This window comes from Magallana gigas, chromosome 5 (assembly GCF_963853765.1).
Source record: "Magallana gigas chromosome 5, xbMagGiga1.1, whole genome shotgun sequence".
NCBI classification, from domain to species: domain Eukaryota; kingdom Metazoa; phylum Mollusca; class Bivalvia; order Ostreida; family Ostreidae; genus Magallana; species Magallana gigas.
This window is the reverse complement of record NC_088857.1, coordinates 45,142,211-45,199,648: the sequence shown is the minus strand read 5'-3', so window position 1 is coordinate 45,199,648 and position 57,438 is coordinate 45,142,211. Positions and strand designations below refer to the sequence as shown.

Sequence of the window (57,438 nt, the reverse complement as noted above, 5' to 3'; positions counted from 1 at the left end):
ATTCAGATACAGTGATGTTAATTACATGTATATAAAAACATGATATACACGTAATGACAACGTTAACTATATAACTATTAACGGTGGGGTTTGCGTTTTATTTCCTAACACATACATGTATTTGTGTAGAGTTTTCTGGGATGCACTAGCTGCTGACTTGAGTATTTCTATGTCGAGCATCAGTGTTGATTAAGATACATAATTTTAACTTGGAAAATGTCAACGTTCCCACAATCCTCTGTACTTTAATTCTATCACGACAGTTTGCAAACCCAACTAAGATAATAAAGTATTAGTAAAAATGAGTTAGATCCAAATGCTCACAGTAAAAAAGTTATGTATTATAAATGCCATAGTTAACTTTCAATAAATAAATGTATTTTAAAAGTAACATATGTAGGTGCACAACTTTTGTTGAACCGATCAGCAGAAGCAACATGTAATCTTTGGTCTGTAAAAGCCCTAGGACAGGCAATTAATTCTCAGTAAAAAGCATACAGGAAGGTTTTAAAATTCAGTTTTAAAATTTAAGAAGAAGATAACTTTCACATCCTGGGCGTCTCTCTTGGTGTATTCGTTTGGTCGATTGGAGAGCTGCAAGTGTAATCCTAATTTGATCGTTTGCAGTATGGGTTCTCCGGTAGATCTCTATTGTCTACTTTCCAAATATCCTGGACCAGTTCTGGTGGTAGCAAATAAATACACCCCCCCTCTCTCTCTCTCTCTCTCTCTCTCTCTCTCTCTCTCTCTCTCTCTCTCCGCTACAGTTGTTATGATATCAGATTCCACGAATCAAATACATGTAAGCTGTTATTGCTACCCGGTTTCTGTGTTCCTTAGTGGTGAATATAATGCTTTGGCTCCTTTCAGATCTTAGATAAGGCAACAACCCAAGCAGCAAAGCTACCTAGCTGTTGCATTGTCTATTAATAGGCCAATGCAGATAATATCAAAGGGCATTATGTACAACATCATGTGTCCAAAGTGGGATTTCAACCTTCTGGTAAATGGCTTAAAACGCTTATGACAAAGTGGACCATAATCATGCCTTCAAAACTAAAAAAAAAATTGTTAATATATTGAATATGAAAGTAGAGCGCCTCCGGGGATTCCCCGCATTTTGATCTATAGAAGTGCAAACACGAGCATGATTGCCAAGTACTTGATAAAATTTAAATAAAAAAGGGAGATCTGAGGGGAAGATACTTCCTTATACATAATTGAGTGCTGCACTACTATAAACAACAGTAACAAGGTAAGCAGTTAGTTATATACCGGTATATTCAATAAGTATACAATGGATGATTCACTGGATATTTGTCTATATAGTCGTTGTCACCGCATGATACAAGCATGTCATTTTGTAAGAAATCTGTTTTGTTTCAAGCTACTGATGATCGTCAACATAACCCATATAATTAGATATCAAATATAAATATATAAGATTTATGTTACTGTGTACATGTACAGCACATATCATGCTTAATATAAACGATATTACTATTTTTGCCCCTTCATATCCATGTTCCTGTGATGTACTATATGATCAAGCGAGCTAGGTGCCTGTTGATCACTGTGCGTGCAAAGTACATGTATAGTCATACTGATTTTCTCTTGCAGGGGTGGGGGAGGGGGGGGGGGGGTACCTTAATCCGCCGCTGCATATACCAGGAAAAGTTCAAATGCAATTGTAGAAAAAAAAGATTCACTATGAAATATTATCGGAGGGGGGGGGGGGGGGGGACTGATGAAAATACGTCAAATACACTGTCCAATATCGAGGCAACTTATCACCCAACGTTAACATTAGGAAAATCCCGCATAAAGCTTCTTTTCATCCTTCATTGAAATCAAATGCACGTTATTGGGGCAGACCGCATACCACATTTGCTTATACATATTTTGAAACACTTATTCTTTTTTCAATCCAACCTAAGTATTTTATTCCAATGACGAGGCCTCATGTGTACTTTCATCTCAACCTTGGGTCTTTAGTATGATGTAATTATATCTTTTGAAATTCGCGCAAACATTACTAACTTCTCTGTTCTCAAATAATACATTCACCAAAACTACATTAATATTGTACACAAAATCCTGTAAAATTAACGCAGTGAGATTGTGGTCCATACCCCAAAATGAACTAGAGGTACTGTGAGCAAGTTCACAATTGATACCCCCCGCTAAGAAAAAATCATAACTCGTGTATTTTTTCTATTATAGAAAATATTGGATGAATCTATTTCATCGTCCATTTTCTATAAATAACAACTGCTCTATTTTTTAAAACTGTTAATGCTTATATGAGTACACAAACCAATTTCTATTCTTTAAATTCCATTTTAGTTCAAGTTAACTGTTAATGCATGATAACATTTGCATCCTTATGTTAACAAACATGACTCGAATCAAACGAAATTCCACATGTCAAGCAGCCACCTAATATAAACATTTTGAATTATTGGTATACTGAGCCCGATTTTTTTTTTGCAATGACCTTGAACTTCCTCAACTGACCTTTGGTCAAGGTCATGACACATTCTCAGTTTATAAGCATTCTAGATGTGAATTAAGAACTTCCAATATTTGTCCATTAAAAAGATATGGACTGTACACGAGTTTTACACTTTTCTGCAAGTGACCTTGGCCTTGCCCAAATGACCTTGGGTCAAGGTCATGACAAGCCCTTAGCTCATTAGCAATCTTTGTGTGAACTGAGAACTTCCAATGTTTCACCATAAGAAAGATATGGACCGGACAAGAATTTTGCACTTTTTTCTGCCATTGACCTTGACCTTGTCCAAATGACCTTGGGTTAAGGTCATGACACACCCATAGGTCATAAGCAATCTTTGTGTGAAGTAAGAACTTCCAATGTTTCACCATCAAAAAGATATGGACCGGACACGAATTTTGCACTTTTTCTGTCAGTGACCTTGACCTTGCCCAAATGACCTTGGGTTAAGGTCATGACACACCCTTAGGTCATAAACAATCTTTGTGTGAAGTAAAAACTACCAATGTTTCTCCATCAAAAAGATATGGACCGGACACGAATTTTGCACTTTTTCTGTTGGTGACCTTGACCTTGCCCAAATGACCTTGGTTCAAGGTCGTGACACACCCTTAGGTCATAAGCAATCTTTGTGTGAAGTAAGAACTTCTAATGTTTCTCAATAAGAAAGATATGGACCGGACACGAATTTTGCACTTTTTCTGTTGGTGACCTTGACCTTTCCCGAATGACCTTGGTTCAAGGTCATGACACACCCTTAGGTCATAAGCAATATTTGTGTGAAGTAAAAACTTCTAATGTTTCTCCATTAGAAAGATATGGACCGGACACGAATCGAACAGACAGACGGACAGACAAGGTGATTCCTATATACCCCCCCCCCCCAAATTTCGTTTGCGGGGGGTATAAATATATACGTGTATTCTTAACAATTTTGAAATAGTCAATAGAAACTGTAGGTAGAAATTAACTCTGGACAATGTTCACGCGGATTTTCCATTATTTTCGAATGACTTCAGATATCGTTTCAGATATCGAGTTTAAAGGGAATACAATCAGTGTTGGAGACCAAGTACATGTATACCCGTGTTCACTATGTCACGCATACAAGTTAGGGCCCGAAAATCCCCCCTTTTTGCCTGCACAATTGACAAGGCAAGATTTTTTTCGAATCAAGTTAAAAGCCTTTTAAAACAGCTGATTGATCAATTAACTTACACGTAGTTTTTTAAACCAAAAGGTTGGCAAATAATATTCATGCACACGGTGAGTCATCATTGGAATTAAACACTTGATTACAATGAAGTTTTTAAATTAATTTTTTCTCATCAAATGGTTTACAAAACGCACTTCACGACAACTAATATTGGTTCAATGCCGACGTGTTTAACAACGATTTGTATTCAGAATTTCTAATTCATCACTATTTACTTTCCAACTGCAATATCTTATTTTGCATTAAGCATGGGTTAGACAAGATCTGTGAATAAAAAATTGATAACTATTTTCTATAGTCTGTGATTTATTCATTTATAAACTTTTCGTATAAGCTTGCAAGGTTTTCAAATCCTTAGTCTAAAGGTATTGCCATCATTCAGCGGATGTTTTATTTTTTACTTCATTGATATGAAAATGTTTTTTATAAAATTATTCCGGTACATTACAAAGATATAGGACAAAACTGCAGACGAGATACACATGTAATCAGAAAAAATATATGAATAGTGGACATTTGTTTATAAGTTTTGATACAGTGTCGGTGCAAGAAACTGCGGTTTGAAACCATAATCTTCATGTCATATTATTGGTATCCATGATACTAAGTGTCCACGAGCACCAATTTCCGCGCTAAAGTTTTCCCCGTACTTTTACATTAACACAAAGTACATCCAAAATACGTTGGGTGTACATCCCTTCTGCGAATTGTGATCAATTTCAATTGAAAATTAGTAAATTTGATAAGAGTTACTTTATTTAGTAACATTCTCTTGCACGATAATCATTTCAAAAACACTTAATTATTGAGCCCTAAATAGCAAAATAGAGCTATCTTACGATCTTCCTATTATTAATCCTGAAAGTTAATATCATTAAATTTATTGGGAATTTTCGCAACAGATGAATATTCGTGGACACCTATGATTTTAAATTCCTGGCATATTTACTTGACTTTTAGTTGACCAATTGATTTAAGTAACTGCTTGTATGATCTTTAGATTGCTTACTTTAAAAAAAACCGTCTGACTTGAAATTTTAGTTGACCAATGGATACAAAATGTCGTCTATATGATCGATTTTAGTTTAACAATGAAGGTACAATGAAGGTACATATAACCGTCAGAGTGATTTTAGTTAACTAATGGATATGTAAAAACATGTTTCTATGATTTCAGTTGACCACGCAATGAATGTATAAATAACTGTCTGTATGATTTTAGTTAGCCAATAGATATGTAAATAATAGTCTTACTTATGATTTTAGTAAATCAGTGAATGTATATAAATGTTTCTATGATTCTAGTTGTCCAATGGATGTGAGCAACTGTCTCTATGATCCGGCGGAAGAGATCAGTCTTCCCGAGTTTCACCGGAAGTACCCAAAGAGCTTGCCCATGCTTGTGGTGGTGCTGGGTGGTTATGATGGAACCACCGAGTATGACGATACCCCCAGTGACACTGTAAGCTACTTGTATTGTTAGGCCCTCCTTTATAACTGAGACATATAAGTAAAAGTCATGTATACCGTTAACAATGTCTGGTAGGTAAAAAGTCACCTAACGGACTGGTACGTTCATTGGCACTTTGGTAAAAATATCATGTTTTGTTAGCACGATGCCGTTTTGTTGAATAAAATTCAGACTGCTATGTTGAATTATGTACCCGATTCTTTCACCACACAAACACTGAGTAACAGTGCTGATGTCCAAAAATGAAAAGATTTTATTGGTTTATAAACTCTTACCACAAATTGACAGTTACTACCAGCCTACAATGTACATGTACATGTACGCCATTTGGATCCAATTGCCTTTTTTATGACTAAAATTGAAACAACAGTCTTGTCAACCGATGGTTTAATCGATCAAGAGTTTAATTTTGATGTCTTTAATATGTCTTTTTTGGGACAATTTTACAGATCATCCGGTACAACAACTATCAAAGCGTTAGAAGAGGACTGGCACTGGATCCCAAAACAAGGAGGAATTACATCAGTATCCCCCTCAACTCCAAGTACAAGTTTAATGTGATCAAATCCGTCGCCACCAAAAAAGGTGCGATATCTTATACGCATGCATTGTCAACATTGTAGCATTACATGTTTTTTTTTTTTTAATGTCCCATCGAAAACTTTGTATCTTTTTTAAATTCCTTCCGCGATGTCGTCGACCTGGTTCTTATTCGATTTATTGCGTACATGTCTACATTAAATATTTCACCCATTTTTCTGGGAAATTTTAAAAACGTGGCTTTAAAAATTTATACAAAAGATTTGTATTATTTTATTAAATGTATCTACAGATACAAAAGTGTTATTATGATATCACTGTAAAGTAACGAAGAACATTTTTAAATACGTCATTTTTATTCGTACATTCACTGTATACATTGTACTTGAACTTAAATGCGTATACTCGCCCCACCCCCTAATCATAAGTGACACTAAAGCATAAGATAACACTTCTTTACACATCAGATTACGTGGCCTTCGTTATAACTGCACACTTGAATAATTTTAATTAACTAAAAACCGTGATTTCAGAAGACCACACTTTGGCCCACATCTTGGAGAATAACCCGCTGCCCGTTCTGATCCAGTTCTCCGAATCCAAGGACATTCCCACTGAGGGCAGAAACAAGGAAGGCAAGCCTTACCAGTTTCTGATCACGCACGTGTATGAAGAAGTATTCATACAGGGAAACTTCATAACGGACGGTAAATCACCAACAGTAGAGCGGTGCAATCACAGCATTCCGTTATCGTTTTTAGTTTCCTGTTGTCATTATGTTTAAAAAGAAAAGGCGGTTTATTATAAAGTATTATGTGGATTTAACCTGCTACTTCCTTGATTATTATCTTTCAATTGCAATAAAAGCTGGAGGCGGTGAGAATTAGAGTTCAGAGAAGTTAGGTCAGCTGCAGGAAAAATGAAAATCCACTTTGAAAAACATCTTAATATAAAAATGTACTCAGCAAACATTTCCACCACATAATAAATGTATTAAAATAATCAAAGGAATGGGGAAACATAATTATAAAATTTGTTAGTTATTTACGACCAATTTATTATACGTTATTTTGGTCCTTTGGTTAAGGCCCTGTCATGCCAAGCTGCGTTCCCACGGCGTTGTAAAATTCATAGAATCGCCGTAGGATCGCAAGGAAAATTCAGAAAAAATGTAGTTTTATTTGAAAATTTTACAAGTGGAGATGTCACGGCGTCCTGACGGCGACCGAGGCGTTCTTACGGAGCTCCCACGGCGTGTAACTGCGTTTCCACGGAGTTCTACTTGGCGATTAACTGCGATCTCGCTGAGTCTCCGCCGAGCGCTCATGACGTGCTAGGAGTTTTTACCGCGCGTCCACGGCTTGCTCTGCGCGCTGACTGCGCTCACAAGACATGCTTTACTTCTTGGTAGGTTAATATTAATTTGTACAATTGTATGGAAAACAAACATGAATTTACAACTAGTAAATAAATGATTAAAAAATTGTTTTGATTTCATGAAAAGGTACATTGTAATTGAAACATAGTTACTTCTAAACAATTTGTGAAGGACTAGGATTAAACTCTTAGTAGTCAGGTCTACAAAAAAGATCCGTTATTAGTTGTTAGAAAACATAGAAAAGATGTGAAAACATCAGAACCAAATTGCATGAATCCCATCTACGTCCAATGATTGGTCTTGGAATATTAGCAGATGCTACTTTTTACATAGTCATCTACATCCAGTTTGATAATTATTACATCGCTTGCTATTGTACAACAGCCATTTTTCGTGGTCTTGATGACAACGCACTAGAAACGCCGTGGGAGCGTGGTATAAACGCAGAAGAAACGCAACGAGAGCGCGATGAACGCAGCAACAGCTCTTCGGGGTCGCTGTGTGAACGCAGCCAAATGGAAAACTTGTTCAAACGCTGTGGATGCGCAGTGAGAGCGCGATAGAAACGCAGCGAGATCCCAAAGGACTCCGTGAGGTCTCCGTGCAAGCGCAAATGACTTATCACTGCGTCTACACTGCGATTAGCTGCGTTCCTTGAGCGCGCCAACGGAGCTCTCGTGGCGCTGTTGGAGATCTTACGGCGCTGTCACGGCGACCTCACTACGCTTCTACGGCGTGTTTATCGAGCCACGGCGTGTTTTTTGTGCATGTTCAAAGTGCGCGCCGTCGCATGGCGTTCTTAAATGTTCAAGGCGATCCCACCGCGACGGACGAAGATGCCGTTGCGTTGTTACGGCGCTGTATAGGAGACTCTACTGCGTTTACCTTGGCGTTTTACATTATTTAAAGACGCAGCGGGATCGCCGTGATAACGCAGCTCCGGTGTGACAGGGGTTTTAGATAACTCCACATCCCTGGATGAATCGCTATTTCCTAAATAAGATGGTGCAACGCAAATGCCTATTGCATAATTTGATAAAACAGAGGTTACAGTTTTATTACATAATGTTTGAATACATTACTTTAAACACAACTAAATCACACAAAACAATTTCCCTTTTAGAGTGAGTGATATTATTTTGTTTTAACAAAAACGATGAAAAAACAAAAATTGTAAAAAGTTGTTGGGTTTAAAAACCCCAATCTTAAATCCCTATCCTTTAATCAAACGTGTATATAATGCTATTACCACTGATCATGAGCCACTAACGCCACAACTGTGGATTCAAGTTTTATTGCGTTGATAGTTTAAATATAAAACAATTTTTTTTTAAAATAACCTTGTCAACCAAATATATTGAATAAATTGAATAAAGAGCTGTCCGAGAAAAAAGACCAACAGTTAGGCCAAGTCCTCAGATCATAAACAAGAGCTGTACTAAACTTGACAGGAAATAGAGACGGACTGACCACTGGGCGATTCTTTTATTCCCCTACAACAACATCATTCATGTGCCAAATTTCTGGCTACTAAGGGCTAAATCCTCTTTCACAATGAAGTATCTCCGTGTTATATTTCCAGGGAAGATCATGAAGCAGGCGTCCAGCTTCAGTTTGTGTCCTATCATCAGTGTAGCCCCGGTCAAGGGCTTCACAGACCGCACTCAGAAGAAGTTTGACGATTATCTACAGAAGCTCAAGCAATACGTCCACAAAAACACAGTCTTCTCAGAAAACCAATGCGACTTATGTAAGTGCATCAACTGCCCGCAGGATAATACGAACTACTTACAGCAAACATAAGTTACAGTGTAACATTTTAATGTGAAATTCACAAGCGATTGAAACAAAATTATTTCAAATGATGAACAAAAATTTGCCCATATTTTTTCAAGACTGAAAATAGTGAAGAATTAAAGTATGTCCTATTTATTTTCAGCAATCAAAGAGCTAGCGCCCGACGCAGCAGAAATAATTGACGTTTTAAATCCAAAAGATAGTAAGTCGACTGCAGCTTCTACCACACCCCCTCCGCCACCTGTCCGGGGCAAGTCGCTCAAAAAACCGAGGGATTCCGAAGAAGACGACGACGGGGAGGCATACGAAGTGATGGAGAATCCGGAAGGTGAAATTGACACATACCGCGTGGCCGATAACCCGCCAAGTTACGTCAATGATAGACTCTGTTGGGTTAAGCCACTGTCTAGTGAACCCAGCGCCGAAATAGCAGGCGACAGCAAACATAGGGATAGTGGGGAGTTATACGAACCGATGGAAGACCCAGGCGATTACCTTGAACCACAGAAACATATAGAGAGCAAACCCGTTCCGGTAAAACCTGAAGATAGCAAACCCGTTCCAACGTCACGTCTTCCGCCCAAACCAAAGAAAAAGCCAGAAAAGCGCCAGCCTTACGAAAACTCCCACCCATTAAGCGACGAAAAGGAACAACCGGTGCTTCCACCTCCACCTCCACCGAACAAGGAAAGCGAGGGGTCGGGAGAGGTCAAATGTACAGACTCGAAGACTCCATGCTCGTTTTGTATTGAGGAGAAGAGTATACAAGACATTGTGCACGTACTCAGTCTTTTGCGCTTGAACAAATACGCTGAAAGATTTCAAGAGGAAATGGTGGACGGGGAGATACTAGCGGGACTAAGTGTTGAAGACTTACAAAGTGAGTTTGGTTTCTCAAAACTGGAGGCTTTGCGTCTCTATAGATACATTGAGAAAGGGCATGTACCAAAGTAAATACCAGTGATATTTGACAGCAGTGAACACTATGGTTTAAGGGTATGTTTATGCTATAAGCACCCATATTTTATGTAGACTGCTTCAGTGTTGTTCATTTCAGGTGCCAAATTGTATTTTAGGTTAAGAAGCGTTTAGCGGGTCTTGCAAGTTTCCTGTCTAGTGCCGCCAATAAATATAAAGAGGAATTGTCAATCGGTCACAGAAAATGTCCTTTACTTTACTATATGAAAATCTGCTTTGTGCATAATTATATATGTAACATGTAAAATCAAGATGTTGATTATTGACAGTATTTTTGGGTCCAATAAAAGATCTAAGGAATAAGTACCATCTGAATAAGAGAGAAAATACTGGAGGAAAAAAATCACAATATTAGAATATCTGGTATCTGTTCTATCGGGTTTCAATAAATAAGTTGTAACAATTAGTAGTGGATGAGCCAACTAGATTACTAAGTTAATTTATAAGACACATCGGTTTATAAAAGCAACGTCCTACGGACTGCTCTACAAGGTTAGATGTAACTGACTAGTTAGTGCTTGTAGTGATTTAGCTTTCTAGTGTACAACGATGTAGTATCGTACGGAGACCGTGGTGTTCATACACAATACAGTTACATGGTTACATAGTTCTGTAGTACTTAATGTTATATTATACATATGTGTGTATTGTTAATTTATTTTGAATTTTATATTTTTGATGTTTACAATGTATGTGTTGTAAATTTTGTTATTTCTGAGTTTAGAGCAACAACAAATGAGGTCCCGCTAGCTTGTAATTCTTGTTTCGTTGTTTTTAAAATTAGATTAAATACAGGCAAGTGTTTTTAACAAGGGGAGGGGCGCAAACCTACTGTTTCAAAAAAGTAGAGTGACCAGCTTCTTTACAATGCATTTTAACAAATGTAGTTCAAAAACAAAGTCGGTCCCGAAACATCCTCCCAAACCTGCAACACCTGTATCAAGCACAAATGGTTTTCTTAATGAACAGTCGACAAAGGATTCCTCAACATCAGCTTCGAACTATGAATGCCATTATATTTGTAATAAAAGAAAGTGACAAGTTGAAAACTTTACATTAAACAACATTTAGAATATTTTCTAAATAATGTTTGAATGATGTATGCAATGCTTTAACATGTAAAATAAAATTACAAATTCTTTTATAGCTATTTATTTGAATCACCAAAAAAAGGATAATGGGCTACATTGCTCACCTGAGTAAGGGCCTTCAAATACACATACAAACAACAGTATTAGCCAATTAACTATGCCAGCACCCTTACTTGGGAATCTTAGGGTTAAAACATTAAAAAACATTCTTGTATCTTTAAGAATCCACACTCCCTCTGTTGGGGAAATTAAATTTTTTTGTCTGAAATTTTCCAATGAGAATGATTTTGTCTGAAATTTTCCAATGAGAAACCTTGCACTCCTTCGGAAGCCATGACAAATTCTTATCAGAAAAATTCGAGCCAATTTTATGAAATACTAAATTACTAAACCTAAAACACTACTTATTCACTGTGAGATTTTTTATTTCATTTCTTCTTTTATCATTTAATTTTTCCAATATGCACTTTGTAATACATGTATAAGATGACACAGTATATATACAAAACAGTACAGATGAACATATCAAATGGGTCCTGAAATGGCATGACTTTTTAATCTTTATTTAACAAATGACAATTACTATAAATATATTGGATTTCCTCTAATAAGAATATTCTATTATTTGATTCTGGATTAAATTGAGGAAGAATCTTTTTATAAAACAAAACCACTTAATCAAAAGTTAACCACCCCCCCCCCTCTCCCCCCACAGAAAAAAAAAGAAAATGAAAATGCATATCTACTTGATGTGTGAAAACTGATGAAAATTCAAACAAGAGGCCAATAGGCCTTAACGGTCACCTGAGTAGCATATAACGCAAACACAAACTTGTCGAGGAGTCTCATATATTCATTTAATTGGGTTTCATTCTGGAGTAGAAAAATTAAAATTTGTAATGACGACCTGCCTGAAATCTTTCAAAAAGAACTATGAAACCTATAATTTTTGGCAAAAAAAAAAAACTATGAAAACTATAATTTTTGGCAAAAAAAAAAAGATCTGGTCTACAAAATCATGAATTCAGTTTTCTTTTTTAAGTGTGTGGGAGTAAAGAAGATAATTTTTAAACATTATATGCATTAATGCCTATACATCCATTTTGGCCCTGCCCTAGTCAAAACCCAGGGGACATGAGATTAAAAATTTTACTAAAGGACTTCCTGGTAAACATAATTATGAACTCGGTTTTTCATACAGATGTGTGAGAACAGAGAAGAAGATTTTAAAACATTATATGCATTAACACTATATTGCCATATTGCCCCTCCCCCCCCCCCCCAAATGTCCTGAACCCCTGACCGAGGGGCCATGAATTTCACAATTTAGGTAGAGGAGTTAGTGGACATCATAACCATGTATTCAGTTTTTTGCCCACATGTGTGGGAGTAAAGACAAAGATTTTTTAAGATTTAATACATTTTTACTATATGGCCATATTGGCCCCACCCTAGAGCCTGAACCCCTGACACAGGGGTCATGAATTTCATAATTTTGGTAGAGGGCTTCATGGACATCATCATCATGCATTTAGTTTTTAACAAATACAAATAGGAGTAGTGAAGAAGATTTTCTATGATTTAGTACATTTTTACTAATGGCCATATTGGCCCCACCCTAGAGCTAGAATCCCTGACCCAGGGGCCTTGGATTTCACAATTTTGGTAGAGGGCTTCATGGACATCATAATCATGCATTTAGTTTTTATCTAATATATATGGGAGGAGGAAAGAAGAATTTCTAAGATTTAATACATTTTTACTATATGGCCATATTAGCCCCACCCTAGAGCCTGAACCCCTGACACAGGGGTCATGAATTTCACAATTTTGGTAGAAGGCTTCATAGACATCATAATCATGTATTTAGTTTTTAACAAATGTATATGGGAGTAGAGAAGAAGATTTTTTAAGATTTAATACATTTTTACAATATGGCCATATTGGCCCCACCCTAGAGCCAGAACCCCTAACCCAGGGGTAATGAATTTTCACAATTTTGGTAGAGGGCTTCATGACATCATAATCATGCAAACAGTTTTTTCCCCACATGTGTGGGAGTAGAGATGATGATTTTAGAAAATTTTGCTTTATTTTTTTGCATATTTGGCCCCACTTGTGGTGCCCTGGGGGTGGTAGAGCCACAAATTTCACAATTTAGATTCCTCTTACCATAGAGATGTCTCACACCAAAATTGGTAAAAATTAGCCTTATAGTTTTTAAGAAGATGTTAAAAATGTAAAATTGTTAATGCATGATGGACGACGCACATCCCACGACGACGAACGGAAACGGATAGCAATAGGTCACCTGAGTTTACTCAAGTGACCTAATAAAATGCATTGAATACATCTGTCCAATCTACATAAAACAAAGAAGACAACAGAACAAAGAGGACAATAGACATGTAAATGCACATTCAAAGATAAAGGGGAAGTGATGAAATCTGTCATGAATGAACACAGATGAACAAAACAATACCTTCTGGTACAGTTAAAACAAAAACAAAGTGCTACAGATTCAATTTGTTCAACAATAACATTAACATTGCTACAATTTGATTTCACATATTGTTCCATGTCTTCTGCAAAACAGGAGAAATCCAAACTGCACCAATGTCATAGTCCTGATGAGAATATTTGAAGTAAGCTAATACACAGACTTGCCATTCTTTTGGTGTCCTGGCTCAGGGGCCATGAAATTCTGACAAATTCACTTTTGATCAAAGTTTCACTTTTACAATAGACATGTATAGTAGAAAAGTAAGGCTGAGACCAGAAGTGAGTATCTAAGTTTTCTGGCCCTGGGGCCGGATCATTTTTGACATTATGTGTTAAGTTGTAACAGAATACCCTAACTTTCTGTAGAGAACCCTCACGTATCATCCTCCACGAGGGTAGAGAATATCTTGTGGGCCTCTCTCACACCGCTGACATATGCCCCCGTCACAGACTGAGGAAACTGTCTGTTGGTGGCCTACAAGATCAAAAACCACATACAACCCACAACTGATAAAAATAGATGATTTTAACAGCACAATTTTCACTCTAAAATGATATCAAAAATTGTTTGTACAATGTACAGGTACTATACACCCATATACCTGTACATTCTTACTCCTTAAGCCCAGAAATTAGATTATTATAATGCATTTATCAGTTTCATTGGATAATTCAGGCAAGTTAAGTGCAACTGTGGTTGTGCAGTGTGTTAATAGGTAATCTGATGTAAAAATCAAAATATTTAATTATTTTCTACCAAGAAGTTTTCTTTCCAATTCAGCAGTCCATAAAGGATTTTATAAGTATTGCCTAATATACTTGTTGATATATATCTGAAAGTAGTGCTAGGCATGTGCATGTAAACGTTTACTTACTTCTCCAGCAAAGTATACTTTGGATGCAACATCTTGCGACATTATATCATAGGCGTCACCATCCACTCCGATAGGCACATAACTATAGCACATCTTACTGTAGGGGTCTTTGGTCCATTTAGTGACAAAGTAATCTAAGGGCTTAGGAACAGTCTGGAAGACAGTTTGACATTTCTAATGTACCATAGATTTTTGGAAAGATGTTAATGTTAAAAAATGTACCTCATTTTCTCCCTGCAAATTCTTTAAGAAACAAAAATATAAACACATTATATCTTGCTGCTTTACAAGGCCCATAAAACTAGGATTTTAGGGTAAAATGAGCTACTGGTTAAAGTATCATGACAGGAATCTGTAGAACTGACCTCCTCTGGGAACAGTGCTTTGAGGACTTCCATACAGGCGGCCACTACGTCTCTATCCAGGCGATCCCGGAGTTTTAAGGCACTCCCCGTCAGGTGTGTTACCAACAGGTACATCTTATCTACCTGTAGGACAAAGAGGTAATACTGGTAATTAATTAATATGTGTAAATGAATGAATTCAATGGCTACCCTGTTTAGATTATTGTATATAACATGGGTTATGAGAGCTCAAGTAGATATCTAATTCATTCCTAATATCATTTTCTACCCCTAAGAATAGGAAGTAAGATAATGTATAATCAAAAATGATGTACAAAATGTGTAAACTAATATAATTTAAAGCATGACATATTAAGGTCAAACGACACGTTCCTCGAGAATCTTTTTTGTATCTCCTCGTAATAAAGAGTTCCAATAAAACATATTAATTTTGTAATTACTTTAAAAATGATCAAAATTTACTTGGGTTTGGTTATATGTCTACATAGTCGAGTGGTTAGAATCGTGGCCGCTCACTGCCAGAAGCGTGTAGGTACTAGAGGTCGTGAGTTCAAAGCCCCGCCCCGGTGGAGATATAGTTCTAATATAGTGAATATCGCTGTGCTGGAGATGTATTTATTTTTATATCAGCAATTCAAGTGTATTTTCAAGAAGATTATATAGGAAATTGCATACTCTAGTATTTTGCAGAAATGCCTGGTAAGGTACCCTAATTTTTTGCAAGAAAGCTTGTCAAAGTAGTAGTAAATCATTAACAAATTCCTGGAAAAAGTTATCTAAAATTAAGGAACGTGTCGTCTGACCTTAAGCCTTTTTTACGCAAGTTATCAAATTGTAATGCAAAGCATCCCAAGTTATGAAAATAAACAGAATATTAATAGCATCAAGGTTTTAAGAGACAAAATCTTTGGTAAATTTTCATTTTGCATGTACCTTGTCAGTGGAGAAATCATAGAAGACATTGAAGTAACCGACATTGTCCTGCTTCTCTGGAATATGACCAAACACTTTACAGTCTTTGATCTTCTTCCTCCAAAATGGTCGGGGAAATCTTAAAATAATCTGCAAAACAATATCAATACGTTTTAAACTATTTGTTATTTTAATGTAGGAAAAAGATGGTGCCAAAAACGAATTTCATCTAAATCTTTTGACAGTTCAGTCATTCAAATGCTTTAGAGTTATAATGTGACATTAATCCCAGACAAATTGCCTTAAAAAGCATGCTTTGGCACAAAGTAAATGCTGAGAAGAAGCTGCATGATATTTGTTCACAAGCATTGACCATTGGTAACATACTAAACATCTGATTTTTGTTTTAAAAAAATCTAACAAATTATTGATGAAACTTATTTTGCAGTCAAAGATCAGTTACTTCTGAACAAATAAAGGGTACCTTTTCTATTTTGCCCACCCCTAATGATTTCATGGCCTTGGACTTCCATTCAGGCAAGCAAGGAGAGAACTCCACATCTTTATCTTGTAGAACAGCCAGGGGTAGTGTCACCAACACCTAGATGATACAGACAAATCGCTGTATAATGTGGAATCATTTAAATTTGTAGGGGCCAATTTTCGTGGACTACTTGCATTTCACAGGTTCATGGAGACGTAAATCCGTGCATTTTCTTATACCAATATAAGGAAACAGGACTTTAAAACCCTAATTCATTAATTTGTGGAGGATGTTAATTTGTGAATAAGAGCTACCTACGAATTCTACGACAATTGAGCCACCACGAAATCTAATGATTCCCCAGTAATTCAGTACACTCGTTATGGAAAAAGCGTGCATTAATTGGGAAAGAACACCTAGCTCAAGGATTTGACAGGACTGAGTTAGGGTTGAAACATGGAATCTACCTTGTCTGCTGTCCATTCCTTTCCATTCTCTGATACAACTTTGACAGTTTCTTCCCCATAATCCACCTTTGTAACCTGCAGATTATGCATATTAGAAAAAATTTTTATTCCATGTACAAATAAGATTTTTAAATAAAAACATTGTTCCACAAGAAAATTTTATCTTATGTATGTATATATATTTTCTAGTCTTAATCTAATCTTAGATTTTAACAAGATTGATTGTATACAACAAACAAAAACATTGAACACATTGACAACTTCAAACAACCTACCAGTTATTCAAATATAAGTTTATAATGCAACTAAAACTTGCTTAATATTTTTAACAATTCATTGCCTTGTAACTACGAAATCTCAATTACTGGTAAATGTATTTCATATCAATAATATACTAAAAACATGACTTAAAATCAAAATTGTGTAATATGCTTGCCAAAATTTTCTCTGATTTTCCATTTACTAAGGGAGAAATTTTAAAAACAGATCACCTTTGTATCAAGATCAATATCCAGTCCCTCTGCCAGCTTAGACAACACTTGGGAGATCCCCGCTGGTAACACGAGGTTCTCCCCACTGAATTGTGGGTAGTCCTCATTCTGGTCCCAGTGAAGGGCAGACACATTCCTTAGAGTGTCCCCACAGGCAAACTCCAGGTTACTGATGTGAAAGTTCATCAGGGATTCCTCTTCCTGAAAACAACCGGGACAAACTCATCAAACTTCCAAAAATACCACCAGGTTAATATACTGTGGTTTCAATAATATTCCTGAAGATCAATTTTCATGGTTTCAGTAAAAATCAATTTTTAAGGATATGTAATTAGGCGGCCAATGATCAAATCAATATATTATGGTAAAATAATTGGGTATGATTCAAAGTTTCCTTGAAACTATGATTCTAATATCAGAACAATATGTAATTAGAAATTTCATTTCAACGTTCATTTGAATTAATGGTTAAACTTAACGAAATCCATGAAAATTGATGTTCAACCAATGCTGATAAAATCACAGTACAGTCATAAGTCATTCATATACATAGGAGTAAGAAGAAGTAGATGCAAAAAAGGCATGGTTAAACACAGTTACTTATGATTTGAAATAAAATTATAAGATTAAATAAAGGAAAAATATTTATGAAAATTAAGAAAATTCTACATTAAAATTTTTGATAATTACCTGGGTCAAATTAAAAAGAAAATATTACACACATAAATTGACTCACACAAAAATTGAGAAGCATGCATTACAAGACAGACATATATATTGTATACTTTCAAAATATTTCTGAACAAAATGAAATAAACAAAGAAAAAAAATCATGCAAGGTATCCCTAAAATGAAAATATTAGCAATGGGGTAATGTAGGTTATGAAATACACTCATCATTTTGGTAAGATGTAATACACAGCATTTGCTTGTTTCCCTTTCAGTTATCTAACATGAATATCATTCAAAAAGTGCAAAACAAGCTATCTGCTGTTGGAAAATGAAGAAGTGCATTTAAGTGCACACAAATTATTTCTATTATATAAATAAAATCATGAGTAGTAAATGAGTCGTTCTTCCACATGCAGTGTTGCAAAAACTGTGTTGTTGTTTTTTTGTTTTTTTTGTTTCTTGCTTTAATTAAGAAATATGAAATTTGCATGTATGTATATCATATATTTTAAGACCAATATAAATTTTTTTGACATTCCTAAAAGATTTTTTTTGTTTGTTTGTCGTTTTTTGTTTCATTCTTATTATAGAATACGCACACATATAGTGTATCGAAAAAAAATGGTAAATACCAGAATTATTAAATCCGACAGCTGTATACTTTCAAAGAAACTGTTACCAAAATGATATGTATTTCAACATGGGGTTAAAACAAGGGCATTGGTCCTAACAATAAACAGAGCTAGCATCTTCTTTTGTTCATCCTGTAAAACAATGAAAGGTGTTATATTAGACGTATAAAATGCAGCAATGTTCTTACTTCTAATGAAATAGAGATCCATGAACAAAAAATACAAAATCTTCCTCTGAAATATAATTTACATTCAAAAACACATTATTTTGAAATATTTAAGAAGAATCAATATTCATTTTCTATGCCTCTGTCAACATTGAATATTCCCTTTAAAATAAATCATTATACTGAATCCTACAGCTCTGAATTTTTGAACTGTAAGTACATGTATTACATGTTTTTAAGTGCATCTGGTATGCATTATATGGTGTTACATGAATTATACAAGTCCTGTAAACAATATCTCCATTATGTCCATAAAGTTATCAAAATATAGCAACGTGTATTTTCCTTCAATATGATTAATAGTATAACTTATATCTCAACAAGTCCTGTCAACACAAATTCGTTTTTAAAAAAATTCATTTATAAATGATCAACATGTACATCTCCATAATACTAACAAATTAATTGATTTATGTCATTTGGAAATCAACTTCAGGTGCATACGGTATATAAGCTCATGCAACTAAATGACACTTACAGGTTCATGTGAAATCTAGCTATTCTACACATAATCAACTTGATTGACTTAATGGAAAGAACACTAGTAGTACAATATCAAGTACAAAAGCTGGTGGCATGCACTGACAGTCAGATAAGAAAAACATATATACTTACAGTGGTAAAGGAGAGCTGGGACTCGTCAAGAAACTGCTGGTGCATTTCTTTCAATTTAGCTGTAAAGATAATCTACACATCAACTTGTTGATAGGACATGTATAGGTGTGACACCAAAGACCAATCATAAAGCTTCATAAAGCAAAAATAATTCAAAATTCATGTACCAAGTAAACTGGTGTCTTGTGTTAGTTCCTTGCCCTTCCTCCAATCAGCGATTATGTCAAGTATAGCATTGAAATGGAAGTCCATTCTTTCGTCTGTCTGTTTGTCCATTAACTCTCCATTTACATTGATTACTTCGCAGCTGTCGGACAATGAATTCACCAGAATACCTGCCTTCTCAGAAATAAAAAGTGGTATAAAACTTCCTTCAATTTTTCAAATATCCAAAGAAAAATAAAATCGTTCATATTGACCCTAGATGATTTCGACAGATTTTATCTGAGGTTTGAAATCAATAATTAACACTACCATATTGATAGGAACATAAACTACCAGAAGGTTTGGATAGTAAACCCTTTATTTAAACTGCTAAAATATAATTTTATTCATACCACATAAACCTTTTGAACATGCAAAAAGATGCTTGCTCATAAAGTTTCTGCTCATCAATAACATTACTGTAATTTGCTGTAAATTTGACCCAAGCACATGCTTTAATATAATGATGGTAATTCGGTTGAAAATTTAATACACATACATGTACATTTTATTTGCTTTCCAATGATACATGTAGAACTATGGTTATATTTAGCTGTAAGAATTGATGGTACCGTTATTTAGATTATAGATTTGACACACATACCTGTTCACAGATGATGGCTATGGGGTTGTTGAGAGCTCCGTTCAGTATCTGAGCCCCCATAGGGACACATACGCCCAGTGAATCATCATCACAGACTCGGCCACCTATTTGTGACTTGGCCTCCAGTACAGTCACCTACCAAACATCAACACATTGTCAGAAATACCTTCTGTCTACTTATTCAAAGCACTTGTCTGAAGCTCTTATAAAGCGATTTTGGTGAAATCTTGTGTAAGTTTGAATTTAAGACCTCAAATTCTAAACGTACCTTGAGCCCTAACCCCTGGAGTGTCTTGGCTGCTGCCAGGCCAGCTGTGCCTGCCCCTACCACTATCACAGACGGATTCTATAAGGTAAAAACATGAAATACATTCTTATTTTGTTAAATCAGCAATTACAAAGGATCAGAAATGTGAATGATAAATTTGTTAGATATGTATAAGTTTCAGAGCTACTCACTGGTTGACAAATTTAATGGATAGTTATGATATATTGACCTATCCACTGCTTTGATAAATTTGTTGAATATGACTTTGAGAGCTACTCATATATTTGATGAATTTGTTACACATGCAAGATTCAGACCTATGTACTTACTGGTTTGATGAATTTGTTGGTCAAGTGTAAGATTTAGACCTACATGTATGTACTTACTGGTTTGATGAATTTGTTCGATACCAGTAAGATTCAGACCTATGTACTTACTGCTTTGATAAATTTGTTGAAAATGTATAAGTTTCAGACCAATTTACTCACGGGTTTGATGAATTTGTTGGATATGTATGAGGACTGCGGAGACCTGGGCACAGACAGCAGACCCACGTTGATCAGGCCCCGCCTCGTCAGGAACCACAGGACCTTGTCCAGGCTTTCTATGTACAGCACCCTTCCTAGACCACGACAAATGATCTGGGTCGCACACCTCTCCTTCGTTAACCATTCCTGTTTATAAATATCAAGAAAACACACTGTAAATGATTTACAATTGAGTCTTATGTTTTTTAACAAGGTTTTATTTGGCAAAACTGTAGCATGAATTGCCATTAATATATGTATATGAAAAAAAATCAAAAGTTTTTTTTAAGAACAGCATTCATCATCACATCTTTAAATTGACATATTAATATGCTTTAAAAGCAGTATTAAATTTTCCCTTTAGAAATATTACCCACCTTCTACTTCTGACTTTCAAAACATCAACATTTAGAATTTGTTAAATGTGTTAAAACACATGTACTGTTAATAATCTTTTCATTATATTTTTGAAACAATTCAGTTGACTGTTATTTCATAATACTGCCTATCAGTACATGTATCTGAGATCAACATACAGGTATCTGGTAGTTTTTGTTAATTACCAACCTTAAAATTTAAATTCCACAAAGTTAAACAAATGTTTCTGATTGCTAGATACATGGAGGGTATGGAGGCGTATTCTGGGAATTCGTCCATTTCCTGTTCCTCCATGACATCAGGGGCCACACCATTGGCAATCTCCGAGCTGTCCGCCTCGACAAAAGGCTGCAGGTACTTGTGCATTACTTTGCAAGGATAAAATAAGGAAAGAATGAAGAAAAATACTCAAACAAAATTTCATTCAAATTAAAAATACTGAATAAAACTGTAATATGAACTGTCCATACAATTAGTAGTGCTGAAGATTTTGAAATTTTTTTGTAATTTTTAAAAATTAAAAAAAAGAAAAGAAATCTGCATAGTATTTCTTAAAGAATTCAAAAAATAAAACATGTGAAGCATGCATTATCTGCAAGAATAGGAGAGGAACAGACCCATAACTTCTCAAAATTGTAAGCTAGTTCTACAAGGCTGAAAGCTTTCAATAAAAGAGGGATATATATGTTGCATACACATTAAGTACCAAAGTTTTCACACCCAGAAATAAGACAAGGTAAGACTTGAAAATCAAGTTAACCACAGTAACATTCCGACACACCACCTGGGCTCTGGAGCACGTCTCACCTGGAGTTTTTCTCTCCTTGAAGACTTCATGGTCAGAGGGACACATGCCCAATTTGTCGGGGAAATAAGAGGTGAGGTAGGGCCAGGCGGGGGAATTCTTCATGTAGGACAGACTACTTATCAGGTGGGTCCAGGAGGGATCTCTTGTCAAGGCCACTCTCTAAAATATCAACCAAAGTCTACCTAAAAGCTGACATAAATTGCATGAAGTCATGAAATACACATTATTTCCCACACTTTTCCTTCCTCTTTGGCTATTGCCTTATAAGTTTTCAATTTTTTATCCCTACTCTAGTTAAAATTAATCAATGGCATAGATTCATATTTTATTGTTAACCTCACTTCTGCATTAATACATGTATTTCATTGGAATGATAGAAACAAACCTGATCCTCTGGAACTTCACAGGGATTTTCCAGCTTTGATTTCTATACAAAAAAAGAGATAAATAAAGAATGTTTCGTTTGAAATCTATTTGTCAGTAAAGGTAAATTACATACTGCATAATTACTAATGAAATTCAATTAAAAATGAAAACCATGTAAAACTTAAAACAAAAATTGAAAAGTTATTCTTAGAAATTTTTCTAAAAACATTAAAAAATCTCACTTTTCCAGATGCCATGGTCCCACACACATAGTTTTTGAGGAATTCTGGGATAGGTGTGGTGCTTTTGGACCACTGCCGCCACTTGTGACATTCCCTGCATTGAACCCAGAACGGCAGGACACTATTGGTCATGAACATACGTATGCTGGCATCCGTCGTCCCATGTGTGCTCCATAGCTTCTTCCAGGACAGGTACACTTCATAGCCATCCTTGTGGCTGAAAGGCAGTGGTTAATATTTTAAACTATCCACTGTTCTTCTCTGTGCAGTCAAATTATGCAAGTACATTTACTAAGCCTAATAGCTCTTTGTGTTGCTGAAAGCAATTGTTAGCATGCAAAAATATTTTTTTACAATTTAAAATTTATCTTTTACATTCATATCTACCTTAAATGAAGGTACATGTATGGTAAGAGGAACAACTTGTAATTTATTCCACATCATTATGTATAAATTGTAAATTTCATTTTTTTCTGCACAATTTTATACATGACTCTCAGCAGTCTATATAAAGATATAATGAGGTTGGTTCTTTACTTTGATTTAGTGTAAATACTAACCATCTGTAGTAATGTTCAAAGCACTCATTACAGTAATGTTCTGCAGCACTCGTGTGATACCAACGTGAAGTGTAGCCACTTCCTGCACACCTGAAAACACATCACAAACAGGTGTAAAATTCCACCATAACACAATATTCCACTCAATAAAGATTTCTTAAATTGTTTTCAAAGATTCCAGTAATTGGTTACAAATGATTGGGATAGTCTGGTCCAGTGATCTGATACAATCTCAAGTGAGAGTATCCTTATTTACAATATTACACAAACATTTTTTTCAAGGGACATGAAAAATATACCATTTGTTTAAAATACAAATTATGTGTTCTAGAATCACCCCTATAAGGACTTCTGTCAACTATGACACACACCTTTCTGTAGCACCTGCAAAACAAATGGGGACCTTGGTCGGGCAGCCACTGTGAGGACACCGGCGAATGTTTTTGAAGGAGGGGTCAGTAGCCTGGTCAGAACTATCTATTGTTTTCCGCTTGGCATTTCTGCGACTTCTGTAAAATTGCAAAAATAGCTGATAGTTTCATGCTTGTTGTCGGTATTTTATTGCAAATATTAACCAGTTTTTCTGAATAAATCAACCAGCAAAAGTATAATGCTGGAAAACATAAAATTATAATCTAAATTTCTTATAAATGTAAATCAAATGACTTTTATTAGTATTAAAACTGATTGTTTATTTTCCATGATCTTTCTATACTGTAATGAAAGATTTGATGAGACAAACCCATGAATTCCAGGAGAGGACATGATTGACTTTCACCATGGACTTAATGATTCATTACTGTGCATCATTCACCTGTAAGCGAAAGATATTTCATTTCAATGTCCCAACATATAATAATTTAAGTGGGGACCAGACGTCCCTTTCTGCAATTTTGCAAATTAAAAATACCCAAATTCTGTTCCATAAGTCTCGAGATTTTTAACTAAAGAAAGACTAGGCCTAAAGAAATAAAGCTAACATCTGCAGTGATATTGGATCTCAAAACTGGCAGAAGTTTTTATTTCATTTCTCCATTGAAACAGGTACATTAAGATAACCCAAAACTATCATATTTCGGGAAACACTCGCACATGTTGCATGCTGGATCATCCCCAAGGAAAGATGAACTATAGCTTCTATATCTATTTTTTTGAACAGATATACGTGTACATGAATTGTGGGCCATGCATGATCCTTTTAAAATAATGTACTACTGATGTTGTTACCATATAGTGTAGAACAGGCATACATGGCTGGAGTTGTAATAAGCAGAGTCATACAGACACGAGGAAATTCCAACTGTAGTTCAACATAGTCAATGTGCATCATACATATAAAACTTTGAAAACATTGTCGGGAAAATTACCGTAAATATCATGCACGCCATACTCACAAAATAATTATGAAATGTGATTGACAAAATTCCTGTACAATGTCTCTAAACAGGCTAGTATTTTGCCTCGTTTTCGCGGGAAAATATGAAAAAGATCAACAAGAGTGTAAAGTAAAAAATGTTACACGATTGGAATCAACTATTCCGGATATATTTTAATTTTCGAGAAAAATTAACGATGAGGGCGTTTAAAGTTTTATTTGTTAAAGAATGAAGTCTAATATTCACAATTCTGCGCATGTGTGATCTTAAAGCAAAACATGATAATTCATCTTTGTGTACTGTATATCATGGCGGTGGAATATAATAATAATACAAAATATATTTCTATTTTAGAAGTATCGACTTTGACAGGGTTTTTATGACACCTCCACTTTGGTGTATTTTCCCCATCTATGTATATGAAAAATGTTACCGAAAGGAATTTATTTTGAAAGGCATGAAATTCTAAAAAAAAAATTATCTACTCACATTTTATGGTTAATAACTTATTCATAACAAAAATTTTTAATTTCATTAAGTTTTTCGCCATCAGCTGTAAAATATACATGTACATGTACAAGGGCGATGTTAATTTTTGTGTTATATACAAAGCATTTTAAGGTCTAATTATACTTTGCATGGAACACCTGTAAATATTAAAAAATAATCAAGTAATGTGTCATAAAAATAAAAAAACATTTTTTTTGCCTTAAATCAGACTACATGTGGGCGTATACGAGCAGTAGTCTATAACCATGGCGACCAAAGTAGTAAACGTCCTTTTTGTGCATGGTTGGCAATGTCACATACTTTGAAAATAAATTACATAAAAAAGTTATGTAGGAAATTCCGAGATGGCGTGTGTCAGTACCCCTACAGTGCACAGGCACCTGACGTTATATATTTTTCCAATAATGAAAAATATATTTAGTACCCTCAATCTAATGTTACAGGTGTATTATTAGGTAGAGGGTATATATTTTTTATTATTGGAAAAATAATTATAAAACTCCAGGTGGCTGTGTCAGTGATACATACACTGGCCAAGTTTCCCCAAAACGACATCAATTTGCATTATACGATGTTGCATAAATTAATGTGAACGGTTCCACTTAGATATTTCTTCTTTTTGACAATTTTCTACAGAAATGGAGTATTTGTGATCAGTTATACTCTACAACCCCCAGCGTTTGTCTAGCTTAACTTTACAAAGATTTGTGTCGATGTCATCTACGCAGTTCTATAAAAGACACAATTTTGGTAAAAACAGAAAATATCCAAATAACCTATTTGTCACAAATTGATTCGATCCGACAACTTATGATACAAGACGATTATTTAGCCTGTTGTAATCTTATTACGGAATCCCCTACTCGGTTTTTGAGATGGCTTTTGGTAGAATTTAGAGTACAGAAAAGATTCGGCCGTACACAAGTTAAGATTAATGGCATTTATCGCATAACGCAAAAGACAGTATACACTGTTCGTTTATCTCTGCAAAAACATGGCTACGTCACCAGAAATGTCAGTAGATCTCCTCGTCAATATGGATTGAAGAATATATAGTTTTATGTATTGGAAATAGCAGATGATCAATGAATGGGGGGAGGCCTAATCATTGGACGCGCGCCGTATCGTTACCCAATTATACATAAAGTTTATTTCTTAAGTCTCCCGAGTAACTGAAAATTATTTTAGTTCGAGACAAAATAGACATACGTCAAAAATTGTTTATATCACCAATTTCCTTCTGAATAATTTGAAATGCCAACGGAGAAATAAAATCAGAAGTGAGCACGGAAAGGAATCGATTCAAGTCTTGTAAAAAGCCAGCGATTTTTTTGCCCTTTAACGCCAAGACTTTCCCCTTTCATATCATCTGAAATCAAAAATAAAGAATATTCCTTTTAAATTTTTTCCTACATAAATATATACAAATGCCCATTTTTCAATTCGTTTGAAAGAAAGGCTATTTTGTATTGATGATCCGAAGCAGTGCACATGAACGCCCCGAACAACAATTCCGTAGAAGTCTGCGATCATACTTATAATTGAATCATTAATGACCGTACAACAGTTCCAAGTTTTTGTTTTTAACTGTTACTATTTATTATCCCAGCTATAGGGTTAATAACACCAGCGTCTCGGCGGAGATATTACCAAGAAATGATTTAATTTTAAAGTTGTGAAATGGCAGGCCAGATCGATAACTTGATTAGCGTTTGTAGTTTTCATTCCGAGGAAGAATTAGATCACTACTGTCTAACCTGTGATAGAAGCCTGTGTGAAGAATGTATCAAAGTGGATCATCGCGATCATGACTGGTGCAAACTCAAAAAGGTCGCTCAGAACTTCAGGGGGACGGCGAGTGATAAAATTACCGAACTAATCAATCAAGAAGTCCCCCGAATAGAACACAACGTGAAAGCATTAGCAGAAGTTGAGGAAAAGAATAGAGAGGCTAAAACAGGGAAAATCAACCGAATTAAACATCGGGAACACGAATTAATATCTGCGGTCAAGGTCATTTCTGAAAGTCTTATCAAGGACATTTCTGAAAGCAAGTTCGATGAAAGTGCGCAGCATGTCAGATCTCAAGAAGACGAAAACATCGCGATATTAAAAAACTTGGTGAGTTATTTTAATGAAAATAAACAAAGTACAGATGACGCAACAATTCTCAAACTGCACGAGAAAATACGGATCCTGATAAGCAGAATTAGAATTCATGACCCTAAGAGAACAGAGGACCACGTAGAATTTGACGAAGGTCAGCTTGATATCCACTCATTGAAACGAATGTTTGGCCACGTCATCAGGGAAAATTCCGAACGTTTGGGAGTGGACATTCAAGGAACGCCACTGACAGAACTTTTTAATTTTCAAGTGACGGCTAACCCAATTATAACTCTTTCTGAAAAATCGCCGGAGCAAGTATGGGTGTGCGGGCGGAATGACAAGGAGATCAAATTATGCAACACAGATGGCAGTATTGTCCGGAAGTTTGATATCGGTGATGGAGTCATCGGAGGATTCGTCCGTTTGGACAACGGGGACCTCATAATAGCAGATAGTGTTAACAGAGTGTTAAACCGATGGTCCATTAAAGATGGCGATATTAAAACTTTAACGAACTTGTCACCATTCGAACCCCTCGGGGTGGCACTCTCACTGCGAAAGGAATTGCTCATTGGAATGAGGGATCGATTTAATACACGTCGGATTATCCAGAAAATGACGACCAGTGGCCGGGTTTTGCACACCTTTGAGTACGAAGAGGGACATCGAGAGTGGATCAAATATTATTTGTTTAATTCACCTGACAGGATTGCCGAGAGTTATAACAGAGATCTGTGCGTGGTGGACACGATGAGTAGAAACACTGGTCGTCTGCTCATATTGTCAGAGGCGGGAAAACTTCGCGCCATCTATGAAGGTCAAAACTTGGGTCGAATGTTCAAGCCCTCTGACGTTTGTTGCACGAGGGGCTGCGAGATCATTCTGGGTGACCCTCGCAACAACGCCGTCCATGTTCTCGACAAGATCGGGAAATTCCAGAGGTTTCTGCTAACTAACTGCTCGTATCCATCTGCATTGAGACTGACCCAAAACCGAATTTTAATAGGGTCTGAGAACGGAAGCGTGCATGTTTTCGAATACGAGGAAAGCAATCAATCAAATGACTTCTAAATGCCTGCACATCATTTCTGGCCAATTCTCAGAGGGACAATGCGTATGAAGGGTGTCGGAATAATCACAAAGATCTTTTTTATCCAGCAAAAATTTACATTTAAATGCTTGGCTTGATTGAAAATGGATCGACACATGCCATTGTTTCTTATATTTGGAATAATAATTCAAAATTCCTGGAACCTACATATCATAGAAAAGGCAGTGCACTACTTCTTTTTTCATAATACACCATTGTCCATATAAAGCTGCACATTTATACCAGTATTCTTCCTTGCAAAAATATGAAATAAAACTACATGTAATTAACACAGTATAATCATGTGTTTAGTTGTTTTACCCTAATATAGTACTGTGTACACTTTTTGAAATGATAGGGGTGGTAAGATGGATCATTAGTTTCAGTCAAATATGAATTAGATTTTTAGTTTGTTTTTCAATAGTCAAAGAAAATGATCGATTACCAAGCACATATTTTCCTAATAGTGTTAATTTTTTTTAATGACATACATCAATGTTATTTCTGGAGGATCCACGTGTACCTACTAAACATACATGCAATACATGTAATCAAAATTTTCATGAAATTTACAATAATTTTTTATAATTTTAGATTTGATTTGAGAGAGAGAGAGAGAGAGAGAGAGAGATTTCAAAGCAAATAAAAAGTTGGACCAGATGTCAATGCTCAATTTGAAGATGGAAAAACATGGTGTGAATATACATGTATTTCAATATTTTAAATATTTATATTTGAACGTTTTGCTGTTAATCAACTTTTTAAGTATGTAAATAAACTCCACATCAGCATAATTGTTGTAACAGCAAACGTCTAATTTGTTCCAAAATGACAAGCAAGTCGATTTTTAATGGTTACGATAATAAGGTTTCACCAAGCACTGCTATATCTTTTATTTATAGAATGGATTGGTCGTGTGCATTTCTATTTTTAGAAGAAAAAAGTTTCTTAAAAGCAAGGTATGGGTGGGAGATGGGAGGGTGAAGATGGAAGAATATGATTTGAATATATATATATATAAACAACCCCTTAATTTACACCCATCAATCAAACTGGCAGATCAAGAAAATCATCGCCTAAGATTCCTATTACTTGGTACTATCGTAATCCCAATAGTATCCACGAAGGATACAAAACATATACCTGCTATTAACTATTCTATTATGTTGATTACATATGTATGGTGGTATACATGTATCTCTGCCCCTTGAGTGCAAGTTATTTTTCTATTAATTATGTCGACATGGAAGATAAAGATGTTGACATGCAAGATAGTTATGTCAACATGCAACATAACTATGTTGACATGCAAGAAAACTGCAATCAAATAAGAGTTATAAAAAAATCTCAAATATCACCAACACATGACATACAAGATGCCAGATAAGCTTCCTATTGATGTCAACATGCAACTTATTTATGTCGACACGCATCTTATTTATGTCGACATGCAAGTAAGTTATGTTAACATACAAGGTAAATATGTTGACATGCAAAATATTTATGTCGACATGCAACTAAGTTATGTTGACATACAACTTATAATTTGCTTGTCAACATATTTATTTCGCTTGTAAACATAACTAAGGTGCATGTCAACATATATATCTCGCATTTCAGCATACGTGAGTTGCATGTCGACACAAATAATTTGCATGGCGACATAAATAAGTTGCATGTTGACATAAATAAATTGCATGTCAACATATTTATCTTGCATGTTAACAAAAAAAAGTTGCATGTCGACATAAAAAGGTAGCATCTTGGATGTCACACGTGGACGATATTTGAGATTTTTTGAGATTTGAATCTCAAATATCGCCAACATGTGACATACAAGATGCTAGATTTGCTACATATTGATGTCAACATGCAACTTATTTATGTAAACATGCAACTTCTTTATGTCGACATGCAACTTATTTATGTCGACATGCAACTTAGTTATGTTAACATGCAAGATTTATATGTGCACATGCAACATATTTATGTCGACATGCAACGTATAAGTGGCATGTCAACATATTTATCTCGCATGTAAACATAACTAAGTTGCATGTCATCATATTCATCTCGCATAACAACATAAGTAAGTTGCATGTTGACATAAATAAGTTGCATGTCGATATAAATAAGTTGCATGTCTGCATATTTATCTTGTATGTTAACATAAATATGTTCCACGTCGACATAAAAAGGTAGCATCTAGCATCTTGGATGTCACAGGTGGGCGATATTTGAGATTTTGTTTTAGATTTTGAATAATTCTTATCAGAATGCAATTTTCAACACATAGTTATGTTGCATGTTGACATAATTATAGTGCATGTCAACATATTAGATAGAAAAATAACTTGCACACAAGGGGCAGAGATATGCCACCATACATATGCTAGATGTTAGTACTAATTAGACTATTCGACAAAGTTACAAATCCGGTCAGTTAGTGGCCAAAATATTAACCACCAGATTTACACGATCAGTAGTACATCTACTCATATTTCTGACACTGACATATAACGTTCACAGAATGTCCCAGTGGACATGGTATCAGTGATATGCATCTTGCAATAGTCTACGCAATTAAGCATGGATAAAAGTGTCTTCATCTTGATTACTACACTATGCTTCTATCTATCTATCTATCTATCTATCTATCTATCTATCTATCTATCTATCTATCATCCATCCATCTTTTTCTTATGAATAGCAATCAAAAGAGTACGTCACAGTGAAAAACGATATTGCTATCTATCTACTATCTATCTATCTATCTATCTATCTATCTATCTATCTATCTATCTATCTATCTATCTATCTATCTATCTATCTATCTATCTATCTATCTATCTATCTATCTATCTATCATCCATCTTTTTCTTATGAATATCAATCAAAAGAGTACGTCACAGTGAAAAACGATATTGCTGGCATAACAACCAAATCTCAATATCAAACTTGACCTTTTTCTTACTTTTGTTTACGTGTTCTGTAATTGAATCTAAAGAATTACGGAGAACCCCCAAGAATTTCTGTGCATACGTTAATACACTGAAACGTAAGGCCGACTACGAACGCTAAATGATTGACATGCTTCGAAATAAGGACCAGGCACGCAATGCGAGGACTTTGCTTTCTCTTCGTGTTCCATGCACACATCCAAAATAATTACTGCAAAACGGTGATAATCAGAGAATTGACAACGTTAAATTGCCCGCTGCCAAAGCGCCATTCCCCCAAGAATTGTAATTGGTCATAGACTGTCAAGTAACAAACATACAATATAAAATCATTGGCTTTCGTGCTTGGTCTTGCCAGCGTTTTTGGTCTTTGCTCAATTATAGAATGGCTACAAGGCCGTATCTGACTTTGACCAGCGGTGTAGAATTGCCAAACTGAAGGTCGATCCAAATGCTTCGCCAACAGTGAAGTCAAACATATATTTATTGAGCTGGGGGTTTATACGTCTCATGACGGGGGCGCTTGTCGATGTTTCCAAACATAACGACGAACGTAACTTAATCATATAAAACAATAATCGTAAATCGTGCTGCAGTGACTTCAGCAAAGACATCTATATGCCATTGTCTCAAAATGCAATGCAAATGTATCAATCAGAAATGGAAATTATGATGGATAATCCTTTCGGATTCGGTAACCCCAGATGTGTTTATAACTGTTGTTTGTGGTTTATGGCCGACTCTTTATCATCTGCTGAAATTATTTTATGAAGCATTAAAGATGTTTTTCAAGAATCAAGATGATTTATCTTAATTTTGTCTTTTATTTCATCTTTCCTCGATTGAAATACTAGAATTGTCCTTTTGTAAGTAGAAAAATAAAGGTTATGGTTTTGGCATTTTAATCGATTAATAATAGTTAAGGTCTTCCGTTTCCAACGGAAGACCTTATAGTGATTGTAATGTTTCTTATTATTATTATTATTATTTTTTTTTGTCCGTTTTTTGTCCACAAGATTTCTCAGAGATGGCTGGATGGATTTTCTTGAAATTTTCAGGACTGACAGAAAATTATAATATCTCCAGGCGTTTTTTTCATTTTTTCAAAATTCACTTCCTGTCGTCCGTTTCCTGTCCCGCGACAAAAAGCTATGGACAATGAGATCTCAGAAACGATAAAGACTTGAACATCCAAACTTTGAGGGATGATAGACCTATAGTTGTAGATGTGTTTAAACTATTTTGTTTTGTTCGTCGTAACTTCCGGTCGTCACCGGAAGCTCTTCAAAAATTATGCTTTTACGCATTTAAGATATTTCTCGGAGAATTGAAATATAAGTATAAATGCTTACATATGTCATCTATCCGATGATTAATAAACATAAAAATTCTACTTCCGGTGAGATATCTCAAATATCTCATGAAGCCTTTTTTAAAGTAAATGTTTGAACCCCGAGATCTCAGAAACTGTAAGTGATCAAAACACGAAACTTACAGGGATGATAGACATTTGATAGAAGATGTGTTTAACCGTTTTTATTTGGTCGACCGTCACTTCCGGTCCACACAGGAAGAGTTCAAACAAATCAAGTTTTTTAAAAGTTTCACTCGATTTTTCAGAGATGCATGGATGGATTTTCTTGAAATTTATAGGACTGATAGAGAACGAAAATATCTCTAGGCATTTTTTTCATTTTGTCAAAATTCCCTTCCTGTCGTCCGTTTCCTGTCCCGCGATAAAAAGCTATGGACAATGAGATCTCAGAAACGATAAAGACTTGAACATCCAAACTTTGAGGGATGATAGACCTATAGCTGTAGATGTGTTTAAACTATTTTGTTTTGTTCGTCGTAACTTCCGGTCGTCACCGGAAGCACTTCAAAAATTATGTTTTTACGCATTTTATTTGTTTAACACTGAAATGATATAAAAGGTATAAACGCTTTCATATGTCATCTATCCGATGATTAATAAACAAAAAAAATTACTTCCGGTGAGATATCTCAAATATCTCAGGTAGTCTTTTTAAAACAAATATTATGACAGCGAAGTCTCATAAACTGTAAGTGACCAAGACACAAAACTTACACGGATGATAGACATTTGATAGAAGATGTGTTTACCCGTTTTTATTTTGTCAACCGTCACTTCCGGTCCACACCGGAAGAGTTCAAACAATTCATGTTGTTTAAGAGATTTACTGCTTCTGTTTGACAAAGTAAGACAAATTGATAGTCAATTAAGTCCTGTTGTCTAATGGTTATGAAATACTGAGAGAAGCAATGTCTTACAGTTAAATTGATACATGTATATCAAAACGGAAGACCTTTTTGTTGCTTTTGCAACAAGAGTCTAGTTTATTATTATTTTTTTTAGTGATTCTATAGGAATGACAACTATTGGTTATATAATTATCAAAACAATTTGCCATTGATGAATAAAGATCGTTGATCATAAAAATAACCTGTCTATACTTGAGACACGTGACAGGAATTCACACACGATAAACAGATCAATTCGAAGACCAATGAGCTTGTGAAATAAATAAAACAACAAAGATTTAAACAATGTTAATATTTTATTTTGGGCAAATATATTGTGTTTTAAAGAAAAGGTGATCCTCACAGCGCATAATGCCACCGTAATAAATAAAGCTACTTAAGGGAGTTGAGTTTTTTGTCTGATTAATGTTTGAACAAGGTGGTATGAACATTGCGAATTCGGTGTCGTTATTACAGCTTGTTACAGCAATATTCTCAAAACGTTGGATATTTTGGAATATTTAAGTAATATTTGATCCGCTGTTTTAGTCATTTAATGTGTTTGACTTAATAAAAATATAATATTCAAGAAAACAAAGTAAATGTTGAATGACGTAATTACAGAATAAATAATTTTTCGAAATAAATTGTTGTCATACACACATACATGTATATCGGCCTTATTTTAAGTATCATCTTCATCGGGAATTCGGTTACATACCATTGTCATAAGCGGAACATTAACTGGCAATATTGGAATTATACAGCTTACGTCAATTTCACCTATTACAGTCAGAGCATTTGAATTGGCGGGGACATGACGCGGACTTCTGAGAAAACATTGGATTGAAACTGTATTATTTCATCAATAAGTTAATATTCAGCAGATATGATAGATCTATGGTGGCATATCTCTGCCCCTGGTGTGCAAGTTATTTTTCTATTAATTATGTCGACATGCAAGATAAATATGTCAACATGCAACATAACTATGTTGACATGCAAGAAAACTGCAATCAAATAAGAATTATAAAAATCTCAAATATCGCCAACATGTGACATCCAAGATGCTAGATACGCTACCTATTGATGTCAACATGCAACTTATTTATGTAAACATGCAACTTCTTTGTGTCGACATCCAACTTATTTATGTCGACATGCAACTTAGTTATGTTAACATGCAAGATTTATATGTTGACATGCAACATATTTATGTCGACATGCAACGTATAAGTGGCATGTCAACATGTCTATCTCGCATGTAAACATAAGTAAGTTGCATGTTGACATAAATAAGTTGCATGTCGATATAAATAAGTTGCATGTTGACATAAATAAGTTGCATGTCAGCATATTTATCTTGCATGTTAACATAAATAAGTTGCACGTCGACATAAAAAGGTAGCATCTAGCATCTTGGATGTCACAGGTGGGCGATATTTGAGATTTTTTTTAGATTTTGTAAAATTCTTATCTGATTGCAATTTTCTTGCATGTCAACATAATTATGTTGCATGCTGACATAAATATCTTGGATGTCAACATATTTATCTTGCATGTCGACATATTTGTTAGAAAAATAACTTGCACACAAGGGGTAGAGATATGCCACCATAAAGATCACATTTCGGGAGAGATTATACGCAAGGCAATGCATTGTCCGATGTCTTCAGAGAGGCCAGCTCGCCAGCTAATTTTGTAGATGACAAACGATATCTATGTCTACCCTCTATACTACGAAACCAACTGAGTTTGATTATAATCAAAATTAGGTAAACTGGCATGGTAAATAAAGTCTATATGCCTCTATATCCCATGCACATATATGTATGACACGTCAATTTTGTCATTACTCCTGTTGTATCGAATATCTTAGAAAGTTTCAAAGTACCTTGTTCTAAAGTCATCATATCTTTCATTTTCATGAAATTTAGGTAATTTTTTTTTTACACAACTTGAAAGTGTATCAATAAATAACAGTCTTATTTCTACGCAGAACTATTAAATCTTATGCTGCGGATTCATTAATTTAAGAAGTGCATCAGTCTTCTCTTATTCCGCACCGACCGATTGCAAAGAGGAGTTAATTTTGAAACAAACTCACAAAAATGAAAGTTTAAATGTATCAGCTTTAAAAAAAATATTGCTGTCAAATCAGTGTCGAACTACTTTATTGATTAATTTAAAAAAAACCCCAGTTAAATAGTTTAATCCATATATTTAATGGTTATATATTGGTTTAAAGATCAGTAAAGTGATGAATGAGTAAGGGAGTGTTGAAACCCGCAAACAATCTTTGAACACTGGACCAGAGCCAGGTGACTAAGATCTGCCAGAATCGGTACATTTACACAACCCCCGAAAATAGAGAGCACAGATGACGTACAAAGGTTCAAGAAGGACAAAATGCATCGTACCAACTCGAAATGGAATAGCAACTAACGCAAAATATAATAAATGCCCAATATTACATTTTGCGTCGAGATCAACGCAAATGTTTTTCCCCAGAGACTACGTGTGTTTATGAGACTACTATGTGTTGTTGGATATTCATATTGTCTTGACATGCCTTTCTAAACGAAAAAAACCCACTAAAATTCTGTCATTCCAAATAATACTATTCTTTGTAATTGTGAAAATACCAAATGTACTATGCTTTTTTAGACTTTCGTGCTAAAAACTCAAATTCATTCATTTTAAGGCTGTAACTCCGATTGTAATGTAAATATTGTTCAAGATTTTTAAATCGAAATTGATATGATATTAAGTATATAACAGCATCAATACTATATCTTTGTTTTTGTTAATTTAATTAAGGAATACGGAATCATTCTTTGAGTATTATGAGGTGATAATTTCGGTCGGGGCGTGATCAAATCCAATAAAGCCCGAAGGGCTTTATGATAGATTTGATCACGACCCGACCGAAATTATCACCTCGTAATATTCAAAGATTGAATCCATATTACTTATATTTACATAATTTTAAGCAATTGTACTATTTGATATTTAAATATAAATAAGCAAACCCCGCTGGCGCCTCAGTTATACATGTACGCCATTTGAAGTTTTGGGTTATATAGTACAAAATCGATACGTAGTGTTATCACAGGCAAAGACACTGGAAAATGTAAATATATATTGTTAATCGTGATAATTTTGAAGGTACGATTTAGTGATTATGAGTAATTATTACATTTCACCATATTGCATTTTGCGCTAATCCCGATGCAAAATAAGTAATAAGTTAAATATAATTATTATGGAAGTACATGTATATTATATTTTGGTATGGTATGGTATTATAGTTCCCGCCTTTTAAGAATTTGTGAGAAGGAAATCGATGAACAAAAACTTATTTCAAAACAAGTTTATATTTTTTAATAAACTCATTTTATAAAGTCGCTGATTTGATGGAACTTAATATTTCACTGTAAATTTAGATGTGAAACATTCTTTTAAAGACAAAAATCGTTATCAGGAATGACAATGTAGTAAAATTTCGTTTAGTCAACCCATTTCGTGAAAGCCAACCCTACTTGGACCAGCCATTACGCGACCCTATTTCGCTTTGTTGCGTATTTGGTACGGATTAGAGTATGCTCTTGAGCGGATTGATGTTTGGCTGAGACGAAATGTCTCCCCCGCACGGCTCCGTTCGACTTTTACACATACCACTAGAGTTTCTTCACGGTGATTTTCTGATTGTCTGACAAATCCGATCACCTTTATCGATTTACGTAATTGTCTGTAGAAGTCCTAGGTGCCGGTACTCCTCATTGGAAGAGATCGGCTTGTTCGCTGAATTCCGTGTATCAAATAAGCTTCGTTAGACTCACTGTGCAGAATGGGTCTGCAGGTACGAAGGAATGGACATTAGTGGGCACCACATTCTGAAACGACTCTGATTACAAATGGCGACTATTACGACAAATGAACTATAATTGCAAAGCGTTGTCAAGTATACCTACACCTATTATAACAAATATTCCTAGTTTTTAATGAAACTACATAATTATGTAATGCCTTAAAGGGATTAAGACACGATTTGAGCTCAAATTGTTCAAATTTCTTTTTTTCATTTTTAATGTCTAGAGTTTTCAATGTGGATGTTTTGAGTGCTCTGTTAAAATTTGAAAGTCAAATATCGAGTTACATGCGAGTAACGGAGGAGAGACTTCTTTTTTTATAAACAAAGATCGTGTCCAGTTATTGTTTACATATCTGTTGTATTAGTATATCAACTTCAGTCAATGTGGTTTATTTTTGTTGATGAACTTATTTATTTACTCATTGAACCAGTTTATCTTGTTTGCAAAAAGAATTACTTTACATTATTTGAAAACAAATATAAGACCCGAGCTTGGTTTACATAACGACTTTTTCTCTCTGTATCTCGCTCGTAACTTGACTTCTGACATTAAAATTTTTGTGAATTATTCAAAATACACAAGTAAACCATTTGATGTTGAAAAAATGAGAATTGAATTTTCATCTCAAATCATGTCTATGTCCCTTTTAGAAACCAAGAAACACAATAACGATACTTTAATGTGACATGATAAATAAAAATAAAAAAAATAAATTAATACTCACAGTGCTTAATGTTACATAAATCTAATTCCATATTGAAGATTTACAAGCGGGACACAGAGATTAAATTACCGTAATAGGATTTATAAAAGATCATTTGTTGGGGAACTTTATTTTTTGCTTTTAATTCTTTTTTAATGAAGCATTAAAGATATTAAGGATGAAGTTTACTCAGAACGAAAAAAAATTCCACTGATGATAATGAAAAACCAACTATTGTGCGTTATAGACCTTTTATTGTAGTGTTAATTTTCATTTTCAAAAAAGAATGGTCAATGACCTACTTTTTGAGTTAATGGCCATTGTATATTTTTGAAAAATTAAAGGAAAATCCCTTAAGATTTTACACTATGATTCAGATTTTCTTAATTATGAAAATAATACAAATTGCTCAACACTTTTGAAAATGAAATACAATTTACGAATGGCAATGACATTAAATACATACAAAACATTAAGTTTTTGTTCACAATTTTTATAAATATTCCAGTCCGAATTTCCTCTATCACTTTTTAAATTCCTACCCATATTTGATCCAATTTTACAAAAAATTGAATGATGATAATACAAAAACATTTATAGTATTAAACTACTTATATTGATCTTATTCTGTTGGCATATAATTTATATAAGGTCAATGATCAAAATTTTGAGATATGGTGTCTTTTCTCGTTTTTAAGCATATTTCAATATTTTTTAAATTCGGTCCATACGGTTATTATAATGAATAAATGAGGTAAAACTAACAGAAAATATGCAAAACTATATAGACTAAAATATAAAATCTTAACATTTAATATTAGAGTACTTCCAAAAATATCTAAGCGGAAAACAAAATCTGCAAAATTTAGTCCGAATTTCCTCTGCTTGGCTATAAGTCTATTTTTGTTTTGGCATAATTCCATAATATAGTAGAAACATCGAATGTTATGTCAAAAATAATTCATTTCGCAGATACTTTTTGTGTTTAGTACAAATTTTAATCATGACATTGAACTTTATAACAATTCGAATTTGAGAACTCAAACCATGAGTAAACAACACCCTCAAAGATAAAGCATTGAAAACAAATTTAAGGTCGTAAATGTTCAGTTAGATGTAAAATCCTGACTAAGTTCAATCATATTTAATGAAACTGCATGGTTAAATAGATAAGATGAAAAATACAGCAGCAGCAACAACGATGCAATGTTGCAACGTTCACACTTAACATTATATTAACTTTCTAAAATTGTAAAAATAAATCCGTTGATTTAAACTTCAACGTCATTTCCGGCCAGAATGGCGAAGAGTTGCAGGCCTTGTTTATTTGATGGTTTGTGATGTTGATTATTTTAAAAAAACAACAGTATTCTAGATAGGTAGTTTACTACTTTTGACATTACGACTATGATGTGTGTACAGTATACTTATAGTGGCGTGTTTTATTTAAAGTAAGAAAAAAAACTAAGTCAAAGAACCCATTTTACTTGATATTTTGTAGTAAAATATACTTACTAGTAGTTGGTTTGATGAAAGTGAAAACAAACGTACACATGTGCGCGTACCATCAACAATACATTGCTTTACAACCACAATGCATGGAATTTTAAGTATATAAAAAAGAAAAATTAGAGATCAATATATGCCGTTTGTTTATTTCATGACAAAAGGTTTAGTTACACGCAATGATAAAGAGAGTAATCAAATATCCAAAGCTGTCAATTTTGGACAACTTCATTTTTATTTTCGCCGAGGACTTTTAACCAATTTCACAAATATTTATATTATTCATAAGCCGAAAAACTACTTTTCTCCGTGTTGTGATGGAGATGCATGGATAAAATTTCTGATTAAGAGACAATAATTTAAGAAAAATGATACTGGTCGATGGGGAAAATTGTCTGCCAAATATTTTAACCATTTTTTATTTCGGGGATAAAATTTCTTACGAAAATGTCAGAGGGTCACATCCAGCCGCAAAGAAAATAGAAATAATGGGATATTTGTGTGACTCCTATTTTTCTTGATTTGTCCCTGAGTTCGTTTTGTCTAAACTATTCCGAAAAAATCCATCCACTTAGTGACACGCAATGCCGCACAAACGTAGCAAGCGATCGTCATTTTCCCCAAATTCCTTATAATACTCACTCTGCATGCAAAGAGAGTAACGAAGAGAGGAAAAAAAAGCCCAAAAATGTTTTGCAAAATTGAATTTTTTTGTCATTTAGGTGCCAACTGTAAATTGCGTAGTAATACATGCAATTGTGTAGAAACGTAAGGGGGCAGGGGTGGGATCAATTACTTATGATATGTGATATACATGTGTGAATGTGTAAATATTTCAAAATTGAATTGAATAAATGAATAAATGGTCAATTATGCATTCTTTAATTTAAATTAAGTGATGATGCTTTGGTTTAAGAATAAAACATTGTTGATACAATATTTAAGGTGTAAGTCTTAAACCAATGATTTTTTTCTTAACTAAACAAGTCATTGCGTTTTCTTTTCGCACCTCGCGATACTTTGATCGTTGATTATTACATCGGTGGATGTCGATTTTACTCTCTGAAATAATTGTGTACATATATTGAGGTACTTATGTACGTTATGAATCGCCTCGTTATCAAAGAATATAACGTCAGCTAGAGTAAAATAGAATTAAAGAAGAAAGAAATTCTCCGAATGAGAGGAAAACAAAGCTAATTCAGGTGACAGGAAAGGAACAAAGAATAGCTGTCTGAACGGTCTTTAAATGTCTGTTGTAAAAAAGCACCTAACGAGAATGTCTGGATTTTTTTTTTTGATTTATAAAAAAAATTCCCCAAACAATCCGGTATTGTCCCTATTGGCATAGCTATAACATAAATGTTATATGACTACACCACTGTTTTCCATTATTTTATCCCCGATTAAACTCCTCTCCCATCATCAAAAAGTTTTAATATTGATGGTTTACTCTCGTATTACAGGTGACATAAGTATTAAAGGAGATATTTATAAGTAATACAGGCGATACAAGTCTCGCTTCTGTAAAACGTGATATAGTTGACGCATTCCAATAAATATCATTACATAGTGGCATGTTTTATTTCGTACTTTATACATGTAGTGTTACTTGAAACTGTGATGTAAAATTGAAACCATCGGTTAAATGTCTATTACGCTGCATGATCGTTCATCCCGTTTTTTGGTTTTTTTTTACCTTTTACGGTCAAGGATTTCAGTCACATGCGCAAAACGGAGAACAAAACTGATGGTCCATTGGGAATAAACATTCATCTTTCTGAAGTTTTTTTGGGGTTGGAAATGTTAAATAGTATCTTTACATGCTAAATATTTACATGATGCAAAATTTGGCGTCCACATCGATCCCGAGATTTGTAGGAGGTTTCGCTATCTTTGCCAAGCGTCCGTCAGGTCACGTGGTTTACATCTTATTTAAACACAATAGAATCATTTAGGAACAATCGTATTTTGAAGAGAAGGCAACTAGGACTAAGACTTAGAAGAACGAACTCTAGGACCGCCGGTAAACAACAACTGACATCACACGGTAAGTCTTCCACTTATAGTTACTTTAGTGTTAGCTTGTGGTACAATGGAAAATACCCATCCTTTTGAAAACCAAGATTTGAAAATAAAATTTTTTTAGATTATTTTTAGAATGATCACAAATAATTTTTTCATTTTTTATCTGTTTATTTTAAAAGTTAAATTTGTACTCATAGTCTGCATTTGCAAATTAAAGTATTAATGATCATATATAATTTTTATTATCATTTTAAGCTTCATAATGGTTTGTTTTAAGAAATTTGGAATGAATATAAGAACAAAGTTTGTGAATAGTGCATTTGCAAATTAAAGTATTAATGATCATATATAACTTTTATTATCTTTTAAGCTTCATAATGGTTTGTTTTAAGAAATTTGGAATGAATTTATAAGAACAAAGTTTGTGAATTGTGAAATTTAGGATGAGTAGAACTTTTTACAGCAATATTAATATCAGCATTCGCCTTCAATCTGAATTGAATCCGGAAATGAAACTGCTTTTATGTCATGTAATATTTTTGTAATACGAAGACAGATGCAAGATAAAAATGGGAAATTACGAAATTGGTCCAAATTGCTTACCACAGGGGCGACATTATATTACTAAAAGGCAGAAAATTTTAGAGTTCGACCGTGGTCTGTCTTTTATCATTACTGTTTATTATACGAAACAAAGCCTCCACTGCAAATATCAGGGGCTCTTGTCTGCTTCTACAAGTGTCCGCCAAAGAAATCAAACATTTCACTTTGTTTAATGAAGCTCAAGTTTTTTTTTTGTCCCGAGATTTTAGGAATGGAGGGTTGGTGGGCGTTTCTGTTGGAGAGATCCTTACGAAAATGATGTCCCTTCTAACGGTCTTCGAAATATTGTATTGGAAATAGAATTGAAAAGTTATGAAATATTTAAATATCGAACTTTTGACACGGTCATATGTTTCCCTCGAGGCCTTTTGGACTCGATGGAAACAGAGGCTTCCCGCACACTTGTTGCTGGAATCAGGAGAACAACAGTGGAATTCTATTGTATCCCAAGTGTCTCGCCGACAACAGTCAATGTCAAAACAATGTAAAATTAAACCCCGGCACACAATTGTAATTGTTAATTGTTAATTGTTAAGAACAATATTCCAAATTTTCGTTCAAAACTTTATACGAATAATTGCGAGGTCTCAGGAGCAATTATATGCTAATTTTCAATATACATAACATTGTTATTCTAATTACATGTATCAATTTAAAAACAAAAGCTGAATTAAAGAATTTCATTGAAACATTTATTCAAAATCTGATTAATTTCACCTTATGTCGCGTTTCCTAAGTTTAATCGAAATGAATAGATATTATCGATGAAGTAAATCGACTTGAAAATTCATTAAAAATTCGGAACACCTACATTGCCCCAAGGAAAGTTAACTCACCTTGTGACGTAATTCAGTCAGATGTCGTTATCGAATATCGAAAAGAGTAAGCATTTGAATTGACCGTGATGAAGTTGAGAGCAAAGGACCTTTGGGAGAAATACCAATTTCGTCTACAGTTGCAGTGGTGTAAATTCCTTCTAAATGGAAAATATTCCACTGTTGAATCTTTAAGAGAAAGAAATGTCCCGTCAATTACCAGAGCACATATAAGAACAATGCTGGACATTGTAATGACTTTTCATTTCATCTCCGTTGGCAAAGATAATAAATTTATGCACTTTTACTATAGCAAATCTGTATATTATTTCTACTGCTTAAATGTATAAGAATATCGAAAATAAATATCCAGATATATATGCATCCTTAAATCTAAATTATCTTATTTTCATGTAACAACTTTAGATCAAAGTTTGAAAACAAATGAAAATAAATCAGATAAATCAAATTCAAATTTCAATAACGAGCATTTCATGGAAAATATCAAAAGTATATGACATTTTTGCGACAATGGAATCATTGTACAATTAACGCGGTATTGTAAAACCAATCAGCGCTTTTCCTGATGTTCAACTTGTTGTTTAATAAAGTCGAGCGTCCGGAGGTCTTTCACGACAATCGGAAAAGTGTCATGTTCAATAAAGCTACATTTAGGACCGGTCTTGTCTATCAAACTTGTATTAAGGACCGGAGTCATGGTATTTATAGTAAATGGAAGTTTGTATAATTAGGATAAAGGGAAAAAATAAAAGTCGTAATCTAACGCCACTCATCTCCCGCGTCTTTTTGGGGTTAAACGCATGATAGCCGGAAACTGTCGCCGGAAGTGTAGAAGATGAAACTTATTAGCTCAGTGTGTAGTTTTATAGTTATGAACGAAATGCAGGTTTTGAATAATCACGGTATTGTCAACCTGTCTGTGGGATTGAGAATCCCACAATGTTTATTGTATGAATAAGTTTCATTCAGATGATTATGAACAGTGTCTTCAACTGTCATAAATAATATCTGTTGTAGTTTATTCACTGCCATAGTTTCCCTTTATAAATGCAATATATAATGCACATGTAATTTTGGTATTATTACAATTAAACCCACGTGTTTTATTCAAAAGTTTTCATCAGTATTAAAATGGAAAAGGTACTTCATTTGAAAGGATAGTTGCATGTAATTGAAGGTATTGCACTTGCAAACAAAACTGTCGAACTCAATTTAAACTTGAATCTAATGGCAATCTATAAAAAGGCGCCTCTTATACTACCGATGTGCTAAACTGTTTTACTTGTTGCAATTTTCTTTTTTTCTCAATATAAGTTATAAGAGCAAAAATCAACAAGTTGTAATCGTATATTTCACATTAAACACCGTCTCCAAAAAGAGGAAATTTGTGTGAACGACTATAGTTTATCCAATATTATATATGGGAAGCAATTTACTGATTCCAATAATTTTGACGTTTCTTTTTAGAGACATAACATCACGGCATGGGGACGTGGACATACCTATGTTTACTGGTGGCCTTCCTTCTAAACTGGTTCACTATTGAAACATCAGCAAACGATCTGATTGATGACTGTTACAGGAACCCCGAGTTATGCCAAGAAGTTTTATTCGGTAAGTGACAGTATCTACACGTGCTGCAGAGTACTTCATTGAGTTGACTAAAGGATCGGACACAAGTCTTCTTAGTACTTCTTTGGGTTTGCATATTACATAATAATAGAATAAAGCTAATATTTTGTGAATTTCATTTTCTGATAATTTGCAACACGATAGAAATAACTTCGAACCAAACGCTCTTCTCGAAATCCAATTCTATATTTCATCTAGGCTCACAAAACCACAAGAGACACTAACTATAGGACATTTTTGACCCAACAATTGAAATCAAAACATTTTTTTTTTATTTCATCTTTATCAATCAGAGGTGGGTTGAGTACACGGATATTTTTGTCAAATCGTCAGCTTACTAAATTTGGCCTATTTTAACGTTCAAATGATGTTTTGCTATACAATTGTGTAACAAGCGGGTTGCCATGGCACTGTATAGTTGCCATATTAGTTATCTTAGAATTGAAAAACATATTTCTTGCTTGCAAATGTTTCTTTGTTTTAATTTTTAAAGAATTGACAGTTCCGTTACAGCCCATTTAAAAAGAACAAAATTGATCTTAAATTAAAAAAGATGTAATGAAAACAATCTTACGCTTATCAATATGAAAAGGTTCTTTTTGAACATTGATTAACATTTGTAAACTGCAATAGATAGCATTGTTAAAAACCCTTCAAAATATAAACATTGTTGCGGAATAACAAATACACCAGTGGCGGTATGCTAACAAATTGCACTTTCTTCACTCATTTCATTACATTTGTGTACCCCTTTTAAAGGGTTAAAATTCACAGATTTTATTTGTCCATTTACAAAAGCTTTCTATTCAGACAATGGACAACTGATTCTATAAATGAAATGAGTAACATCTCGCGGGCTTTAATTTGGGAATCATTGTCGAGGCAACTAAATGCAGATGCACCGAATGTGTACATCGCATAGTAAGCGTAAACCGACAATTATCTACGGCCTACGTATCTGTTAATTGTCTTCTGCATGGTCCGTATGGCAGCATTTGGTTGTAAGCTAACTTTTGTTTCTTTCTTCTTTCACTTAATGATTTTACATTTATTACCTGGAGGCCGTAAGAACTATGTAGATAACAACATCTAGATTATGAATGTACGTATTATCTCAAAAAATATAAAAACTGTAAGACGAATGACGATTGAAATAAAGATTAAAATGAGTCCAAGTAAATGAAGCATAAGATAGTATCATTTCAATATATTTCAATTCCTGTTGTAAAAGAATTTTAAGAGTGCCGAACACGTTGAACATATTTGAAAACACGCGTCCCATTTTCCCACTTGAAATTATTAGATTAATTCACATGCCCTGAGTATTATTTTAAATTCATTGTTCCGTTTCCGATGCACATGTACATTATCGATACTCGTTTTCAGATCGAAGAGAGGGAGTTTCTTTAATCAGAAAGAAAAATGGGACCTCATACTGAGCATATTATTTTTCATTTTATTATCTTTTGATGGATGCCATTACTCTATCATCCGTATTTTAATTTTTTAAGAAAAGTTCGTAAATCAATAAAACAAACCTTAAATTTTAGTTGAATTGCGTTTAGTTTTACATGAAAATAACACAATGACAAAATCAAATTGCGGGGGTAGTTCATAGGAATGTATTAATTCAGCCCGAAATGGAGTCAGTAAACACATCATTTATAAAACATTAACACTAATATTGGGTTATGGAATTAAAAGATAGAAGTCTTTTGACAGAGACCCCACTTCTGCATTGCAGAGAATGCCTTATTTGAATCAATCAACCGGAGTGGTAACTCAGCCTGTGTCTTAATCTTTAATGATGGTAATCACAGCTCCCTGATATTGTATTCCTCCGCGGTCACGACGATCATGCGTTATCAGTCTGAGGATAAAACCATCCGCTCCCCGCGGTCAAACCTTAGTCAACTTATATCAACAGGATTAATTTGTCGAAGACAACTCTATGCTGCTGATTTATACCGCTCTTTTGATTAAATTCTAAGCTGTATAGACACTCTAACGTACGGATTTAGTATTAAATTGTGCCATTTCTAAACAGGAGGACTTTGTATAAACATCTCATTTAGAAACGACTGTGTCCTTACTTAACAGTAGAACTACTGAATAAAAAAATATAAAAATGTTAATGTAGGAAAAATAATTTTGTTAAGCAATGATTGTTAAAAAATCCGCTTTAAATTGAGCATCCATTACATCTGAGATTTCAGTTTATTGAAAGTCTATAATGACCTGGTCACGATAAACTTAATAGAATGAATTATTAATGAATTGGGTGACTATATCAAATTGATATCTCTTCATTTAATTAAGTGTACGTACATCCAAATCTCAAATAATCGAGATTTGATTTTATTGAAAGAGAACCTTATCTATACCAATCACGCTGGCTTTAAACTTAGTATATCAGATATACGGACTTCCCGATGCTGTAAATTGTTAAAGATTTAACAGTTTTGTAAATTATAGCATTCTCTTACCTATATACAGTGGGTTTTTTTTTCTTATAAACTGTGCCAGTTAACATCTTGTAAAGGGCCATTAAACTTCGATTTTATAAATAACCAATAGCGTGTTACAGAGTAAGTTGGCCATATTAACTAATTTCCCAAACAGCACGATATCACTCCATGATGTATTGAACATCCAACTAAGCTACAAGGATATCCCTTTTTAGATATCGAGGTGAAATTTCCCGTGATTAGACTATATTTCATTTAAAAAAAGCCCAATACAATAGTTGATCAGTACCCATAGTCCCCAGAGAAAGAGTCTCGTCAGACTTAAATATCCCTTTATATTTTTTTCTATGATGAATAAATTTGTTAAAGCTTTCTTTGGAATCAAATAATTTTAGTATCCTCTCTCTCTCTCTCTCTCTCTCTCTCTCTCTCTCTCTCTCTCTCTCTCTCTCTCTCATACTGACAGTACTAACCGGACAATAAGAATCGATTCGTTATAAGAAAGTGCCTTATCCTGACACTGATACTGGCGAAGATAGCAAAATTAACCGTTCCTACATCAATCATAACAAACAAATGGCTACGCTCTCCGTCCAGACACTTCTCCTAAGAAAGAGATCCTCTGCCCCTTTTGACTCATTTATTAGTCAAGACTATTGAACCACAATCAAATAACGGTCAGTCCCACATGTCAAAGAATAGCTTTCGGTGATCTTATGGGACTTTATATTAATACGATAATAACGTTGAAATAGAGACGGCCAAACATCAATGATCTAAAGCTGTTAATACTAGATTCGTAGGATAAACCCATCTTGCGGATTCAATTTGCTCAAATGGTTTCCTTCTAAGTCAAAATGCAATCGATTCTTGTTTTGCAAAATGATTTACTTCTTCATATATTCGTTACGTATTATTCTTTGAAAGGATATATAGAAAGTTATACCGGTATTGCGTAGAGAAGAGCTTGTTTTGAATGAGCAACAAACTGTCTCCCACACATCTGACGTCACTTTATGGGGGAGGGAGGATGCAAACAATCTTATCTGCGTCCATTACCAAATCCCTGGGTTTCTCTTTTTTGGGCTTTCTTTCTATCTAAGAAGGGCAGACCATAAAACATTAAGGTTGCTACTAACAAGATAGGGGACTGATTTAGAGGGTTCCCCTGCCATCGTAAATTCCCCACCAATCTGGTCCCTAATGTTTCTGGTAAGGTCGTCTCATCCAAGCCGAACTGGCTGTTTAGAAATGATCAATTTTTTCTCCATTAGGCCATTAATGCTGTTTGCAGGATATCAACAGTCTAATTAACGAAAGAAAGGTTACGTCTCAAAAAAAGGTTCGCGCGTTTATTTTTTTTCTTTTGAAATCTTACAATTTATAGTTTCGATAGCGAGTTATTTTATTTTACGTATATTAAGTAATTTATATTTATGAATTTAATTTACTAATTGACGAGGCGGGGACCCACGGAAACTTTTGTATAGTAACATGGTAACCGAAAAAAAGAAACAGACGCTGGAAACTTGTAGTTATGTGCAATTGTATTATACTTTTGCAACTGATATGCAATTTTTAAGTTGGCCAATATTCCCACGACGGATATTTTTATCTAGTTTTGCCATAGAAAAAGAGGCATTTGTTCGATGTAGACCCTTTTAGGGCCCTTCTTGCATTACGATCCTGTCAGGCGGAAATTCCACTCTGTAAATTATTATATCTTGGCCTGCACCACTCCATTGCAACTATCATTACCACTGTCATTGAATTTCCTGCAGTTCCAAATAAATCTCAGGGAGCGAATGGACGTTCAGATTTAGTTTCATTCCGTGAAAAAACAAAACAAGATAAATCAAGCTGAACCGCTCGACAAAGATAGCAAAGTACAAAATACATTAAAAAAGAAAATTTAATATGAGATGACTATATGAGCCTGTTGACTTTAAATACAAGAACATTAAGTAAAAGAAATTTAAAAATCTTTTAGTACTTCTAAAAATATCTTAAATAGAATCACCATTCCGCACTTTAATAGATTTTTTTTTTTATTTCGGAGTACTAGTATATCTTTTATAGGAATGCTAATTTCTTTGCTCAAACTCTTTATAATTATTTTTGGAATTGTTTTGAAGGTCAGCAACAGCCTGTAGACAAAAGATTTCTTCGATTTGGGAAGCGAGCTCTGAGTGGTGATCACTATATAAGGTTTGGAAGGAACAGTGATGACAAAAGATTCTTAAGATTCGGGAAACGCGGGGAGCAAGGGAGTGTCGAGGATGATTTACGCGAGGCTCTGAACAAAGTCATAAAATTCAAACAAGAAACAGGTCTCCATCTGAGAAAAAGAAGATCGGCAGATCCGCCATTAGTCAAAGACGTTCCAGAAGATAAAGACAGCAATTCCACAGAAAAGGAAGATTCAGCGTCCGAAAAACACAAACGTGAAACCGACGAGGTTTCTGAGGAAAACAAGCGTTTCATGAGATTTGGAAGAACACCTGCTGAAGACGATCCCACGTATATGAAAAGATTCATGCGATTTGGAAGAAATCCCGATTTAGAGAAGAAATTTATGCGTTTTGGGAAAGATGGAAACGAAAAAAGATTCATGCGTTTCGGGAAACGAGAGGACAACGATAACATGGTAACAGACGATAAGCGTTTTATGAGATTTGGTCGCGACCCCAAGGATGATACACTTATGGAAAGATTTGTTCGTAATGGTCGAAGCGGAGACGATAAACGATTCATGCGATTTGGTAAGCGGTTCATGCGATTTGGAAAACGATTCGATAATGATGGTGAATATGATGATGAAGACGAAATGGGCGCAGAAAAAAGGTTCATGCGATTCGGCAAAAGTGGAGATGAAGAAAAGCGATTCATGAGATTTGGTAAAAGCGGAGACGAAGAAAAGCGATTCATGCGTTTTGGGAAAAGCGGCGATGAAGAAAAACGATTTATGCGATTCGGCAAAAGTGGAGACGACGAAAAGCGATTTATGCGATTCGGCAAAAGCGGCGATGAAGAAAAACGATTTATGCGATTCGGCAAAAGTGGAGACGACGAAAAGCGATTTATGCGATTCGGCAAAAGTGGCGACGAAGAAAAGCGATTTATGCGTTTTGGAAAAAGTGGCGACGAAGAAAAGCGATTTATGCGTTTTGGCAAAAGTGGCGACGAAGAAAAGCGATTTATGCGTTTCGGAAAAAGTGGAGATGAAGAAAAACGATTTATGAGATTTGGCAAAAGTGGAGATGAAGAAAAAAGATTCATGCGTTTTGGCAAAAGTGGTGATGATGCAAAACGATTTATGCGATTTGGACGCGATCCAACAGACAAACGTTTTATGCGATTCGGAAAATCTGTATGATATCCTATGAAAAAATTTAAAACAATTTGAATTTGTGAATGTAAGCAGTATGATCCGTTATTATATTTGTAAATATCAAGCTTCAATATTTTGATGAGAATGTTAATAAAGTTGTTCATATGATGTGATTTCCGGAAATTACATTCAACAAATATTATTTTCTTATACATATTACATATATTCATACATACTGTATATTATCTTTAGTATTTTTGCTCAACTGTGTTGAACATGCTTGAATATCATACTTCGTTTATAAAATAGTTGATTACAATAAAACGCCTTTTTGGTCATTGATTTTCCGCAAGGTATGCTTATCATAGGTTCATCTTGAATCTTTCAATAAGTTTTTCATTTAAAATCTATGAAATACATTATCATTAATATCAAAATATTCTCATTGCATATATCACATTCAATGTATTTACAATGTATATATATTCACACCATACTTGTAACAAGATGGTCAAATTGAACTTGGATCTAAAAAGGACAAGAGCAAAACCCATTCTACACCGTTTCCGGCATTGAGAGAATTTAAAGAATCAAAAGAAATACGAAACCGGTACTATAATAAGACTAATATCTTCTCATCAAAATTATACTACAGTGAAGCGAGTACAGCAGTATCAGTCACGTAGTATGGGGGGGGGGGAGGGCTCTGGTCCCCCCCCCCCCACTTTTTTAGCATCAAACATTTTTCTGAAATTAACATTATCAATGAGTTGCCCCCCCTTTTTTGTAGGAACATGTAAAATGTTGAAAAAAAGGAATTTAAGAATGAAATGAGGTATATTACGTTACCCCCCCTTCCTTCTCATGGATTAGGATTTTCGTGATTTTTGTCAGTCTTTAATTTTTTTTTTAGCATGAGCCTGGCCCCAAAAACATTTAAAAATATGCTACGTGCCTGAGTATATAATTTAACAGTTGATTAGATTAGTTTATCATAATGCTATTTGCTGTCTCTTATAAATTTAAACAGGAAGCACTGCGAAAAAGATTATTTCTAGATAAACTGGATAAAAATATGACAAAATCGAACCAAGCTGTGAAACATGCCATTTTGAGACAAGTTCTTGTTTTAATAAAAAACAGACATTCATTATAAATCATCATTATTTTGTAAGATTATAATTTTGTCTGTAAACATAAATAAATATCTTAATAGAAGGGTTACGTTTCAGTCGAGTTGTGTGATACAGTGCGTAGGCGCCACATACCGGTCATGATGACGTCATTCATACTCACTGACCACTGACCCCTTCTGGCCATGGACAGGTTTAATTTCGTTAATCTTGTTGACTGCAAAGTGCTAAAGTTTCCTGGTAGGAAGTTGACTGACATAAATGGCTGACCGAGGCCCCCAGGGGGTGGATGTTATTGTGGGTGAACTCTGTGGTAGTTATAAACTTTACCTCCCGACCGCCAGACTTGATTATGGAAATAAAGCGACAAGTGTAATAAGCGACTATGGACTCTAGAGATCTGACGTCATATGTCGACTTGCTGGACAGTTATTCACTTTATACACAAGTCATATTGATGTATAGAATAATTATGCACATTTCTGCTGGAAATATATCAAATATTGGCCAAAAAACCCCTGATTGTATTCTACTTCCCGAAAGTCTAAACGCCCGACAATATTTGCATTCAAGAAACTATTAATCGATCATTTAAGATAGGAAAGTTTAAGTTTAGTTTTCCCACACATTTAGATGACACACCATAGACTGTGAAACTGGTCAAACCTGGACTTTGAATTTTAAAAAAATTAGAAGAATCCAATTATAAATGGAAAATGTATATGAAATGGATCGATGTATAAAATGAGAACCTTTCATTCACAAGGTGACATTATTTTGTATGATTTTTTGAAGTGCATTAAAACTGAATTAGCTTCACTGTGCAGTATACTATATTTGGCTGTTCATTCATGCATAAAGGTAATGTATTTCAGAAAAAAATTGATTAATAATTACATCATTAAGTAACGTTAATTTTTTTTTGCAAGATCGCTCCCGCATATAAACTCCATGAACATCAAAAGGTAGTTTATTTTGTTAATTTTTTAAATTTCTCATTTAATCTTTCCTAGATAATCCATATATAGTGAGTAAAAGTAAGTAAATTATCGATATTGTCGAGCAGTTAGTTATATGTATAAAAGGGACAATTCTTCCAAGATGGAAGTTACTGCAAAAGAAAGTTTGACGTCAGTCCGTTTATTCTTGGTAAAATGTCAATCGATGATAAGTTAATCCATGCATAGTAAACCTCAAAAGTATAAAATAAGACAACACAATTTTTTAACAAAATTTATTTTATGTAATCGAATTTTTTTATTCGATTACCGTGATAAAATAAATTCATTTAAAGAACTGAAAAATAAATATAATTCAAAGTTTACTTAGTGCACAGTTATATTAAGAAAACAGTCAGTTCAAGCATGTATATTTTACAACATACACCAAAACAAAGCATGGCATTGCATACAATCTCATATATTCTCATTCGTCATAGCATAAAATATGGACTTTAACCTGGTTTTAAATGATTTCATTTAAAGGGGTATGGTCACGATTTTGGTCAAAAAATATTTTTTAGATTTTAATGTTTACAATGCTTCAGTTAGGTATTTATGATAGATAGGCAATCAAAATTTGAAGGTCATTTGTTAAGTTTTAAGCGAGTTACAGAGCTTACAATTCTTTGCTATGTAAAACAAAGCCTTTGTTTACATTTTGAGTCTTTCAGTGAAAATTCCACTTATAGACCTACAATGAATGCGTTAAACTTAGGAGCTGTTTATCTATGGTTAAAATGAATAAGAAGATAGACACAATACCTTGAAAAAGGTTTTTTACTGGTATATTCAACCTATGTAAACAAAACTAGATGCTGTCATTAGACAGTAATACCCGCACCATGTGTTTGCCCCTAAATAACACTGTTTTGTACCAGTTTAATTAAAAATGAAGGCTACATGCAAACTCCGGTAATACATTTAAAAATTATAATTTTCATAACTGAAGGATGAAATCCCTGCCCATATGATAATACACATCGTGACATGAGCAGCACTTTATGTGCAATTTGGGGTAGAACTGTTTGCAGAGAATTTTCAGTTAATCAATAATCTTAACATTTTATGTCATAGGAAGTATAATGGTCTATATAATTATTACAAACAAAATTAAAAATTAAATTATGCCCCCTCCCCGTGGCGGTTGCCGGTTTTAGATTTGCTTCTGTGTGCCTACATGAACATCATCGTGTGCACAGATTTAGAGAAGGGGTGGGAGTGAGGGGTCCAGACCCCCCCCCCCCCCCATGAAAATTCGTAAATTACCAAAAATACACCTTGGACCCCAATGCTCTTACAGACATGTAAACGCTCTATCCCATTGCGCTTCAATGTTAGGTAACATTATTTGGGGGGTAAATATTTAATCAATATTCAACATACTTTATTGTTTATCTCAATAGGAAGTATACATGTACATCACAATATGCAGGTGTCCTGCACCACCTTAAAGCTGTTATTTACCTAATAAAATAGTGCAAGTGGATTTGAAGAATAGGTCATAAAAATACATGCATGTTACAAATGACTGATCTTTGCCTGAAGTTACATACACAACACAGGTTTGCATGTCTCATTAGCGGGTACTAGTTTTACCCAGCTCTTCGATTAGATGGGTTCACGTGTATACATACATGGGTGTTGCTAAAACGCGGAACGGAAAACGGAACGGAAGGAAAACGGAAAATCTTATCTAATGTTATTTACCTCATAGATTTGTTAAGTATGCTAAAACGATATACTTTATGTACCTTTTTAATTTTTTTTGAAAGATTAGCAATATTAGATTATTTATTCAAGAATATTTATTTCCTCAAAATTAACAGTACATGCATTGACCACTATATTCTGTCCCAAAATATCCTCGATTCACTTTTAGCTGTATATTTATATATACCTCAGGGTTCAAGCGATTCTCTTTTAGAAGCATTAAACATTCTCATTATTCTTTCTTTAAAACGTCCTCTCTAGCTTATCAGCTGGTATAAATACACGGCTAAAAATAAAGAAGTCTACGGGGTTTTGCATTTTAACAGACCCTAATGAAAGTGTTGAAAAATTGTGCAAGGTCTTCTGAGTGTCATCCAAATGGAGAAAAGATGTCAACATTTTCCATTATAAATCGTCCAAATGTGCTGCATGAATATTTTGGGATCGACAGACTATAGTCCCAATATATAATCGGAAAATCAAACCAGGCAACGTCTAGAGCTCTCTATTCGGATCATATGTATATAGCTGCTGGAATAAACAACTGCATGCTTTGTAATGCAAACGTAAACAAATTTGCATTGCTAAAAATACTAGTTTCACAAATTACTAGTTTCACAAATACCCGGGTATTTTAATGTTTACTGTATTTTAATTTTTAATGTCGTCAGTCTTAAGGTTTTTTTCTTCCATCTCAATGATACTGTATCGTCTGTATGATAAAAGATTGTCTAGAACACCGAAAATTCAATTTTGATGTAAGTATATACATGTACATCATATTTGAAAATAATATAAAAATACTCAAAACACGCATAAAACGCTTTCACTAACTGTGTACGTTACGCTAATATGCCAGCAATACCATATAAGAGAAATAAGTAAAAAGTTATAGCTAATTTGCTCGTTTACTCATGTTAATGATTCACAATTCCTATACATTTGATTTTTCCGTTTCATACTCAACTAAAGCCGAATGAATACAATGCTATAATTGATAGACATTCATATGAATATTAATAAGATAGCAACATGTTGATAATCATTCATTAGATATAAATAAAAGATACCAAGTAAATCGTTTCTGGCCAGTCTATGCCCTTTTTAAGCGATAAACGTGATGATATTTTCCATTCCGTTCCGTTTTCCGTTCCACGTTTTAGCAACACCCATACATACATACCTGTTTTTTCCGTATGCAGAATAGGATTATGGTAGTTAAGATCAGCTAAAGGAATTCATTATTGTGTTTTGATTGGATTATCATTATGATGTTGACCAATTTAGGTAAGCATAATACATGTAGTAGCAGTAGCACAATATAATGAGATGCCAGCATGGGATTCCTGCAAGCATACAGTACATACACATGTATATAAGTTCTACTTTCACTTTCTAAATGTAATCTCCCTTTGACAGCATACTGTATCATCATCTTTTAATATTTAAATAAGCTTATCATCGTTACCTATCCTATCGCATTTGTAAAGTTTCTGTCATTTTAGTTGCAAAAGTTATTTTTTTCATTTGTCAGACTGCATGCACTGTTGAGTTGACCCCATATTGACCCTGTATAAACAATTTCTTATTAAATTTGTGTATTACATATGTAAGTAAGTGTAGACACTTATATTTTTTATATGAGTTATAATAGGAAGGAAGGAGTATTTCTTTCTTAATGTATAATTATAATGCATCAAATACAATGTAGGTCATGACCTTATGGGACTGTTCTGACCCCACGAAACAGGAAAATACAAAATATCTTCTAAAGTCATTATGATGCATCAACTGGTGTAAAGTACATTAATGACCCCCAGGTGTTGTCTTTAACCCCCCCCCCTCCCCCCACCCCCACCCTGCCTTTATGAAATAGGAAATGATATGATACACTGTATATTTTGTTAAATTCTGAGATCTGAGATCCTCATCCCTAAACCGTTTAATTTATTTTTGCTCTTTGTGTCATTGCGCGTAAAATTGTATTGTAAGATTATGCCCCCTTGGAGACACCCTGACATTTTAGAACTAGAAATGATAATGTCTTTTATCTTATTCATATGTTATTCAGTAGTGTTTGATCCATGTGGGTAATTCCTAGCCTAATGATATCACTGCTTTTTTTAGGAGACTTTACAATTGCCCCAAATAGGTGAATACACATGGCAGTGATGCATATAACATTTTGTTTATAAATCTTAAAAAATTGAATTAAGCAATTTCCAAAATGTTAATGTGAATCACGAGAGAAAAAGCAATCAAGAAATGATTTAAAATTTGCTACTGTACACATGTAAGAATGTATTAAGAAGACTGAATCTTTATTTAACCAGGTTAGATTGGGGGGGGGGGGATGAATGTGGAGTATAAACATTTATAATTTGAATCATTTCTTGTTATTAATTAATTTTAACTTGTCAATGAATACTACTTATTGATCCCAAGGTAGAAATATGACCTCTGATCGTATCTCAATAGATCATTTGTCAATTATGCAAGGTGTAATGTAATTTTTTTTAAGAATAACATTTTTTACCAGTTTATAAAAGTTTTTAGACACCCAAATTATATTTTGATTTTAATTCTGATCATTCGACAATTAAGGGGGGGGGGAGAGAACAGTTTATATTTGAGTTTGTTTGGGGGTGGGGGTTCCAAGTCATATATTTGACAATTTTGTAATGTAATTTAAAATAAGACTAAGCCATACTACAGTCATGAACATGAATAGTATAGAACAAAACACAAACTAATACATGTACATGTATATATACATAGGAAGTATTACAAAACAGATGATTGATCTATATCTGGGTTCTTAAATTGAATCATATATCATGTACATATTATATTATTGTTTCTTTGTTCAAGGCATTTAAGATGGTATGTAGGTCATGATCCCAAGTGCTCTTCCTGAAATTATCAAATATTATAAAAACCATTGAGATCCCCACCTTAATCCAAAGATATTATTCCTCCTTAGGTCATGCAGGCGCATCAGATCATTATGGCATGTAAGTCATGACCCTAAGGGGTCATCCTGACCCCCTTAGAATCAGTAATTGTCAATTATCTTTAAATTATTGATGTTTGATGATCCTATCTCTATTTAATCTTTAT

At 34.3% G+C, this 57,438-nt stretch overlaps 4 protein-coding genes across 8 annotated transcripts; 3 read left to right on the top strand and 1 right to left on the bottom strand.

The window, feature by feature from the left end:
* The first annotated feature begins 1,103 nt into the window (after positions 1-1,103).
* On the top strand, positions 1,104-10,652 carry LOC105339771 (uncharacterized). 2 transcript variants are annotated; one of them, XM_034464574.2, is made up of 6 exons: positions 1,104-1,255; positions 5,037-5,193; positions 5,652-5,787; positions 6,279-6,449; positions 8,703-8,870; positions 9,060-10,652. In XM_034464574.2, the coding sequence occupies exons 2-6, from the start codon at positions 5,044-5,046 to the stop codon at positions 9,869-9,871; spliced, it is 1,437 nt and encodes a 478-aa protein (XP_034320465.2). In that variant the 5' UTR covers positions 1,104-1,255; positions 5,037-5,043; the 3' UTR covers positions 9,872-10,652. The 2 variants fall into 2 exon arrangements, with proteins under 2 accessions (XP_034320465.2, XP_011443791.3); XM_011445489.4 differs by having other exon boundaries at positions 1,105-1,255; positions 6,276-6,449.
* A 2,417-nt stretch (positions 10,653-13,069) lies between these two features.
* On the bottom strand, positions 13,070-24,715 carry LOC105339770 (lysine-specific histone demethylase 2). 4 transcript variants are annotated; one of them, XM_020072024.3, is made up of 21 exons: positions 24,580-24,715; positions 23,928-23,999; positions 23,557-23,694; positions 23,186-23,275; positions 22,626-22,842; positions 22,403-22,444; positions 22,017-22,176; positions 21,399-21,577; positions 20,793-20,978; positions 20,305-20,382; positions 20,037-20,171; positions 19,396-19,567; positions 19,229-19,287; positions 18,486-18,518; positions 17,083-17,283; positions 16,592-16,666; positions 16,125-16,241; positions 15,662-15,790; positions 14,729-14,851; positions 14,364-14,516; positions 13,070-13,963 (listed from the first exon to the last, which is right to left on the bottom strand). In XM_020072024.3, the coding sequence occupies exons 2-21, from the start codon at positions 23,948-23,950 to the stop codon at positions 13,862-13,864; spliced, it is 2,412 nt and encodes an 803-aa protein (XP_019927583.3). In that variant the 5' UTR covers positions 23,951-23,999; positions 24,580-24,715; the 3' UTR covers positions 13,070-13,861. The 4 variants fall into 4 exon arrangements, with proteins under 4 accessions (XP_019927583.3, XP_011443787.3, XP_019927584.3 ...); XM_011445485.4 differs by having other exon boundaries at positions 24,553-24,660; XM_020072025.3 differs by lacking the exon at positions 24,580-24,715 and adding an exon at positions 24,413-24,482.
* A 2,036-nt stretch (positions 24,716-26,751) lies between these two features.
* LOC105339791 (tripartite motif-containing protein 2) lies at positions 26,752-28,251 on the top strand. Its single transcript, XM_011445513.3, has one exon. It carries the CDS (start codon positions 26,752-26,754, stop codon positions 28,249-28,251), a length of 1,500 nt encoding a protein of 499 aa, XP_011443815.2.
* A 13,235-nt stretch (positions 28,252-41,486) lies between these two features.
* On the top strand, positions 41,487-50,798 carry LOC105339769 (FMRF-amide neuropeptides). Its single transcript, XM_011445484.4, has 3 exons — positions 41,487-41,626; positions 44,511-44,657; positions 49,279-50,798. The coding sequence occupies exons 2-3, from the start codon at positions 44,528-44,530 to the stop codon at positions 50,517-50,519; spliced, it is 1,371 nt and encodes a 456-aa protein (XP_011443786.3). The 5' UTR covers positions 41,487-41,626; positions 44,511-44,527; the 3' UTR covers positions 50,520-50,798.
* The last annotated feature ends 6,640 nt before the right edge of the window (positions 50,799-57,438 follow it).

Coding starts and splice junctions, on each gene's coding strand:
- LOC105339771 (XM_011445489.4), top strand. CDS start 5,044: ATGGATGTGAGCAACTGTCTCTATGATCCGGCGGAAGAGATCAGTCTT. Junction 5,194..5,651: donor ACGATACCCCCAGTGACACT/GTAAGCTACTTG, acceptor ACAATTTTACAG/ATCATCCGGTACAACAACTA. Junction 5,788..6,275: donor ATCCGTCGCCACCAAAAAAG/GTGCGATATCTT, acceptor CCGTGATTTCAG/AAGACCACACTTTGGCCCAC.
- LOC105339770 (XM_020072024.3), bottom strand. CDS start 23,950: ATGTCCTCTCCTGGAATTCATGG. Junction 18,519..19,228: donor CCCAGCTCTCCTTTACCACT/GTAAGTATATAT, acceptor ATTGTTTTACAG/GATGAACAAAAGAAGATGCT. Junction 14,852..15,661: donor ATGATTTCTCCACTGACAAG/GTACATGCAAAA, acceptor TTTGTCCTACAG/GTAGATAAGATGTACCTGTT.
- LOC105339791 (XM_011445513.3), top strand. CDS start 26,752: ATGGCAGGCCAGATCGATAACTTGATTAGCGTTTGTAGTTTTCATTCC.
- LOC105339769 (XM_011445484.4), top strand. CDS start 44,528: ATGGGGACGTGGACATACCTATGTTTACTGGTGGCCTTCCTTCTAAAC. Junction 44,658..49,278: donor ATGCCAAGAAGTTTTATTCG/GTAAGTGACAGT, acceptor ATTGTTTTGAAG/GTCAGCAACAGCCTGTAGAC.